The sequence below is a fragment of the Nothoprocta perdicaria genome, unplaced genomic scaffold (genome assembly GCF_003342845.1).
Source record: "Nothoprocta perdicaria isolate Ctin4 unplaced genomic scaffold, notPer1 scaffold_235, whole genome shotgun sequence".
NCBI classification, from domain to species: domain Eukaryota; kingdom Metazoa; phylum Chordata; class Aves; order Tinamiformes; family Tinamidae; genus Nothoprocta; species Nothoprocta perdicaria.
Genome location: NW_020455461.1, coordinates 621,599 through 690,976, shown reverse-complemented (window position 1 = coordinate 690,976; position 69,378 = coordinate 621,599). Strand labels below are relative to the sequence as shown.

The 69,378-nt window shown below is 40.4% G+C and overlaps 2 protein-coding genes across 2 annotated transcripts in view; both read left to right on the top strand.

Annotated features, from left to right (window-relative positions):
- The first annotated feature begins 10,109 nt into the window (after nt 1–10,109).
- CLPTM1L (CLPTM1 like) lies at nt 10,110–35,122 on the top strand. Its single transcript, XM_026039637.1, has 17 exons — nt 10,110–10,286; nt 10,820–10,920; nt 12,180–12,369; nt 13,903–14,045; nt 15,752–15,830; nt 18,588–18,705; nt 19,840–19,934; nt 20,964–21,048; nt 22,613–22,716; nt 25,276–25,341; nt 26,859–26,909; nt 28,671–28,753; nt 29,569–29,603; nt 29,891–29,946; nt 30,032–30,076; nt 31,638–31,753; nt 33,356–35,122. The coding sequence occupies exons 1-17, from the start codon at nt 10,110–10,112 to the stop codon at nt 33,438–33,440; spliced, it is 1,629 nt and encodes a 542-aa protein (XP_025895422.1). The 3' UTR covers nt 33,441–35,122.
- Nucleotides 35,123–42,853: 7,731 nt separating this feature from the next.
- TERT (telomerase reverse transcriptase) overlaps nt 42,854–69,378 on the top strand; it is a 27,682-nt gene continuing 1,157 nt past the window's right edge. The window contains exons 1-15 of the mRNA XM_026039649.1: nt 42,854–43,090; nt 44,262–46,158; nt 46,896–47,091; nt 49,422–49,611; nt 52,729–52,911; nt 54,145–54,306; nt 54,630–54,725; nt 56,387–56,472; nt 58,399–58,512; nt 60,668–60,739; nt 62,258–62,443; nt 63,753–63,879; nt 64,196–64,257; nt 65,457–65,581; nt 65,898–66,035. Of these exons, the coding sequence (XP_025895434.1) occupies nt 42,857–43,090; nt 44,262–46,158; nt 46,896–47,091; nt 49,422–49,611; nt 52,729–52,911; nt 54,145–54,306; nt 54,630–54,725; nt 56,387–56,472; nt 58,399–58,512; nt 60,668–60,739; nt 62,258–62,443; nt 63,753–63,879; nt 64,196–64,257; nt 65,457–65,581; nt 65,898–66,035 (3,868 nt within the window). The 5' untranslated portion in view covers nt 42,854–42,856. The remainder of the gene's footprint in view (nt 43,091–44,261; nt 46,159–46,895; nt 47,092–49,421; nt 49,612–52,728; nt 52,912–54,144; nt 54,307–54,629; nt 54,726–56,386; nt 56,473–58,398; nt 58,513–60,667; nt 60,740–62,257; nt 62,444–63,752; nt 63,880–64,195; nt 64,258–65,456; nt 65,582–65,897; nt 66,036–69,378) is intronic.

Genomic DNA, 69,378 nt, shown 5'->3' with positions numbered 1-69,378 from the left:
ACGTTACTGGTATTAGTCAAGCCTCGTGGTCACCGTTGTGGCCTTTAGAAGCCCCGTCAGTCTCCATTATGAGAGTGTGTGGGGGTACAAACTACTAAAGTCAGCAGCCACTTGATTCAGTGTTACTTAGAAGAYGGAAATGTGTGTACAATACGTCCTTACGTGACACCAGGACTAATATGCTTTTTGGGCCGCGATGCCTTTAGTCACATAGYGGCCCACCTTGCTACCAGTGCCAAGGATTTTTTAGGAGCAAATATTGATGATGGGCRGCCTATTTTAAAACTGGCAAGGAAAACAAATAACCCTGTATGGGTTAATCAGTGGCCGCTGACTGCTGAGAAAATCGCCCACCTTGAGACTCTCGTACAGGAGCAATTGGACAAGGGCCACATTGTGCCAACCACAAGCCCCTGGAATACTCCAGTATTCACTATTCCGAAGAAAAATGGAAAATGGCATCTCGTGCACGATCTCAGGCRCATCAACGGCGTGACGGAAGACATGGGGTCCTTGCAACCTGGTCTCCCATCCCCAAACATGATTCTGAAAAATTGGAATATTTTAATTATTGATTTGAAAGATTGTTTTTTACAATCCCATTACACCCAGGTGATTGTCAAAAATTTCAGTACCTTCTGTTAACAAAAACGAGCCCATGAAAAGGTATCCCTGGGTGGTGTTGACCCAAGAGATGAAAAATTCGCCGATGATGTGTCAAATCTATGTAGCCTGGACTTTGGCTCTTGTACGAGAAGCGCATCCTGAATTGATCATTTACCACTATATGGATGATATCCTCACAGCGGGTGATCAATTGAGAGAAGATCAATTAATAGCAGAGCTCGAATACGAATTACAGTCAAAGGGCCTCCAGACTGCTCCAGAGAAAATTCAGAGGTTGGAGGTATGGAAGTATCTTGGATGGGAAATCACCGAGGCAACTATTAGACCCCAAAAACTAAAGATACACACAGAAATTAACACCCTTAATGATGTACAGAAACTACTGGGAGACCTAAATTGGGTACAAACAATATGTGGTCTCACTAATGGGGAAATCGCCCCTCTCGTGACACTACTAAAAGGTGGGGGGGCGCAGGGGGGTACATGGAGGCACCCAGAGAACTGACAAAAGAAGCTCAACCAGCACTTTCCCAGACAGGCGAGAAGATCACCATGGCCTATACCTGCCCTTGGGATCCTGAATATAGCATTGRTCTGTAAATAGTTAATCATGATCAACACCCTTTCGCTTTGATTATGCAGTGGACCTTGGATAAGGACCCCCTATGTATATTAGAGTAGTTATTCCTTCCCATACAACCTAAATGTACGATAACTACTCGAATAGAGGCCTTAGCACAACTTGTGATGAAGGGGAGAAGTGGAGTCACAGAGATTGCTGGCATGCAGCCGAGTTTTATTGTAATCCTTCTAGTTGCCGAGTATTTACAACGGACATTATGGTATTCAGTGCCGTTACAAGTGGCATTATTGGCCTATGAGGGGGAACTGAGAGTCYRCTTGCCACCTCATAGGTACTTCAGCATTCTACACCACGGACTGCTGGAGGAAGCACCTAGACAATCAGAATTCCCGGTACAGGGCACCACTGTTTTCACTGGCACTGGTGGGAAATCTCGGAAACCAGCATTGACATGGCGTGAAAATGGGAGTTGGAAGGATGAGGTTATTACAGAGTGCCAAGGATCGACCCAACAGATAGAACTGCGTGCGGTACTAGAGGTATTTTGATGGTGGAAAACGTTACCAGTGAATGTTGTGTCTGATTCTCTGTATGCAGTGGGAGTTGTAAAACGAATGGAACGAGCTATTTTAAAGGACGTAGGGGATGAGCAACTATATCTACTGTTTCGCGAATTATCGTTTTTACTCTCCGAACAAAAATGTGCATATTTCATCACTCATATTCGCTGTCGTACAGGGATCATGGAAGGACTAGCAGAAGGTAATCAGAGAGCTGACACGCTTGTTGCCCCGCTCTGCGCCATGCCATCAGGCGATAGGTTTGCGCAGGCTAGAAGATGACATGAATTTTTTCATAAATCTGCTARGCTATTGCACCAACAGTTTGGGCTCTCTGATGCCGATGCGCGAGGCATAGTTCAGTCCTGCTCTGCCTGTCAGCTATGCTTGGGAAGCCCACCATCCGGAGTCAGTCCACGAGGAACCGGTCCTTTACAACTCTGGCAAATGGGTGTAACTCCTATCCTTGAATTCGGCAGACAAAAGTATGTACATGTTTGCACTGATTGTTTTTCTCTTGCAGTATGGGCTACAGCTCAGACAGGTGAAGCTAGTTGACATGTTCAGCGCYCCATGTGCGCATGGGATAGGTCTGAAAGGTAACTTGGAGAATGTAGACTTAGGACAAGGCAAGGTGCTGGTAAAAAATGGGATGACAGGGATATGGGAAGGACCGTTTAGATTAATAACCTGGGAAAGGGGATGTGCATGTGTTGTTACAGATGGTGGAACGAAGTGGGTACCGGCAAAGTGCGTGAAGCCGTGACTATTGAAGCAATCCGATCCAAAAGATGCTGAAAGTGACAAGGACAAAGGAGCTTAAATAGCAACTATACAATTCATATTCAAAAAAAAAAAAAAAAAAAAAAAAAAAAAAAAAAAAAAAAAAAAAAAAAAAAAAAAAAAAAAAAAAAGGAGAAAAAAAAAGAAAAAGAAAGGAAAAAATAGAAAAAAAAAAAAGAGTATAATGCACTAAGGCTTTTCCTTCAGGAGTGTTCTTAATCTGTGGGTCAGTGAGGGATCTGCTAAATGTGATGGTGTGGAATGATACCCAGTGAAGGGCTAAGAGCAGTATACTGGTCAATACCTGTAACGATGAACTAGCCTTCTGGGATATGCCAACCAGAGCTTTAGCTTCATTGCTTGCACCCGGAGTAGCAGCCGGGAAAGCGCTAGGGGATGTATTCAAGCTTGCTTGCTGGATAGCTAAACAATTAAATTTAAAATGTGATATTATAATCTAGATGCTTACAGATATAGATAGTATAAGGYGTGCTACACTACAGAATCATGCTGCTATTGATTTTTGCTTTAAATGCAAGAGCATGGGTGTGAAGACTTTGAGAGGAAATTATTAATGATTGTGAAATGAGGAATTGATAAATGGCTAAAAGGCTTGGGCTTAACAGGATGATTTTTAGATTTGTTCAAATAAGGCTTAATGATTCTGATAACTATTGTAATTGTGATTATAATTATGTTTTGYGGCTTAAGAATTGTTTTAAAAATGATGGAGGGTGCTGTGAGGAGGGTATGGCTGGTTCAAGAAGAAAAAGGGGGAAYTGTAGGAARGCACTTAGAAGAAACTCTTGAGTGGGTGCACTGAACCAGCCACACAAGAAGGTTAACAGAGCACATAGCTGTTTAACAACACATTTAAAAGAGGCACGTTTAACAAAGCACACAGCTCTGTCTCTAAGGTGGCCTTGAGGAGAGAGAAACAAGAAGTCCATTGAGGAAGCGAGTCAARCASAGAGGGATGCAAGGGGGSAGCACCAAGGCGGGGAGCACCGAGATATGAACTAACCAACAGACCACCAAGCAGGAATGCATGCTGTCCTCTTGAATCAGAGAATTGTCCTATCAAGGAGTGCGTGCCCGCGTGTAGGGATAGAATAATTGTTTATAAGGGTTAGTTATCTGCAATAAAGGGGCTTCTTCCTGTGATTCATATTGAATCATCTGAAGCCCATTTTGTCCCTCACCCATACATGGGCAGCACCACGTGAAGCAGTTCCATATCTGAGGACAGATATGACAGCTGTCCTGGCAGCTTGAGCCTTGTGCAGTGGGCAGGGACAACGGTGCCAAGCCAGGTTGCTCTAGGTTGTTCACCTGTGGCCAGCCTCCTCTGTTGCTATAGCAGTATTCCAGGTATTCCTGGTAGCTCCTGCTAGTATAAGTAGCTCCTGCTATTCCAGGTAGYTCTAATGACAAGCACTGTCAAGCATTGACAAGCATGACAACCAGGTAGCTCAAACGACAAGCAACAGCAGTGAGATGGCCYGTAACATCAGGACGCGAGGTCAACTGGACCGCCAAATATTTCCATCCATATATCTACTCTGCAGAAGCAAAAGGCTTCATGAAGATGTGCTGGATTTCAGCTGGGAGGTGTTTTTTTTTCTTTTTCTGCCACCTCTTCAATGTCTTACTTGCAGCAGTTGATATAAATCAGACAGACAGTATGGCAAAAGTCTTGGAATGTAACTGTAAATAGTTTCACAAAACTATAAACTGTCATTCCCAAAGCAGGCATTTACTTTTATTGGCTATAGATTCAATGTATATTATATAAATATGAATAGAAACAGCATAGAAACAGCAAACAAATATTATTTAGGTTTCATAAAGGGATGCTTGTAACAGTGAGCCACAGGAATGTGGTTTCACAGTACTGTACAATACACCTCTGCTGCATTTTATTCTTCAGGTCTTACCAAGTCCGATTGGTGCCACTACTTCTAGTGCTTAAGCAGTGGTGTCTGCTTTTGCAGTCTCTTAACCCTTCCTGCTTAAATAGTGTGTTTCCAGGCACTGTTTAGCAGGCGATTTCGGGGCACTTCAAAAGCTGACTGATTTGTAAATGCACTGTAGCCAAGGGAGCACAAGCTCAGGCAGCCACTTTTCAGGTTCTCCACTGCCCTGTGTGTTCACTTCAGGCCACTGCAAGAGCGGCTTAATTGAATACACGGGGCAAGAAACTGCAGCGGGCCCGCATCTGTCACACGCTTGCTCCTACTAGGCTTGCAACACTAGGGTGACCTTCAGGGTGACACAGCATGACCCACGTGCAGCAGTGAAGGCTTAGCTGGCAACCATTCTCTTTTAGAGAATGTTGATCTGGAGAGTAACAAACATCACACTCGTTTCTGAAATATGAAGCTGGTCCCCCTATGTGCCTAACACTGGAGACCACCACCCAAACTGCCACACTCAATGCAGTGTATTTTCACCTCCTCAACTAAGGCTGCCTTTCAATATGTTTGTTTTCAAGTGCTGTGTGGGTCCTAAGACTCTGGAGAGGAAGGTGGATTTGTGTGTCTTATGTTAATGGTTCTTGGATGAAGAAAATAATGATTTGTTGAATGAAACAAATAAGAGAGCCTTGAGTACAGAAAACAGGCAGCTAAGTCCAGCATTAGACATTTGTAGTATATATGTAATTCCTGAAAAAGGTGTGTAATATATGCACATGGAAGCATATGTATGCATATATATTGTGAAGCATATATATGACCCTATAGAAGGGGCAGCGCTGGCAGGACCCAGAGCTCACTGAGGCTCTGGCTTTGTGCTGGTGTCTTGGTGGTGGTTTGAGTTTCCTGCTTCCTGCTTTGTGAACCTTTCCCTRTAGTCCTGAAAATGCAACCGGTGGCTGCTGTCAGGGGAATCAGAAGGAGGAGGGTCAGAAGGAAGGAGCTGTTGGATGGCATCATGGGAGAGGATAATTACATCACACAGAAAAGAAGAACATCAGRAGAAGAACCTATGGATGTGGACCCTCCTCCACAGGATTCCCCTGAAGAGATGGAGGTGGATCCCCTGGAGGCTCAGGAAGAGCTGATGGAGGTGSATCCACCTCCAGCGAAGGTGGCCTGCGTGCAGCCCCCAGGACCTGGGATGGCCTGACGGAAAACATCATGGCAGAGCCGTCCCAGGAGAGCCTGGGGGCCGTATGGCCACCRCGCTGCGCCCGGCCACCAGTCCCTCGTYGCAACATCTTCATGAGGGACTGCGTGGCCCAATAACATCTGTGGGCGCAGCGTGCAGCTGCCRGTTGCCCCCTCCCCACCCCTCCTTCTCCCTCTTCCATCCCCCTTCTCAGACCATCAGGATGAAGGGGCTGCAGAAGAAAACACCTGCAGGCTGCTCACCATGAGCCGCCTACCACCACRGGCCAATCAATAAAAGAATTGTTGAGTAGCAAGTGTCGTGCGAGCCCTTCTTTCCTGCCCCACATGCCCTGGGGCCTGAACACGGGGCCCGTCTTCAGCCCTGACCCCGAGGGAGAAGCGACGGGAGGGCCGGGCTCCCTTGGGGGGCTGCGCCACGGCGACAGGGGGAGGGAGGCGGAGGGTTGCCAGGGTCCCTGGGGGCCCGAAGCGGGTGTTTTTGGTCGGTGGTGAGGAAGGTGAATGGGTGCAGCCATCTCCAGCTCCTTTGCTCTAAAGCTACCTAACGTGGGGCTGAAAATGGCACAAGGCCCTCCTTGGAGGTGCACAGATAAGAGCACCATAGCGATGGAAGGAGCAGTGCTCCTCTGGAGAAGCCAAAGGCTTCAATTCCAGCAGGAAAATGTGCTGGCCTCCAGCAGGGAGTGCCTTCCAGGCTATCGGCCTCCTTAGGGCTGGCTTGTCCAAATGGCCAAGATACTTATTTGCCTCGCTGTTTGGTACTTGTGAGGGTTCCTCTGGAKTGCAGGGTTGGCTTTGGGAGCCCCCTTCCCACCAAGATGCCTGACAGACTGGTGGAGCCCTGCATAGGGCCACAGAGGTGCTGCAGTGCTGAGCTCCTCTGTGGCACAGAWGGGCAGATGGAGCGTCCTGGGCTCATTCAACACTTCCAAAAGGCAGTTTCCTTTCAGATGAACGGCAGAGTCTTCCCTTTTACCTCTGCATGTTGCATTYGATAGTGCCACAGCTGTCCCAAAGAATGGTTGAAATCAAGTGCCTTGATGGCRGACTTGCCAGAGCTGTAAGAACTGTTTGTCCATTCACTGATTTCCTTGAAGATGGACTAGGGGAGATTGCTCTTTCAGYGGCCTTTAAGCAGAAGAAAGTCCAACTGTACCCTAGCAGAAGTGACAGTTTAACTGCAGTTTTGCCAGAAAAACAAGGTTAGCTGCAGCTCAAAAGCCTCTTGGTAGTTTTTCTCATCCAACTCCCCTGCTCATGCAGGGTTTCCTAGAATAGACTGCCCAGGACCATATCCAGGCAGATTTTGGACTGTGTGCCAAGAGGGAGACTCCACAACCTATCTGGGCAACCTGGTCGAGTGCCCACACACTCTCTCTCAGTAAAGAGTTTTCATACATTGAGACAGACCTTTCTCCTGGCTCCTCACAGAGTACCACTGGGAAAAGTCTGTCTCTGTAGTCTTCACTCTTACCCTTCCTGTGTTTCTACACATTGAGAAGACTGTCCCTGAGCCTTCTCTTGTGCAGACTGAACTATCCCTCCTTTCTTAGCCTTTCCTGAGGAGCTGACAGATGCTCCACCCCTTAACCATCTTGGTGAGCCCTCACTGGTCTAGCCCCATGTCTCTCTTGTACTGAGGGCCTAGCTCTTGACACAGCACTCCAGGTGTGGCCTCAACTGTGTGGAGTAGAGGAGCAGGATCACATACCCCAGCCTGCTGCCAATGCTCTGCCTAATGCAGCCCAGGATACCGGTGGCCACCTTTGACACAGGAACAAGTGCCTGCCTCATGTCCAAGCTGTTGTTCATCAGGACAACCCCAGGTCCTTCTCTGCAATGTCCTTCCTGCCCTGCCCAGTCGGGAACCATTCACAACCGTGTGGATGGTCTGCTCTGTGCCACCAGGCCAGCCCTTAGGTCACACGTTAACCAGTGCTGGCCCCAGCACTGACCCTTATTTAGGATTCCTTTTTTTGCATCCCTGCTTATCTCTCTTCTGGCAGGGAACTGAACCGCCTGCAGGTGGCTGGACTCAGGCTGAAGGCCATGAGAGGACATGGTCCCCTTTGCTTTTTTGTGCCAGTGGTCCATTCAACTTCCTAAAAACTTTGACAAAATCACCGCACCGATTTTTTCCCACTTCTCCAGTGCTAGTTTAATATCTGAGCTATTGTGACAAAAGCATTGATTTAATGCATGGCTCAAAATGCATTGGGAAGCTTTTCTTACCCCAAGGGACTTAATTTCAGTTCAGTTAGTAAAAACAGACAGATAACCCTTTCTCTGGAAACTCGTCATCAAGGGAATTTAAAAAAAAAAAAAAAAAGAAGAAAGAAAAAGGAAAGAAAAAAAATCTATAGTTCTCTTTAGACAAACAGATGAAAAACATAACATGGCAAGAGCCACAACACAACCTGGGTAAGAGCTTCAAACTAAGCATTATTTCAGAAACCATTTGTTGACTACCCTCCTCTTCCTTCATCTTCTCCGCAGAGATAAAAGGCAAAGGACACAAAGCAGCAGATTTCTTTGATTGCATCTGTCTTCCCCAATGCAGTTCACTAATGCATGCTAAATAAAAGAGCATTTGAAATGACTTATAACCTTCTCATGGGAAGAATATTATCAATTGATCCATTAGCAAGAGCTGCATCTCTAAAGAGCTCTTGCTGGGGGCATCCCTGCTGTGCAAAAAGGACAGCAATTCCCCTTGATAGACACCTGTTCCTCTCAACCTCACGAGTSTTCCAGCACAACTGCCTTTCCTATGAATAGGGATTGATATCGAGAGGTAACAAGGATAATGCAAACTCTTGACTGGCATCTACAGTTTGGCTTCTTGGACCCATTCTGCTCTCACTACACTGCGACCATTATCAACCTTGACCATTCTCAGGATTGAGAGGCTCTGAGGAGTAGCCCTAGCCACGTGTCCTGCTAGGGAACCAAATCAATAGCTCCTCATCAAGAGGCCATGATCCCTCTCTGGCTCATCTCTCATCTACACCTTTTGCCTTTGTGATTTTTGCTGGTGATCAGGCATTGGCACCCACTGACATCAGGTGCTCTCAGCAGCAAGAGGCTTTGATGCACATCAATCAACACCCTTCAGCACATTATTTTGGAAGAAGAGTAGATTCCTAGGACTAGCTTAAAACTTTCCTATGAAAAAAGCAAAATGTTTTTGCATTCCTGCTGCGAGCTAGCCCCAAGTGATGCTGATAGGTGTTTGTTCTTCTTGTTTGCTTAAGTAGCACTGCCCTTAGTCATGTTAGCTGAATGTGCTAGAGTGTTTTGATTCTGATGAGTTAGTTTGCACCCAAATGTTTCCATATTATTAATACACCATTATTGTAACTACCACCACTGTAAAAACAGTTGTTCTACAGTTCCTCCTTGGAAGGGATTAGCATATTAGTCTTTTTTCCTACAAATATATATATATATATATATATATATGTTTAGAACTTGCATTAAAAAGTTAAACAGTGGAGAGTTTATCCCAGAAATTATATATATGCTTCATGATGTGAATGCTTTAAGTGAAGATTTGCTGTTAATATATTTTTTAAATTGTCTCTAATTTCAAGTTATAGGATGAATGAAGATTTGAAGCAACGTTCCCTGGCCTACACAGGTTAGTAAAGCTGAGGTTTCTGTGAAATAAAAAACATGTGTAGACAACAGCAAGTAAGTACAATTTCATCCTCTTTTCAAAAAAAAAAAAAAAAAAAAAGCAAATGCAGTATTTGACAGTATTTGTCAAGAATAAGTTATTTCTTCTTTTAGTGAAGCCCTATCAGTTGTGTAGCAATGTTGCACATTCTCGTATGAAGGTAAGGTTTTAAATCTGACCAAATCAAGACATTTCATGACAGCATTCTACATATCAGTTTGAGTTGTGAGGTTTTGTTTGTTTGTTTTTGTTTTTTTTTTTTGTTTTTAAGATACAGTCTTCCTTTTCTCTCTATAAGGCAAGCATCTTTTTGGTTCCTTGCTTATATACAGATTACCCTGGACAAAGTGCCTAAAACGAAACTAATTCCAGAGTATGTGATCACGGTGTGGTCTGTTTTGAGCAACGCTACCTAGTTACCAATTAAAAGGGCTGACTTTAACCATAAAATAGGGCTCAAAGTTGTGAGATGGAGGACAGCGCGAATTGGGGTGGGGAAGGGAGAGGCYACTGTTGGCCCCGCCCCTCTGGCCCCGCCCATCAGCCGTTGATATAAGGCGCCCCAGCGCTGCCGTGCGCAGGCGCGGTGACGCYGAGGCGGTTGCCGGGCGACGAGGCGGGGAGCTTCCGGCTTCCGCTGCGTCGCGGAAGTGACGGGGCGGTGTCGGTTGGCGGCGGAGGATGCGCGGGTGCGGGCGGCCGGGCAGGCGGGGGCGGCCCGCGTGAGGCGGGGGGCGGGCGCCATGCTGAGCCGCAGCTCCTTCACGAGCCTCGTGGTGGGGGTGTTCGCCGTGTACGTGGCGCACACGTGCTGGGTCATGTACGGCATCGTGTACACGCGGCCCTGCCCCGCRGCCGTGGCGGCCGGCGGCGCCGCGGGCTGCGTGTGGCCCTACCTGGCGCGGCGGCCCAAGCTGCAGGTGAGCGCCGGCCGGGTGGTCGGGTGGCTTCAGCCCCGCGGCGGCTTCGGCGCGGGAGGTTTCGCGGTGGAGGGGCAGGAGATGCTGAGTGCGCTGGTAGTGCCCTGTGGAGCCTCCCCCTGCGCTGTGGGTGGCGGCCCCGGCTGAAGCGCGGGGCGGGGGATGTTCTCTGAGCTTTTCTGCTCGCACGTGTAGTAAATGGAGCAAACTTACTGGAAAAGTGTTTCTACTTAGCATGAAAAAAGCTTACTTTGCTTTCACGTATAGCCCCTCCCTGCGGGAGGGATCCTATAAAACCCCCTGTAGTGGCTGTGCTGCCTTTCTGTCCCAAAAGGGATAGCAGGGGAAGCCGAACCTTTTTTTAATTAAAAGAAAACTTCCTTGAGTGGATAATTTTCTTTCCCAGTGTGTATAACCCGTATACCCCAGGGAAGGTTACTGAAGTTGACTTACAGAACTGCCCTCTGAGCTTTCTGACATAYGAATTTAACATTTTTGTGCCCTGATCGACCTCTGTTGCCTTTTAATTTCAGCTAAGTGTGTACACTACGACAAGATCACACATTGGTGCTGAGAATAATATAGATCTAGTTTTGAACGTGGAAGACTTTGATATTGAGTCCAAATTTGAAAGGTAAGTGTTAGTTCTTTGCTGCGTTCTTCAGAATGTATCCTAACTAGTGATCACATGTGTGCACGTATAAGTGACAAGAGATGGACTGTCTGTTAATAACAGTAGTGTTTAGAGAATTAGTTTTTGCTGCTGTTCTTGTGTGTTTTCCATTTTGGGTTAATGTTACTATTGCATCTTCTACAGACTGTTCAGTTCCCATGCGTTTTAGTAAATCAGTAACCATATTCCCAGTGTTAAGGCAGCAAAGAAGTTGGTAATGTGCCAGACTTTCCATTTAGCATAAAGAATTCCTATATCTAAAAGCAGTGTTTTATATATATATCTATATGTAAAGACAGCATTTTATAAATATATATATATATAAAAAATATATACATATAAGTATATATATTAAAGGTTAAATATATATATAATATATATATTAAAGGTTCTTAAACCTTTAAGTGTTGATAAAGTGGAAAGGGTCTTGGTGGAAAGGGTGAGATAAGCTCATGTGGCACTAGAGAATAGTCTGTTTCACAGACTTTTCCTGCATTGAGCTATCATCTCACAGTTGCAAAAAAACARCTCCCTGGCAAGCAAAGCCTCCCTGATAAATACAGGAGTAGTTGTTTCCTCTCTGGTCTGTCAGATAGTTTTTTGATCCCCTTCTAAGTATTCATCAAGAGTGGAAAAGGGATCTGGAGCCCAAAGTAGCAAGTGTGATGATTTCTTGGTTAATTCAAGGGTTATGATTTCTTGATTTCAGTCTCTAGAAATTCTGTAAATTCTCTAGAGTATCTCTCTGTTGTAGAGTTCTTTGCTTGTGGTGCAAAGTCTTGGAAAACTTTTTCTTTCTTTTTTTTTTTTTTTTTGAAAACTGAACATTTTTGGTATATATTCAACACATAAAAGCTATATTTATATATTCCATGATAATTTTGGCCCTGTGAGCAATTGTCATGGGAAAGCAACTAGACAAGCGATGGTGCAGTCTTTCTATGCTGCATAGGGTAAGACGAGATGAATTGACTAAGGACTAAGATAATTTAAGAGGACAGTAAGACCTTGCTAATGCAAATATTGTGGCACATCCTGGATGATATAAACTGATCCCACACAGTGCAGGCAGGTTGAGGCATGTGAGCCTGAAGTAATTATTGTGTGGAGAGCAACGCCTCCTCTTGCTCATTTCCACAACACCTACTATACTGTAAGGTAAAGATCAATATTTCAGCTTGTGCTATGTCATCTCATAATGTGCTGCTTTTGCGTTTTAGGACAGTCAATGTCTCCGTACCAAAGAAAACCCGGAATAATGGAACACTATATGCATATATATTTCTTCACCATGCTGGCATTTTGCCGTGGCATGATGGTAAGCAGGTGCACATCGTAAGTCCTCTGACTACGTATATGGTTCCTAAACCAGAAGAGATTAATTTGCTCACTGGAGAATCGGACACACAAGTAGGTATCTTTTTTCACAGTTCAACAAGAAAAATATTTTAATGAAGATTTTCTTTGAGGTATCATGAAATATTTTTTTCTGCTTGCTGGTAAATTAATTTAAGAGTCTGTAAACTGGATTAGCACTTCGTTGAAAACTGTCCTGCAATAAGGAAGACCTGGAAAGCAGAGTAAGCATGCATTCCCAAATTAGGGGACACAACTCAGTTTTTGCCTTTTTGACTTCAACGTGACATTGGGTGTATGGTGTATATGTTGTATTATGAGAAAATATTATGAGAAAAACTTAGTTTAGGGAAAGACTGCTCATGTTGTTTGCAGCTAAGGCCTCTGTAGCTCCAACTATAATATATAAATGTCAAAATAGATTATGCATAAATCTTGGCCTTTTTCAGTTCCAAGTTGTAGTGRCCTTAACCATGGATGAAACTTCGATTGAGGCTAAATTATACATTACACTTTTTTTCATACATTGAAGAGGAAAATAAAAACTGAAAGTTGATAGACTATACATCAATCAAACAAAATCCTCTTCTTGATAAGTAGCTTGTACAGTAATGCTAGACCACTCAGCAGAGTGCATGTGGAGCACGTTATAAGACCAGCTGCTATTAAAACTCTTCCCTAATTAGCTTCAAGGATTCATTACTTTTGATAGAAATTGTTTTGTCCTGCTTTGCACAGTAAATTGGATTCATATAAAATATTGTGCTTTGCTTGTRTGAAAGAGGCCTGATTTTGATCCTGGTGAGTTACTGAAGCGGAGAGTGCTTCTGTTTCTTCAGTGTGTTTTTATTTCCCCCTACGATTCAAGTGAATAAGATTAGTATCCTTTGTCAAATGCTGAAGTTGCTCACTGGGAAAAATATACAGTGATAGAGAATGAAATATTTGTAGTGGTTACTGTGCACAGYGTTCAAGTGGAGCCATTTTTGTTTTAGAGTATTGATCTTTTTTATATAACCCCTTGTTGTCTGAAACGTGGCTGTAGCCAGCGTTGTTGTTTCTGCATTGCTGTTTCTAGATCCAATTAGAGTGTATATGAAGCTGAGGRTGAGTTGAGGCCACAGTCCAACATACTGAAAGCCAAGGCCTCGTTCAGTTTCAGCACTACTTTACACAGCATTCAGCAGTTCAGAAGTTCAGGCAAATGGTTTTTGAATTAATGTCTGACTGCTCTGATGTCCTTATTTTCAAGTGACTTTTTCTGATGAGGTTCAGATTCCTGAAGTATTAACTTGAATTAGTTCAATATTCATTCCTGCTAAGCAAGACTGTGAATGGATACTGGAGTCTTTCACTGTCAAATTATGGTTGGCTGGTATGGTCAGTTCTGTTATAATTGCACAAAAATAATTGACCAGATAATGCACCGGATGGGAAAGGGTTTCTTAATAAGCTTCTGATCAGTGATAGAGCAAATGGCTCCATAGATTCTATGAGCTGAAATTCTACAACTTGAAATTCAAAAAAAATCTTATTCAAAATTCTGTTTTGTTCAGCAAAAAATGTATGTTTATTATACTTTTAAAGCAAATTGAAGCAGAAAAACAGACCAATGCATTAGATGAACCTGTCTCACATTGGAGGTCAAGGTTAACCTTAAATGTCATGGTGGAAGATTTTATCTTCGATGGGTCGTCCCTCCCTGCTGATGTTCACCGCTACATGAAGATGTAAGTTAATGATTTAATTTTCTAGTTTCAGTATTATAGACTTCTTACACACTTTTCTGAAAGTCTTCCCTGTCCTTCTTTAGTATTTTATATTTGAATCAGACCTTGGGAGATAAGACTAGATACTTAGTGCTTGTTTTTCAATAGTGATAATTAATAACATATTTCCAATGTGGTTTTCTACTACATAAAAATATGAGAACAAAATATGAGCTGCTCAGGGCAGCTGAGTGTGAAATTTTTTTTGCATGTCGTTATAGTGAGACAAATTATAACTGCAAAGGCACAAGTGAAATGCTACCGCAGACTACTTGTTCTCCAGCCATACTTGGGGTGTTTAAGGTAATTTTCCTTGACTGTTCCAATTAACCTTCATGTCAGGGTTATTCATATAAACTGCAAGTGCTTAAGGGATGGAGCTTATTTCCTGTTCTATCATTTCCCCTCCATGACTGGTTTCTTTTATTTTGCAAATGTGTCCTCCTACATCTTGTTGTTTTCTCCAGAAAATACTAGAAAGCGAGGATGGGTTTTTAGGCCACTAAGTGCAGGCACCAGCTTCTGTTCGCAGCTTGCTTACATGACTTCTCGTGGTAGCTGTATAAATAGTGCAGTGCTGCCTCATTGGCTTGTGTTGCCGTATGCTGATGCCTTCCTCTGCAAGACCCATATCAAACCCAGAAGGATTTGCTTAATGAACAGGCAGTGAGGGGCTAGGATAGCTTCCCAATCAAAATAGACAGACTTTGCAGTTTCTAAGCTATGTCCGTATAGAACAGGAAAGGGTTCCACTAGGCTTCGTGAATGAGGTTTTCTCTTCCAGCTGTGTTTAAATGGTCAGCACTGTTTCATACAGGAAACAGTGTGAATATGAAAAAGCCTTTGTCAGCTCTCCCAGTAGTGACTTTGTTAGTAGACGTTGCATAGAAAATTAAAATAAAATTAAACCTCTTCAGTTAAACAAGATTTCTGAGCCTTGAGTTAATGCTTTTTCTGTATTACAATGACAGGGCCAGTTGTCCCTTGTGTACTTAGCTTACAGTCTGTCTAAGCGCACACACAGAGACTTCCTTTTACGAAGTACATCTCAGTGCAGGTAGTTGCCTCTTTACTATTCTTAGGGCACTCGGTTAAGCTCTATTCCAAGCTGCTGGCAAAGGAATTATTTACAGATAGTCTGCCAAATCACTGACCAAAGATATAATGATTTCCCCTCGATGCAGGTCTTTGAGGGCTTAAAGATTTAAGTTTTAGTTTCTACTGGTTGAGATGGTAGAGCCACGGTAGGGCAAGTAGGGGGAAGTTGACATTGCTACAGAAGTCAAGGGGTACAAATTGTGGTAATGACTTAAGTGTGTTTCACTTTGACAGACTTTAATTCCTGCCGCCWCTGTTAACATGACAGCTCTGGCTTCATCACAGCTAATGTCATTTGTCTTTCATTCCTTATTGCTTATTCTGCCTCTCTACTGAAAAGTCAAAGCAGAAGCTAGAGAACTATGATATGCTTAACTTTCATCTTTCAGTTAGTCCTATTGCTTCTCTCTTGCCCTGTGTTTTTACAAAAAAAAAAAAAAAAGCCTGAAAAGACAGTGGCAAATACCTATATGGGTAGATCTGAAAGCAGTGATAGAGCGCTAACTGTAATAAAAGTAGTATTCTTTGTAGATCATGACAGTCATAAAATCCATGTTTAAACATCCTAGGGTTCATTTGGGGAAGACATTGCATTACCTTCCAATATTATTTATTGATCAGCTAAGCAACAGAGTGAAAGATTTGATGGTGAGTAATAGAATACCTTTAATTACATTTAACAATATTAACAGCAATCTTGAATATTGTTTTAATTAAGATTTTGTCATTTAGTTTTTTATTACAGCAAACAACCTAAGAAATTAATAAAAGGACTCTCAGTGATCTTAATTGTTGTTTCATTTAATGTGATCAACTGTGGCAACTGTGGAAGCTGGATCTGGGTTTTGAGACACCCCCTTGGCAGATGCAGCTGCCAACACTCCCTTCTGCTCTGCCAAAAGATACCTGGATTCCCTTGCTGCTGTCTCTGGGGTGGATGTGGAGGACACTGCAGCAGCATGAACAGCCTCGCCAGCAGCTTGACTCCCTAAGCTGGCTGAAGAAGATGAGGTAGCATCCAGGAGTTGCTCCTAATATCTTCTAGGGCAAGAGCGTGCTCAGTGCAGCTGGTACTGAAGCCACAGGGAGAGAAGAGAATCCTTACCGACTTACCTCCAAAACATTCACTGAGGCTTAGTTTTGCCCTGGTGCTTTGTGCAATGTTAGAAAGTAACCTGAGCATCTTAAAGCTTGTAAGTACAGCTGGAAATACCCATCTGCTGGTTCTGTGCACTCAAGTCAGAACTTACAGACTTACCGGAATGGATGAAGTCAGAAGGGACCTCAGGAGGTTGTGTAGTGCAGCCCCCCTGCTCAAAGCCTGATCATYTAGAGCAATATATTCACATGGAATTCTCTGTACTTCACTTTGTCCCCAGCTCCCGTTTCCTGAGAAAATTGCATGGTTCTGCTGCTGAAGTCTCCCATGACAGTTTTCTCCATCTAAACCATGGGAACCTTATGCAGCTCTTAGCTGAGCTCTGCAGTTAATAGTAATTGCCAACCAAAAAATGACTGAGAACAAAAGCCTTGATGAATCTCACAGTCCAATAATTGTATATGTCTTGGTTCGTCTTATTCTAAATGTTAATCCTAGTGGGTGTGAATTTCCCCCAGACCTTTCCAATTCATACACTTCATGATGGACAAAGATTTTTGTTGTTGAATGCTGGGGAGAAGCTTTTTAGGAGCTGACTCTTTTTTAATTTTTCTTTTTTAAGCTTTCTAGTTGACAAAGCAACCTCCTGAGCATTTCAGTTACAAACTCCTMGGTCTTAGGAGCAGATGGTTTTGTCCAGTGTTTCGTTAGCTATTTCTTTATTGATGTCCTGCACTCATTGTCTTTTGAGTTTCTTACCAAGGCTCATTATTATGCTCGGTGCATTCATGCCAGTACACAATAGCTTCTAACTGGTCATGTCCTCTGTTTGTAAATAATTTCAGTGTTCTCAGCTTGTTAAYGATATTCCCACCGCTGTCACACACATTGCAGTTGCTTGTATTGTAAATCTGCCTTAAAATGGTTCAAGATTTTGAAAACAAGTGCTGCAAAAACTATCAAAACTAGCAAACTCCTCCTTCAGCACTGACTTATGTAACTTCCCAATAACGATTCACCAAACTGCTGACAAGTCCTACAGTAAGAGTGGTCTGATGGTACGATGAGTGAAACACAAGAAAGACTCAAGGTAATACAGCTTGTGGACAGCAAGGTCAGTATTTAACTGGAAATAGGGGCACAGGTGCTGTCTGCTTGATAGGTTTGACCTGAAACCTTGTAGTTGGAGAGGTATTTTCTGCGCCRTGGTAGATTTTTGAACTGGTGACTACTTTAACCCTCATGTAGGTCTTTTAGGGTAAGTACTGAGGTGTCTTGTATTGTAATTGAGCACTTAAATGTTCTCCCTGTTCTTCAGTCTTGCCCTTCATTGGAGGGAAGGGCACAGGGCTCTGGTTTGAGAACACGTTAAAATTAATTCTGTAGTACTACCTTGCTCTTTTCACACATTGTTTCGTAGTACTCAGACACTGTTTTGTAGTACCTGAGTGCTGTTYGGAGGCTTTACTGTAAGCACAGGTTGTATTGCAGAGCTTTGATAATTTCGTGGTTTTCAAGGCTTAGCAGTCACCATGCTCAGCTAGCTGCACAGCAGCACTTGCTCACTGTAATGGTCTATTAGGAAAGAATTCTTCTGGCTTTTAGATGTTTATTTGCTTTCATTGTCCAATAATTTGTCTTGTACTACAAGCCATTTTTCTTTCTATGCTATCTCCAACTTACTAGTCTGTTTTTTTCTGAATAGAGTGCACTGACCATGTGTTACTCTACCATATTTRTGCTGACTTTTTTATTTTCTGTCTGTCCAGCACAGATAAAACTTCTTTTCTATCCTTTCCCAAAAATGCTGATGTTATCATTTATAAATGGAGTTAGTAACTGAGTTGCAAAGAGAATGCGGAGATTATAGGTGTATGTGTGTTTTGGTAAAGAGCAGTGAAATCTCACTAGCTTGCTTTATTTTCAGTTCTGTCCCCTTTTTTGCCTGTTTTTTTGTCAGACAGTTCAAAGATTCCTGACAGAGTTCTGATTTCTTCAGCTTTTCTCCCTGCTTCATTTATAAAGCTTTCCCTATTATAGCAACGGTGAGTTTGCAATAGAAACTTGAAAAAAAGTAGACTGCTAAGTTAACATTTCTTAAAAAAAATAAAAATCATAGTCCAAAAATTTAAGGTCTTGTTTTTCTTTTTTAAAAAAAAAAAAAAAAGAAAGAAAGAAAAAGGCTGTGTGGTATGTGATATAATTAGTTTCTTGTATTTTCAAAAAAAAGAAAAAAGAAATAACTGATATAGCTGATGGATTTACTTTTGTTATTAAAAAGGAAACCACTTCTCTTGTAAATACAGGTTATAAATCGTTCAACCACAGAGCTACCTCTTACAGTGTCGTATGATAAAATATCTCTTGGAAAACTCCGATTTTGGATCCACATGCAGGATGCTGTATATTCCCTCCAACAATTTGGTATGCTGCTTTAAAAAAAAAAATCTGAATGGCATAAGGCAAAGATCTCAATTTCTTCTCAACTTTATTGCTATTTATAGATATTTAACCACTCTGTTTTCTGATACTTAGGCAATGTTTAGTGTAAGCTGCTTTAATTATGTAAAGATTCAAATAAAATATTGAAATGTGATAGGAAACAAGAATACTTGATTTAATCATTTGTTAATTTACAATTTTCTAAAGAGAATACTACTGTGAAAGCATAAGAAGCCAAAGTAGAAGAGAGTGTTTTTCCCATGGCTTCCCCCTATACTCATGGAGCGAAGACAGCTGGCTAAGTTTATATAAGCTTTGAAGAATGCAGGAGATATTGAGAAGATAAATATCTGAATTAGTGGTCACTGGCAAAGTAGCCTTATACCTCGGGTGAAATACAGCCAGGCACAACAAAGCTTTCCACTGTGCAGTTTTTTCTGACTACCTCTTTTTTTTTTAAAAAACTACCTTTTTGTACAAGGTAACATCCTCCCTCCTTCAGGAGATTTGGTAAGAGAGTTGGGAATTAAGCATTCCTTGATGGGCTGTGATCTCCAGAAGGTGCTTTGGGTTTTTTTTTTTCCCTTTATCAAGAAGGAGCTTCTAAGTTAATTCTGCAAAGACTGTAGAAAAGCTTGAAATGGATCCAGTCTCAGGAGCCATGCTGTTGCCCCTAGGGTTCAGTTGTACACTGACCTCTTGTCCTCTCTAGTGGGCATCTTTTTTAAAATGTTCAGTTTTTGCTGTGAGGCTCGCTTTCATGTGTGTCGTGTGTAAGTGCACAGGGTGAGCTGAATAATCTTCTTCTCCCAGGCCAAAATGACTTTCTGTACGTGTTATTTGTGCATCTCTTGTTCAACTTAGGTTGTAGCTACACAGGTTATTAAAGGCACGTARGACTCCTTCTGACTAATAGATTTTTTTTTTTTTAAGCTAGACAAATAATTAATTGGCATATGTCTAGAATTACATTTTACCTTGCTTTGGATTTATGATTGCTTACCAAAATAYATCCGGGTGGAAAAAAAAATCTTTCATACTAGAATCTAGGATAAAAGCAACTAATACTATAATATTTCTTGCACAGTTACTTGTTTTTTTTTTTTTCTCTCTTAGGGTTTTCAGAAAAGGATGCAGATGAAGTAAAAGGAATTTTTGTGGATACTAATCTGTATTTTCTGGCTCTGACATTCTTTGTAGCAGCATTCCATGTAAGTGGTGAAAATTATTTTTAAGAATTTAGCTTACATAAAAATTGTTGCACTTCGTTTATTGAGAACCATTCCTAGAAATAGTAATTACCTTAGAGCAATATAAGTGCTCTCTTGTACAAGGCAGTTGTAAAATTAAGAACTTGCAGAGCACCTTATGCTTTTTTATAGTTAGAGTATATGTTATTAATTTACTGATAGAAATCCTTTATTTCGCACTAATAACATATTTTCTGCCATTCTATTTATAAAGCTGTCTAAATCTGAGAAGACTAAGAAGCTCTTCTAGACTGAGAGCTATTTAAATATATGTTCTTTTTATAAAAAATTGCTTTTTGTAAATAAATATAAAATTACATACTATATATAAAATATACATTATACAATAAATTTATAATTATTAATAGTCTTAATATTGAATTAATCACATATTATTTTATTATGCATTATTAAAATGATTATTAAATTACTATTGAAATAATTATACATTATACAATACAATAATAATATATAATATGTATATTATATATTATATAAAAAGAATGTAAAATTTCTTTTATATAAAAAGACCTAGGATTTTCTGAATTACTTGTGCTTTTTCAAATATCAACTACTGAAAAAGACTACTGAAAGKCAAAAAAAAAATGTTTGGAGCACATTTAAGTCAAATTTAAGTTTAGACAAACTTTATAGTGCTGAAATGAAGATAAAACTGTACTGAAGGATTGTTAAGTTTGGACAGAATTAAAGAAAAAAAAAAATACTATCACTCCAACACAAAGCACTAATAGAGTTCCCTGATCTGTCCAGGAGCTGAGCAGCTTCTCAAGGACCTTAGTTCTTCATCCTCTGTCACAGGCTTCTAAAACAGATGCTTTTTTAGCTTGTGTTTATGGTGTGTAACTTTGATTCTGGTTTTGCAGATCTTAACTTGTAATTCCATCATAAATAACTTTTAGTAATTCAGCTGGTAGTGCATGTTGTTTGTGCATGTTTCAGTCAAATTGCATGTTTTTTTGCTATTTGTAGCTCCTTTTTGATTTCCTTGCATTCAAAAATGACATCAGTTTCTGGAAGAAAAAGAGAAACATGATTGGGATGTCTACAAAAGCAGGTATGGCTTATAAATCAGTGCTACATGTATGTGTGCTATATAGTATATACTGTGCTTTTGTTCTTGCTCTAAATTGAAATGTACGTTTATCCAAGGTGGTCAAATGAGATGTTTTCTTTCTATGAGTTTAAAATTTCCRTCAGCGAAGGAACATAAAACTGCAGAGAGAAGAAAGAGGACATGAAAAATCTTTTGACTAGAGAGAATGTCCTGTCACATGTAATGTTTTTATCTAAACAGGATATTTGGGATTTGCAGGATAACAGGCTACAAACTTTATTTAAATATAATACAATATTATAAAGCTGTGGTTTCATTATTGTAGGTGAAAAAGACTAATGAAGGGGAGTGGTTTGACATCTGTCAATCTCTTAATCTTAGCGACATTAGCAGCCAGATGTGGGTGCTTGTGATTAAACATAACACTACTGAACCTTATTTAATCTGTTAATACTGCATATTTTTCTAAAAGATTTTCCATTATGTTTATAAGCCAAAATGAAAGATATGTGGTCATTTACCCTCTAAAACTGTATCTCCTTGTTCTGCAATATGTACACCTTGATTAAAATATGGAAGGAATATAGATAGGAAAAAAAGACACTATGACATTAGGATAAACAGCAACAAACTTTTTTCAAGTGGGGATTTTTCCTTTTTGTCAGAGAGCAAATGGCGTTTATACTGCAGCTGGTGTATGTATGCACAAAAAGGTCAAGATCTGAAACAATCCAAGGATTTCAGGCTCAGAATTGCTGATTGCCAATTAGCCAAGTGAGAAAAGCCAGAGTGGAAAGACAGATGGGTATAGGTTTTCTTAACCTTACTGTCARAGACATAGTGCCCAGTCTGCAGTCTGGCTTTAGGATTCCACAGTTTCTTCAGCAAACTTCAGTCTCCTTCCTCTCTGCATCTCCTTCCTTCCCCTGTAGGAAGTGTGGGACGAGAAATTGCCATGAAATGGTGCGATGTTATAGTTGATGTCCAGGTATCTTGTAGATCTAACATATTCCTGCCCCTGCCTACTTTAATCTGTGAATTATTTAGGAGAAGCTTGTACAGAATTTTGCAGAACCTGAAAAATAACCTAAATGTAAACTACTTGCTTTTTTCAAAGCCAGTGAGTGAAGTGGATTCATTGTACAAGCAGTTTACTAACAGTTTACAAGCATTAAATTAGTTGCATGAATTTCCAAGACTGGCATTACTTTGGTATCTTACAGCTTCCTGAGACAAGAATCACCAGTGTATGGTTCATTGTACTGATATATTGTTGAATTGTTGCAGTACAGAAGTCTTTAAATACTGTTTTCCTTTCATCTCTTGTGATAAGGACTTCATCAAAAGGTTTTGTGCCTTGCTAGGTGTCTTTCTATGCAGTCTGCTTGGAGGTATGTAGGTAACTGGGCTTTCTAGAACTGCTTTRCATAATAAAGATGGATGGAGAAGCAGTTCACGCTTATACTACTTGAATGAGATAGAATTATAGTAAATAGGCCAACAGTTTTCTGTTGTCTGAACTATTCGTTTAAATATTAATAGCATATATTTTTTTTCTGTCTAGTTCTCTGGCGGTGCTTTAGTACTGTTGTAATATTTCTTTTCCTTTTGGATGAACAAACAAGCTTGTTGGTCYTGATTCCAGCAGGCATCGGTGCAGTGATTGAGGTAAGTTGATAAAGCTTTAGAACTAATTGTTAGTATTCACAGGAACATCTATCAATTGTTTCTAGAGTATTTTTATAAAAGATTCTTTTTGTACAGTAAATTATAAAATAATGCTAAGCTGATTATTAGTTATGGAAATATTAAATAGTTACTAGTTGTGGAAAATTACTGTTGGAGTCTGCTGTRTTTAACTGGCCCTTGGGTAGAGGAGATTACGTCTCTATTAGATAATAAATAAATTGGAAGTACAAGCTTTCTCTGGGAAGGGCCAGCTTGTTACTGTGGYGCCAAACACAGGGCATCACTCATGGGGCTAGGCCTGAATATCCATGTCAGGGAGCCTTCATGGAAGCACTTGTTGGAGAGCAGGGGGAAAGATGCCGCCGTGCTGCAGTTTTCTGCCAGGCCACAGCTGAGGCCTTGGCGAGGGCAGAGAAGGGGGAGACTGCGAGATGCTGCTTCGTCGTCCCTTCAGCAGAGCACGTCCAGGCAGCGCTTGGCAGAAACTGCTTAGAAGCCTCCGCAGTGCTGGGAAGAGAGTTCTCTGCGTAGCAAGCCCTGCACATGTTGTTGCTTTTCAGTATTTAAAACTAAGTTGAGGACTTTGTGGGATTTTTGACTCTGCATCTCATGCAGTTGCAGTCACAGCGATTTTGTCTTCTCTGTGAGGACAAAATAGTTCAGAACACACTCGTTTGATKGGGTGCTCTTTTAAGGTAGTGATTAAGTTGCTGAATTTAGAGTCTCAAATATGACCCTTAAAAAWTCAACTTACTGCATATTTAGGCTCTAGTGAAAACTGCAAATAGTGATATCCCAAATAGTGCCAGTTCCTTGACTACAAAAATAGTTATTTAGTATTTGAGATAGAAAAAAAAAAAATTTAAATATGGCATATCTCTGTGTTGTTTTTATATTGTATTTGCTAGTTTTGTCCTCCAAGCATTAAATTTAACCTTTCATTTCAAAATTTCTTTAGCTCTCTTGAATTTCAGCTAGGTTTAAGGGAAAAATATGTATCCAATATGATAACTTGCTATAAGTATGCTGCTCATAATGCTAAATATCTTTGATTTTAGCTTATTTGGATTTTAAGAATCAAAAAAAATCTTTGAATCTAAATATTTGAGAAATCCAAAAGGACTAAATGATTTTAGAGTGTGTATTGGCAAAATAAAGACAGTTTGGGTTATAGTAGAGTGAAAGACGGGATCGGCTGCATTTCAAGACTTAAACTCAGTTGAAACCTTAAGATTCTTTATTCCTGTTTTATACAGAAGATGGATTTATTGTCCACCATTTTATAAAAAACAGGCACATCCAGATCTCATTTGTTGAAGGTCTCCACAGACCTTGTGCCTGTCAGAGGTTCTTGTTGGAGCTGCCCAAAGAGCAATCGGCAAGAGAAAATCAGAGCCCTYGGAGACCTGTAGTCCTTATGACTATTTGTCTCCTGTCGTGTTTCTCTCTATATGCCTTACTTTCTAATATGTTGCTTTGGGGTTGCAAGCTGGGAAAACTTGAGTTTAAAGAATTATATGGGTGCATTATGGGGAATTCACGTTGAGGGAAAAAGTTGTGGTTGAAGTTGTCAGAGTGGTTGCTGAAGTAAAATATCTCTGATGTCAGGGGATGGCGAGGTGACATGCTTATCTAAAGTGGGAATAAACATAGAGATCATACATCTGAACAGAAAGTTGGCTGCTTGGGAGTACTTATTCGCAATTTACCTTTAACACCTATTTCTCACGCAGTTGGTAACCATGACATTACTTCTGTAATGAGCAGCCTTCTCTCCTGTGTCAAAGCTGACCGTACAGGATTTTATTTACCCATTTGTTCTGTTTTGTTTGGAAGATATGATGGGTAGGAGAACAATATTGGTGTCATTATTCAAACAAAAAAAAATTAAGTCCAAAACCAACCTTGCCCATAAGTTTCATGGAACTGAACTTACTGTACTTTCCTGCTGAACTTACTGTACTTTTTTACCTGTAGAACTTATACAGTGGGGTCCATACTGGAATGAATTTTTAAATAAGCACTTCGGACTGTATTAGGGGTGGACTGTAACAGCCTTGCCATCCTGTGGGTTCACTGACTTAGCTTTAATGCCTGTACTCTGATGCTGAAACATAGTGACTGAGTAAGGGTCTGTCTGTCRGTGCTTGGAGTTCAGAGGCACCTGGGTCTTGGAGACCCAGCTGCTCTTGAAGGCACGGACGAAACGTCCTTGGCAGGTGGTTACTGGAGGACAGKTAAGCTGAGGTGTGTTGGTGCCACTGACTTCCACAGTAGCTCTGAAATACAGATATCCTGCAAAGACTAAAGTTCTTTCACCTCAGGTAGATCATCAAATATGGGGAGTTAATTAAGCAGACTCACAGTGATGTGCCTGTCTGGTGCCATGGCTTTCAGCTTGTAGTCATGAACACGCAGGGCAGGCTGCCATGGTCAGGCAATTGCTGGTTTTATAGGTATGACCTTTTGATTATCTGAATCTCGTGGAAATTCCTCTAGATAACTTTATGTGTGTGCAATTTGTTTTGTTAACCACAGCTCTGGAAAGTAAAGAAAGCTTTGAAAATGACAATCAAGTGGCAAGGCATAAGACCCAAAATTCAGGTACGGTAAATGTCACCCTTTATGAGTAAAGCTGTGAACTTCTTGTCTCCTTTCAGGTTACTGTGCAACTTGGCTTTCACTAAAAGGAAGATAAGAACTAGAAAAGCCTTGTATACACGTYTTTTCTTTTTGAATGACTTAATACAAAAGCCTGCATGAGTAGCTGTGAATGACAAATGTGGTTTTGATCAGTTTGTGTGGAAGGATGAACACTTTGTATGTATTTATTATATGGGAAACTTCAAAATTCTCAGCCCCCCTGATTCYTAATGGACGGACTTGAACTCCTGCCGCTGTGTTGGAAAAGCACTTTTATACAAAGAGTGTCTATATTCAACCTTTTTCTTTTTTTTTTATCTGTGAGAAACAGTTGTGTAATCCTCAGTGTTTACATAACAAGAAATTCTGGCATATTTTTGCTGCATGAAGTCTGCCTCTTAAGAGGCTAATAGCCCTGTTATCTCCCTTGGCAGTATTCAAGTAATTGCTTTTGAACAATCCCAACAACTTTGCAATTCTTAGCTGTCTTCGAAGTTTCTCTCCTCTTGCAGCTGGGGTTTGTTTATTAGGGTTTTGGGGTTTTTTTTGATTGTTTTCTTTTTGGTTGGTTGTTGGGGGGGTGGTGTGGGGAAGGGTGTTCTTGGTTTTTGTTAAACCTGCAAGAGCATAGTTAGTTGARTTGCTTATTTAGATGTAAGAACATTATTATTTCAGTCTACCTTGTGCTAACRTTTAAAAACCTCTGCATAGTAAAGACAATCAGAGCAACCCATAAAGGGATTGACGGGGAAAAAAAAAAAAACAGGTATTTTTCTTTTAGAATACAGTGTTTTCAAAGCTGTCTTRCTTGACAAGTTGTCTTGTCACTTGCTGAATATTCATCTTCTCTCCAAGAAGTAAACTCTTGGAATGTGTTTAATTCTGATGAAAAGATTTCCGAACCTTTGTCTTCACTGGCTTTTCTTGAGAAAACTGTTAGCAGTTCTCTTCAGAGAAACAGAACGAAAGTGGAGATGATTCACAGTTGACCTATTTGTGCATGAAATGGTTATGGTTATTAGTAACTGCTAYCCCTACCTGCCAACCTCCCAGTTGTTTGACTCTGCTCTCATTTGCTGAACTCAACAGCTGTCTCAACAGCACTTCTCAAAGCAGAAGAGTCCTGAACCTTCAATGTAAAATATGAAGGAAAAGATGTATGTTGTAGCTAGCCTATATTGAGTAGGCTGCTCACATCATTTGTAGTGACTGTCTTGCATAGAAGCATAAAAGAATGTTGAACTATTACTAGGCTGTGTGTCTCGTAGTAGTTTAAACGGTTCAAACCTCCATTTAGGCAGTTGTGCAGTAGATGTTACAAACTTCTGTGTCAGTAGGAAATGTGCTATTTTTGAAATGATCATTTGTTTGGAATAAGATGGCTTCTTGGAACATAGTATGATGCTAAAATTGTCATTTGGGTCAAAATACTTTTTACCACAATTCTGACTTAATTATCTATTTTATATATTTTGCAGTTTGGTACATACAATGACTCTGAAAAGAAAACTGAGGAATATGATGCCCAGGTAAGAGGAAATCCTGTGACTTCTCTTAATATTAATGTGGCCTACTTATGCTCTGAACACATAGTAATATCTTTTGTCCTAAAGCTGTCACAGAATTGCAAGTCAGTGCCATCTCTCTCAAATTGAGACACTTGATTTACTCTATGGGTAAAAGGCTTTGGTTGTTACCTTAAGGCTGATAATGTTTGAACAATTTCACCTGTCACTGACTTGAACTGAAAATGCCTAAACTAGATAGAAAATATTCGCAATTATCCTCTTACAGTTTTAACAACGCATCACTTTTTGGTCACCCAGAGAAGATAGTAGGCTGGGGGGATGCTTGATCCAGCCCAGTGCAGATACCTTGTATTCTTATGGTGTGTCTGAGTTTGAATTAAATCTTGCAACAAGATTCCTTAGGAGTAACAAAACTTAGTATTAAATCATTAGTTCTGTGCTTCGGTGATAGTCTTCAGATGAACCAGGATGCCTGATGCCCCTGAAGAGTAGAAGCTTTTATGTAGAGTTATGTAGGGTTTATGATCTTCTTTTGCTTTATTATGTTTTAGACAAGTGTTGATCTGTCTTGTAAGATGGTATTTTGATAACTTCAAGTTAAGAGTAACTGTCCATCAAAGGAAGTGATTATACACCTCTCCTCTGCACTTATTAGCCTGCATCTAGATGAGTATATCCAGTTTTGGACCCCTACAAGAAAGATGTTGATAAATGGGAGCAGGTTCAGCAGGGGGGAACACTGAGATGCTACAGCCCCTGTGAAGAGAGGCAGAGGATGTGGTGTTTGCTCRGCCTGGAGAAAAGGAGCTTCCAGGCATCTCCCAGCACCTGTGGGGAGGTTATCAAGAAGATGGAGCCAAGCTCTTTATTGTGGTGGAGGACACGAGCATATCAAGAAGTTCAGACAGGATAAAAGGGAAGATCTCTTTCACCTTGAGGACAATTCAGCATTTGAACAAATTGCCCAGAGAGACTGTGCAGTGTCTCTCAGAAATGTGGTCTTCAGTCTTTTTTGGTCTGCTATGGTAGTGTTGTTAACTTCTTGGTCTTCTTGTGGGCTTCATGAAAGTTGTTCATGATCCCCCAAATCTGAGAATGGGGAAGCCRTGTGCTGACCAAGCGTATTGAGCGTCCATGCTATTTTCACTCTCGTGAGAGAACAAATTACTTGTCCTGATATTATCAGTTTTCCTCTGAGAATTCTGTGTGGATTTAAGTTAAGGAACTCTTTTTTCACTGGAAAGTTTTAGAAGATAGCATTAATTCATAGATGGATGAGAGACACTTGCAATGCTCAAAAGTTTTGAGATACTTCTGTGTTTGGAGCTGAAATTGAGCTAAGGTGAAGCAGAAGTACAACACCCATCTCAAGAGGACTGTCTTAATGGGTTGCCATTCCTACATGTTCCTCACAAATTTGAGAGCYGATATGTGTATCTGTTTATGTGGARGAATGTTTGTGTGCTTCCTGATTTATGAAAGTATTTGAACCCTGGTGTTAAGTAGAGAACKAGTCTTAGACTCTAACCTGCATTAACTGTGTCATGTTGCCTGTGCATGTTCCAAGCACCTTTGGTGCTCGCACTGAGCATAGGAATTTTTACCTTCTCTTGAACTGGAAGCATAGTGGAAATAATAGTAGATACTCACAAACCAGAAATGGTTTTCAGAGAAAAAGTTACATGAGTGTCTTCAGCTGACATCATGGGAAAAAATTACTTATAAAATGTGAACTAATAAATTATTTTCCCTGTCTAATAGGCTATGAAATATTTGTCATATTTGCTGTATCCACTCTGTATTGGAGGTGCAGGTTATTCCTTGCTGAATGTTAAATACAAGAGGTATGGTATTGTAAATCTATCCATGATTTTATGTAGAATCGAAATAGTTTACATTTTTTTTCAGTGCTGATTAGTTTGAGATGATGGGTTGGTAATTTTGTGTAGCTTGATTCATAAGGTTAGAACCTGAAAAAACTTGAGGTATTTTGTAGCGGCATGATTTTCCAGCTAGAACTTTGCTGTGCAATTGCAAGTTCAGTTTCAAATAATGCAGTGTGAACATTCCAGTTGCAATTGGAAGGATGGAATTTAACTGCCGTGTGATCTGCTCTTGTTATTTGGCTCGGGTTCTGCTGCATTGAACTTKTGGTGTTTTTTTATATTTAAGCAGGGGAAGAGGTAAATTCCTTCTATCTGCTTTTTAAAAGCAATGTGTACTACAGTGGTGGACACAGAATGGTATTTGTCTCAAGTYTGATAAGCCCTTGCAATGCCATGTTAAGCCTCACTAATATTTATAAATACAGTGACAGCCTTTCAAGGCATTAATGTCAGTGTGCATTACATGCTGATGTAGTTTGGAGAAGTCTTGGAATATGCTGGAAAAAAATATAGAAGCCCTCAAATTTCTCCAGACTTAACTTGTTGGATACCACTGATAAATGTCCATTGCTTAAACTATTAGGTGCTTTTTTGGAGTCCTTTGTAATGAAAGGAAGGTGTGAAGTATTTTGCAGAATTAAACATCTCCCAAAACAGCCATTTCTTTGAGCAATCAGGCAGCCCTTGGCTGTCCATGGCCACGGGGTGAGTGTGTTGTGGATGGATGTGTTTGGGTGAGGTGGAAAAGAAACAGGTCTGTCTTTTGCTTGCAGCTGGTACTCCTGGCTGATTAACAGCTTTGTCAATGGTGAGTACCCTCTTTTTTWCTTCTTTTCATATGTCTTCAAACTAGGGGCAAGACCTAAAAGTAGAAAACTAACTGGCATCAGCTGGAATTATCAGATACAGAATAATAATTTGACTGTGATTTCCAAAACTACTACAGTAATTTAGAAGAGTAAGCGAGCCAAAAAGAATTGGAGGGAGCTTCTGTCTTCAGGAAGAAAGATACAAGTCTCTAATTTGGAAGTATAGAGTTGCCTGGTGTATGTATGTTGTGCATTTACATCTAAACTATTCATATTTTATCTTCAGGAGTGTATGCGTTTGGGTTCCTATTTATGCTGCCCCAGCTGTTTGTAAACTACAAGGTAAGATTTAAATAAGACAACTGTTCTAGGCTCTTCTTGGAGACTTTATTACAGCCTCATATATATATTTTTTTTTCTATCCTAGATGAAATCTGTTGCACACTTACCATGGAAGGCTTTCACCTACAAAGTAAGTAAAGCTGTACTTTTTCTAAAGGCTTGTGCTGTTATTGCAGAAATAGCAAAGCTCAGCAGCAAACTTGAGAAGAAAGGAAAAATCGTTCATTTGGGAACAAAATAAGTTCACTAACAACGTCACAGCTGTGTTCTCACAGCCATCCACGTGGGTGTCCAAATTCAGACAGCAAAATGGGTGCACCCAAACAGCCCAGTCAGGAGCCCTTGTGACAGTGCAGAGAACAAGGGGCACCCACCTGAGTTCCTGCTCTTCCAATTCCTCCTGAATTGGGATCTGCTGTTTTCTTGACCTTCTACCAGCTTTGTGGGGTTTGGTTTCCATCTGGTGGCAGCTCCGGGAGGCACTGGCATTGTTCACACTGCTGCTTTTGTTGTGCTGGGTTCTTCCTAAGGCGCTGGTCTAGGTGCCATCAGCAGGCCCTGTTTCTCTGTGCTGCCCCATGCGAGCATGTTAAATCATTCTCCCTTCACACYGGCATTATCAACAGTCTTTGTAACAGAGTGCTTTAAAATAAGCACTGTTTAAAGCTTCTAAAAACATGTTGTGCTCTTTCGAACTGATAATCTAGGACACGGGAGCTGAAATTTTGAAATTAAGAGCCTTAACGTAGTTTTTATATTTCTGTGAGCTTGCAGTCATAGCCACAATTTCTGCCTGTTGTAATTAATCAGAACTTTCCAGTATCACAAAGTTCTCCATATTTCATTCCATATACTTTTTTATTTTCCCCAGAAGTGAATCCTCCTCAATTTCCCTTTTTAAGGTAGAAATTTATATATAGTTGAGCCAGACTAAGTGCCCACCAGTAGCGAAAGGAGAAGCCAGGTTGATGCCTAACCCTCCCTGTAGGTTAGGGTCCGATCCAGAAGAGTTAYCTCTTTATTTCTTTAACCCCTAGCAAATTATTGTCATCTCTGTGTAGCTTGGGGCCTGTTTGTATTGTTTTCCCAGCAGCCGTCTAGTAATTTAAACCTTCTCATTTTAAAAGAAAAGTCAAAAAATTTTGCTCTTGCTTGCAAAAGAGTATTACCTAGCTTAGTGGATGTAAAAAACTTGAAAATGATATATGGATGCCAAGTAAGTGCTTTTAATATTAAATGAATAAATATATACAGGTCACTTCTTTTTCACCCAGAAAATGTGAACCGCGATATTTTGCGAATCCTGAATATTTTGAGTAATGAGAGACTATAATATTTCATCTCTTTATTTTAAAGATTTCAGTGAAGTTACTAATATATGGGGGGTTGCTATTAGCAATACTCATTTGCCTCAAGCAGTCCTACTTCCTTTCTACTTCTAACTTGGACTGTGTCAGCCCCTGGTCTGCAGTGGTGTGGTTTAAAGTAGCGAGCACAGTTTTGATTAAAGGAAGGCAATTTGAAGCTTGCATTGGGTAGTTTCTCAGCCCAACTCTTGAATATTGCAGTAGATGCATAATCTGTGCATCTACTGAAAAATACTATTCTAAAAGGCCTCTGTCCTGCAGCTTTGTACGACGGGTTGCTTCCTTTCATACCCAACTAAAGTTTGCTTTTCTTTCCTTTTTTAGGCATTCAACACCTTTATTGATGATATTTTCGCTTTTATCATCACTATGCCAACATCTCATAGGCTGGCGTGCTTTAGAGACGATGTCGTGTTCCTGGTCTATCTTTACCAAAGATGGTATGCTTTCTGTCTTAGCCACTGGCATTTTTTAAAGCACTCTAAATGCTTGCAGCTGTAAAGCATTACAGAAGAACTTGGGATAGACTTTAAAAAGATTATARTTTTTTTTTACATACTCTATTAATGTCTATAGTATGGTCTGGATAATGSTACATGTGTATATGCCAACTGAGTGGGAAGACTGGGGGATCCTGAAAAGGCAATCTCAATACAAATAAGTTAAACATAGCAAAAGTTACCTTCCTGTAACTGACAGCATTCCTGGATCCTCCATAGCACGCTGAGAATAGTCAAGTTCTGGGCTCCCCAGGACAAGAGGGATGTGGAGCTRCTGGAGAGAGTCCAGCGCAGGGCTACSAGGATGATSAGGRGCCTGGAACATCTGCCCTGTGAGCAAAGGCTGAGGGAGCTGGGCCTGTTCAGCCTGGAGAAGAGGAGGCTGAGGGGGGACCTGATCAGCGTGTATAAATACCTCAAGGGAGGCAGTGAGGAGGAGGGGGCGGCCTCTCTCCAGTGGTGGCCAGCGATAGGACTAGAGGCTGCAAACTGAAGCTCCAAAAGTTCCACAGGAACTTAAGGAAAAATCTCTTWACAGTGAGGGTGACAGAGCCCTGGCACAGGCTGCCCAGAGAGGTTGTGGAGTCTCCTTCTYTGGAGATCTTCAAAACCCGCTTGGATGCAGCCCTGTGCTACGTGCTCTAGGTGACCCTGCATGTGCAGGGGAATTGGACTAGGTGATCTCTGGAGGTCCCCTCCAACTTTAAGCATTTTATGGTTCTAAGTAATTAAACTCCTTCTCGCAGCATTTACAGAGAACTTGCCACTTTTCCCTTCTCCATCTCCAATCAAGGCTCTTGCTTTTCATCAGGTGAAGTTGTACATTTGCAAATTTCAAAAAGAAAATAAAAATAATCTGAAAAGACAGAGACTTGAAGTAAGAGCAATTCYTAAGCTTTTATTCACACTCCCCACATATGAGTTCTGCGCTTTTAACCCTTGTCAAGGGGCTGCCTGTCTATATACAGCTGAAGCACGCTGCTCCAGAGTAGCCATTGAAATATTAGGCATAAGTTAAGCTAAAGAAGAGGTATTCTTGTGTAAATAAATATTTATCTGTGAACCTTCACATTGCACCAGATGGCATGGGTGTTGACAACTAATCAAGTCTAAATGAGAACTTGAGTTTTACCTTTATATAATTTCACAAAAACGGACCGTTTTCAAGGTCTTATTTTGGAGTTTAAGAGCCCGACAACTTCCGACARGGGCTTGGCACTGGGAGAAGCATCCTGGACTGCCTAAGAAATATGGCGAGCTTTAGGGGAATGCTCCYGTGCTTTGAGAGGCCCTGCGGTGAGACAGCTGGTTAAGTCTGAACATGGAAAAGCTGATACATCCATAGCTAATCTGTAAGACTGTTGGGTTTTAGGGCACAAATAGGAATAGAGAATATGATGAGGAAGGAATTGACTTGTAAAATAGTCAGGATGACACAGAATTTCAGTTTGAAGATCAAGTAGCACTGAACTGCTTGAATCTCATTAAACCAGCAGACATTAGTGCATGCAAGTAATTTTTTTTTCCTCCTCCTTCTACCAGGCTTTATCCTGTGGATAAGAGCAGAGTGAATGAGTATGGAGAATCCTATGAAGAAAAGCCGAAAAAGAAAGCTCACAGAGAATAATTAAAAATTGAAGAAGTGTCTGACCCTTGGACTCTTACTGGTTACCTGTATTACCTGGTCTTAAGGAAAAACTTATTTAATAAGAGTATTTTTAAAGCTTATGAGAGAACTACATGGACAATACATCTTCTATATTGCCAAAATCTAGTTTTGATATCCTTCTCTTTCAAGATTCTTTTTGTCCTCGTGAGGTCAACAGTCTGCGAGATGTCATTCAACATCCTGTGTTTAAACTTCTCTTCAGTGAAAAACGTAGTGTCCTGCTCATTGTAACTGATGTCTAAATCGATGTTCTTAAGACAACTCGGTAACTGTGTGGTGCCTGTCTCACTGGGCTCTAGAAAGTGGAAAAAACAGCCTCGTGTCTTACAGCAGTATGAAGCATCACTGCCAAACTGCAGGCTGTCAAAGTTGAAATGGAGAGTCATTGGATTAGACACTAACCACAAGGTGATAGTGGAAATTCTAGAAATCATGATTAAAATTGTACRTGAACTGAAGTTCATAGCTTAAAACAATTTTTATTGGAAATAATGAGACAGATGGGCTTGGTAAAATTCAAATAATGGTCATGTTCTTAGACCACATTCTAGCAGAGGATTTGTTTTCTTAAATAAGATGGGGGGGGGGGAAGTAACATGATTTCTTTTAATATATATCTAAGTTTATATAAATCATTCTGTATTGTTAAAAAATCCGATATCATGTGATAGCAGGTGTTCATGTAGCACAAAATTGTGATGTGCTAAGAATGTCTCTTAACACATCTTGAATTCCTCACGATAGGGTTGTTAGCTGATGATCCAATAGACCCGTTTTCTCACCTTTCAAAGGGAAAGTGGAACGATTTCTTGATCTCTTCCTTCTCCCTCCCATTCCAGAACATGTATCATTCAAATGGAATTACTTTGCTTAAATACAATATTATTATATTGTACTCGACAGTTACCTAGGAAGAGGGTGAAAAATAACCACCCTGCTTACGAACAGGTATAACTGCTTTGTAGACATTCTGAAATCTATATTGCACCGGGCAGTTTATGAAGGTGGTTATGTTGATCTGCTTTTCACTATCAAGGTAGCAAAAATAAACAAGTTGAAATTGAATTGTTGTACCATAATTCAAACTGCACCAGTGAATTGAAAAACTCTAAGAAACACAGAGTTGCAGTTTAAAACTGCAAGAGTGACCATAAATAAAATATATAGCACGTGACTTTTAGCAGCAAATAAAAGGGTTCAATTCCAAAACCAAGAATTGAATGACTAAGTCTAGTGTCTCTTTGGTCAGTGACTTTACGTGAATTAACCAAATCACTGCCAACCAAAAGGTTTTCATTCAGTTGCACCCTGTTTGTGCAAAGCTGCTTAACTTCAACATCCTATTGATTTGAAACATAAATAACTTCACAGAACCAAGATCTACTACTGTGCTCTGTTAACTGCTTTATGAACTACACTTTATTGAGGCCCAATGTTGCAGAAGCCTAAAGGCATAAACGCTTGGGTCATCCCCAGAATACAGGCTTGGGTCGAACTTCTTTTGTCATGGACTACAGTCTGGTTTTACTCAAGTGCTTACATGCTGCTCAGAGTGTAAAGGAGTCTTGAGTTGGATATTTAACCCATTTTSATGTTAAACTCTTTACATTTTTAGTTGTAAATAATGAGGACCGTAGATCTGTTGGTTTTTATCATTAAGCATGTGTAAGTCTACAAAAAAAAAAAAGAAGTTATATTTGCTATACTATGTATCTGTTTTGGTTTTGTTTATAAGAAGCTCCTAGCTGTGAGACAAATTAATTTGGGACTTTTATTTCATAACAGTAGATCAGTGTTTGGAAGTTTCATCCTGATATAAATAATTCAGAAAGGCCTTGCATTCCTTTTTGTGCCATTTCAAAATAATCAAGTCATTGATTCTTTCAGAATGTCTTCTGAAAGTCCAGAATACCGTATTCAGGTACTTTTAAAATATTTCAGCATTCATTTTTGTATGTAGCGTGTTGAAAAATCACTCTTGCACTTTTCCATACTGTGAGGTTTTTTTTGCTGCTCTGCCTTGCATTTCTGATGATAATGACCTCAAAATATCCCATATAGTCATAAAAATATAAAACTAGAGCATTTGAGGCATTTATAATGAACTAGACTTTCCTGTTCGATTCCTTGTTTTATGCATTCCACTTCCAAATAAACACTTGCATATGGGACAGAGTTACTTTTTGTTGGTGGAAAGATGATGAAGAACTAAGAAGATGAAAAACTAGTATAACATAGGGAATATTACATGTTTCAACTTTCGGGTTGGGGAAATGACGAGCTTAAAACAAAAACATGGTTCTATTTATGTTTAATGTAAAAAGTTTGGATATTTTTTCTTTTAGATCCAGAATTTTATTTAGTATATTGCAGCTCATGCTTGGTGATCAGTATCCAGTCTACTTAGGCTTCCAAGAATAATGTAGCCTCCTCCCTTCTGCTAGGATTAACTGTGGTGAACAAGTAGGTGAGCATCTTGTGTTCTCACCATCAGAATTGTAATGGGGTTGGAAGATGTTTGCAAGTTACAATGACCTCTGTGTCTGTCTGTGTGCTAGACTTGATTTGGAAAAGCATCAGGTGCTTCTGAGATCAGAGTCTCCTTCTTTGGAGATCTTCAAAACCCGCTTGGACGCAGCCCTGTGCCAYGTGCTCTAGGTGACCCTGCGTGWGCAGGGGGGTTGGACTAGATGACCTCTCAGGTCCCTTCCAACCTTAAGCATTCTGTGATTCTGGAAAATACTGCTACACAATCCTTGGTCCATTATAATGGAATAACCTGCTCCTCTATGGATGTAAGTGAAGAAAGGCAGTTGCCTGGAGAAGCTTCCTGTAGGTGCATGTGGCCTGTGCCTCCACACCTCAGAGCTCTTCCGTGCAGGCATTGCCTTCCTCACTACCCTTTCAGTTCCTCCGAGGTGTATTACTGAGAGGACAATATTTTCCATTTCCATAGCATGCAATTTCCTGGTCATTTTCACCTCTTAATGGCTGTTTCCTGCAAAATAGGGCCTTTTCTGCCCTGTGTGGCTGCTCTTCTTTGAGGCCAAAACATCTAAGTGAATAACAGTCTCCCATTACCTTCTCTTACACAAGGGTGAGGTTTAGCTTTGTATTCTACAAGGATTAATAGTATTTCCTGGTGGTTATCCCTGTATGGTGCTCTGGGGAACTGTGAGTGCTCCACTATTTTCATCCTTTTGTACTGAATAGCACTGCTCTTTGGAGCAAACTGAGGAGTAGTCTCTACAGCTTCTCTTCACAAGTGTATTGATTTTTCCTTTTAGTATCATGCCCTCCCCACCCCACCCAGCAAATCTGGTTTGTCTTTTTCATCCTCATCTCTCCCCMCCCCAGTGCATATAGCTGCAGCAAAAGGGAACAAAATACTTTGTCTTCTGAATTAAAACAGATTGATGCAGGGAAAGTCTAGCTAACCTTATCTGCCTAAGCTCAGTTCATGAARCTCTGGGGCAGAATATCTTCTTCCCAACTTTCCACAGTTTATACACTGTGCAATCCCACAGTAAAAGATCTCAGCCATAGATGCTGCCTGGTGGAAGCTTCTCCAGCTCTAAAATAGAGGGTGAGAGCTGGAAACAACCAGACAGGCCACACCAGGGCTGCAGCGGGCTGTGCACCAAAGGGAATGAGTTTGTGTGAGATACTGTAGGAGTGTCRCTTAAATGAACGAGGCATGTCAAAATAGGGCCAGCTTTAGGAAGGCAGTAGCTCAGCAGGGACTGACTCSACAAAATGTATTTCCTCTCAAACTCTCCAGTCACAATAAGGTTGCTTGGAACCACGAGGAAGAGCCTACCGTAGGATGAGCAATGCCATGGTTGTCTGTCAGCCTGAGAAAAGGAACAAAGAGTTTCAGCACCAAATATTGGGATGAAGAAAAGATTTTTATTAAAGATCGTGACTGAGGAGAGGAATGAACGTCTCCAGTTTGGAGGACTGCTATGGAAACACGTGAGAAGAGCCTGACCTGCAGGCATCTGTGACAGCAATAACGGTGCTTGGAGGGGCCTGTTCCCYTCCACCATATGCCCTACTGCAAGAAAAGCTGCATCGTACAGGCAGAAACAAAGGACACCTCCAGCTGCCGAGACCAAGACGTAAAAGCAGCCAAGGCTGAAGATGGTGCCCAGTGAAGAGCAGAGCGAGTCACTGTCACAGCAGCACTGCTCCGTAATAGGCCATAGCTCCAGCAGAGCATGGGGGCCCTAACATGGACACTGCTTAAACTGGAGGGATGGCCTTGGCTAGCAGTGTGGGATTGCACAGGTCTGCTTCAAGCAGCAGCCTCGGCCTCAGTCTGGGGATATCGCCTGATCATGGAGACTTACTCATTGCACTTTTTTCCCCTTAYCTCTTTATTCAACTATAGTATATCATCTGTAGTACTTTAGCTTGAGACAAATCATGCAAAATGCTGACACAGGACCCTCCTCGAGCTTGTCCAGTAAATTCTTCACTATTGCCCCTACTGCCCTCAGTGCTCCTTCCATACTCTTTAACATAACACCTACCATTTGCAGTATAGACTCCCAGGCAGGTTTCCCACTTCTAATGTATAAAAAAGCCTATTTTCTTTTAGCTTCTGAAAGTTTTTCATTGTCATTCTGTTTTGTTAGGTTTTTTTTTTTTTTTTTGGTTGAACATAATGAACATAATAACTAACAGCCTCACCTCTCATGAGAGATTCATTGTTGGCCTTTTCAAAAGGAATTTTAGAAAAATATATGCACTGCCAGTACACCCGTAATGCTGTGTCTTCAAATAGCCATTAGTGAAGCTTGACCTAATATAAACTCAACTGTGTTAAATCAACTAAATGCTGGGATGAGTACATCTGAGATGCTTCAAGTATAACATCTTATTTCCTCTCACTTCACTCTCAGATTGTAAACACTCAGATTGTAAAGCATTTTATTTTTATCACTACATTATAATCACCRACTCCCAAGGTAGCTTCCTTTCACAAAAGCTGGTGGTGGAGCAAGATGTGAGTTAGTTCTCCCCCGAAGAACAGATTCATTGACAACCGTGACTTTGTTGTTCATTCTGGTTCATACTGGCTCCCCAGAATAAGAATGATACATTGAAGCAAGTCCAACCRAGGGGTCCATAAATCCAGTATGGGATGGCAGCATCTGTCATATGTCATATAAGAGTATCTTAAGGAAGATGGAATTGTTCAGCCTCAAGAAGGAAGTGCCTGGGAAGAGCTTATCAAAATGTATAAATACTTGATGTCAAGAAGACAGACCCAAACTCTTCTTGGTGATATCCAGTGACAGGACAAGATGTAGTGGGCRCAAATTAAAATACAGAAGATTCCAATTGAACTAAGGGAAAAAAAATCACTGTGAGGGTGGCCAAACACTGGAATGAGTTGCCCAAAAAGTTGTRGAGTCTCCATTTTTGGGGACATTCAAAAACCAGCTGTACAAGGTCCTGAACAAATGCCTCTAATTGATCCTGCTTTGAGCAGGGGGTTTGGATTGGAGATTTCTGGAGGTCTTTACCAGCACCAGCTATTCTATGATCTTGTTAATCTTTTCTTTATTCAGCCCTCTAAAAATAAAAATGAAAATTATCCCCCTCTCTGTGACCCTCGATTTCCTGTCTACCTCCTGGATTCTCTCCCTAGCCCAGTGGTGGGCACACCAAAAAACAGTGCGGTGGGCGCCTGTGAAAAGAAACAGGAATAAGGAGACCCCCTTAGCTTGGTCTCAGCAATCGTCCTGTCTCCTCACACCACTGATGTCGCTGTCGCCACCAAGAAGGCATCGGCAAGAGGCACAGATTAAGGACCAGTTGGCAGAAGGGGTCCAGGAAAATCCTGGCTAAGAGCCCCCCTTAGAAATTCAGCCTACAGCAGCATCTGCCTCCCAACCATCTGCCAGGGATTTGGGAACGTGGACCGGCTACCCCAAGAGCACACAGCCAAGGAGTTACTACCTCAGCTGCAACCAGAATGTCCTCAGCTGTGGGTTCATCCTTTGCTACCACCAAAATCCTGGTGCTTCCTTGTGCATTGGTGCCAGGGTTGTATGCCTCCTAAGAAATTCCCATTGGCAGAGAGACCTAGACCACTGTCCACCTCTTCAACAAGACCTGCACATCAACACCTTACAGATGGTCTGTATCACTATCATGTCCTTGGTTTCTCCAATGTCATCCCGCTGGCTGCTGGGGAGGAATCTTTAGTTGCAGTCAGGGGTCTGACTACCACTTTCAAGATTAATGATCTGTTGTCCTTATCCCTGGGTTAAACTCTACACCCCTTCCTGTTCCTCCTCCTCTCCTCCTGAACATGTTCCTCAGAGAAAATGGTGGCCCTCATACCTGCCACATGCCTGGCTGCAGTAGACATCATCCCTGGGCTGTACTTTGAGGATACCATCACCTTTGGAGTAACTAGGGGTGGGGGAGAGGGGAATACCTGCAAAGAAGACCCTCCAGAGGTCAGGTCATGGTTATCAACAGTACTCCCACCTGAGCACAGTTGCTGATACAGCCAGCTCTGTCTGCTTGCCCAAGGCCGCAGGGTCTGTGCAACCTCTCCATCACTGGCATTGCTGAGGTTCCTTGAAACCTCCTTGGGTTATCATGCTCCCCCTTTCAGGGTGCACATCTAGTGTCTATGTGCATCTGTGGCAGGCAGGCAGTGCTGAATTTGGAGTGACAGAAACGCCCCAGTCTGAAAGCCATAAAGAGGTCAAGGAGGGTCGGACTCCTCAGGCATGATGACGAGCAAGGACAAGCTGTTTTACTCCCTGTGAGAGAGTCACTGCTTTAGAAGGAAGGCACAGCCAGTCCTCAATGTGCAGCAGGATGGTGACCTCACCCTGATGCCCCTGTGATCCTCTCTTAAGGAAGGGAAGGGACACACTGCACTGCCTCAGCACGGACACAGCTTCCACACCTCTGCCCTGCCACTGCAACTGTTYGCTCGGCAGCACCACCTGTGCCAGGGCAGCGCGATGCCCTGCTCACAGGGTCACAAACTTTTCCATTCACCTCATGAAATACCTGAAAAAACAACCTTCTCCACACTGGTAGCTGTCAGGCAAATSCTTACAGAGAGTCAGGTACTCTCCAGTCTTTATGAAGGGGAGAACCCTGTCATGTTTCTGCAAGAGATTCACATCAGTGTGAACTGGTGGCCCGTGACAGGACAAGGGGTAATGGGTATAAATTAAAACCCAGGCAGTTCCATCTGCATATGAGGAGGAACTTCTTTGCTGTGAGGGTGCCAGAGCCCTGGCACAGGCTGCCCAGGGAGGCTGTGGAGTCTCCTTCTCTGGAGATCTTCCAAACCCGCCTGGATGCCGCCCTGTGCTCCGTGCTCTGGGTGTCCCTGTTGGAGCAGGAGGCTGGACTAGATGATCTCTAGCGGCCCCTTCCAGCCCCAACCATTCTGAGATTCTGTGATTCAATCTAGCCAGGAAGCCTAACTAGAAGTTAGTCACCTCATCTCACTAACATATCTGGTAGACTGCTGGCTCGGTCCTGGAGGACGGCTGTGCTAGGGCACCCTTGGTCACATATCCAACTGCTTTCAAAGATGGATTGTGGCATGCAACATTTCTCTTTCCTCACCAAGTTTCCCCTTTTCCAGCCTACCTTGTTATGACTAATACAGAAGCTGTTCCATACTTTTGGTCTCTGAGCCTTTWTTAACTCTAGTACATTAGTTCTGAGATGGGGAGACCAGAACTGTGCAACTCACACAAGGTGTGGGCAAACCCGGAACSTATGCCATGACATAATAATCCCATCTCACTGTGTTTTTATTCCTTTCTTAATCATTCCTAACACTTGACTCATTTTATTGGCCGCTGCTGAGGATAAAGCCGATTTTTTTTTTCATGGAAATATTATAACCTGAGGCTCTGAATTTCGAGTGATGACTTTAGCCCGTAATTTTATATATGAAGCTAAGAATGTATTTACCCCCATGCCACACTTGACATTTATCAGCATTACATTTCAGCTGCCACACAGTCGCTCACTCAATCTGTCTTATAACGTTCTTCTGAACTTTTATATCCTGCTCATGTCCTTGCTACCCTGAATAACTTCACCCACCGGCAAATTTTACTGCATACTGAATACTCACAGTACTCTTGGGTCACGTAAGAAAGTTATGCAGTGCAAACTAATGTGGAGCTCTGGTGGTGGTCATGCTTATTAAAAGAACTGATCATTTATTCCTATCGCTCTTTTCTTATCCTTAACCAATAATATACACTGGCAAATTCCACCCCCCCCCCCTTTTTTTTCCCCTCCAATAACATTTGGTTACAAAGGTTTTAGAAAATTTTGGAAATTCAAGTATCAACTAGGTCATCATAACCTTCAAGTCTTCTCAACGATCCACAGAAATGTAGGTTTTCAAGGCAGAAATTCTTTTTGCAGACAACATGTTGATTGAGTACCCTGTATTTCTCCCAGCAACTACTAATTTTATCTTCTGTTATTATCTGTACTTATTTCCTCTAGAGGCTCAGAGTTCCCCCAAACTCCATTTCAACTCATTTTAGTCTGGCATCATATTTGCCACCATGCACTCTTCTGGCACCAGGGAAATTTTTGAGTAAGAACAGCACCGTGAGCAAGTCACGATGTTAGTAAGAACTCACGGTGTGAGTAAGAATGCTTGAGTAAGAACCAACGTGGGAGATTTGGCTGCTTCATTCCTGGATTTGGTGAGAACCAGTCAGTTCGTTATCTGTTCGGGTTTGATCTGCTCATCTGCATATTAATCTCTTCTACACTACTCAACTTCAGACAGACCTGCTACTGAGTCCCCATCCTAAAAGGGTTTCTGTGACAAGAATCCTGCCGATTTATTCCATGGAAAGKGCTACCTTAGCACTCTCTGCTCCAATGGGGCGCCTCTGAGCGCGGTCTCGGCCCAAGGGTCCCCTCGGCCTGGCCTGGCCCTCCCTTCTGGGCCAGCCCTGGCCATCCCGGGCCCCTCACGTTGCCTCCCTCGGGACACGGGGGGGAGGCGGCTGGCTGCGGGGCTGGACAGCGGCCTCCCTCTCTCCTCCTTCCCTCCTTCCTTCCCTCCCTCAGCCCGCCCGCTCCCATCACCTCGAGGCGCGCGCGGCACCTGGCCCAACTGCGAGATATTTTATTTTATTTTATTTTATTTTATTTTATTTTATTTTATTTTATTTTATTTTATTTTATTTTATGTAATACCAACAAAAAATGATTAAATAAAGGAAGCACGAGCAGTCTTCGCAGCTTCCTGCAGAGCGGCAGCCTGTGGGGGCGAGGAGCGTGCAGGAGGAGGAGGAGGAGGTGGGGGAGGAAGGCGCCAGGTGGCGGGCGCGCTCYGCCTGCACAACATGGCGGGCGCGGGGCCGTTCGCCGCYGTGCTGGCCGCGCTGCGGGGCTGCTACGCCGAGGCCGCCCCGCTGGAGAGCTTCGTGCAGCGGCTGCGGGAGAGCGGCGGCGGCGGCGCGGAGGGCGAGGTGCTGCGGGCCGGCGACGCGCCCTGCTACGGCGCCTTCGTGGCGCAGTGCGTGGTGTGCGTGCCGCGCGGCGCGCGCCCCATCCCGCGGCCCGTCACCTTCCAGCAGGTAGGTGGGAGGGCGCGGGGCTGCCCCGCGGTACCTGCCGCGCCGCGCGTGGGTGCGCGCGCGCGGGCCGCCGCGCCGCGCTAACGGTCACCGGCGGCCGTTGGGGGCGGACGCCCCCCGCGCGGCGCGGCGGGGCGCGGGGCGGGCTCGGGGGGCGCCGCGGCTCGTAGGGCGCTTCCTGTCCTCCATTCCCGTCGCCTCGTGGCCGGGTCGCTTTGTCGGATCTCTCGGCCCTTCCGCGCTTTCTCCTCCCGAAATAAATCCCAGTTTTTGGAAGATTTCTTTTTTTTCCCCCCTTCTCTAGCCAGCGTGGGGGTTCTCCCCTTTTCCTCCCTCTGCGGAGGAGAGGACGAACGAATTCTCAGTACCCAGTGATCCGTGTTTAGTTAAGTTAAATTTTTTAGATTTAGATTTGCATGTCTGGGACTCTCTGTGCTCGATCTGTGCGGTTGGATTTAACCAAAACGAAAAAACGAAAACAAAAAACCCTACCGCAGTGGGGGAATGAAATTAGAAATTTCCGATTGTCATTAGAAACGGCAAAAGTAGACCTTGCCTTTTGTGAGAAGTTAGAGGAGGAAAAGATYTGCTTTCTGAGCGGTGTTTAAGATGGAGCTTCTCTCAGGGCTGCCACGTGCGTGAGCAGAGCGGTGCCTGCACAGACCAAACGTTGCGCGTTTGCCGAGCGTTTCCTTTGAGCTGCGAGCCGAAATGTTCGTTGGACGTTGTTTATTTTACGGGAGCACCTGGAGGTCCCCAGAAGGGCAGCGTTTGGAGCCCTGTTGTGGTAGGGCCCGCGCATGTGCGGAGCTAGCGGCACACCTGAAAGCCTTGGAGTCTGCGCTGCTGGGAAAGGTGAGGAGCAGCGTAGGGTGTTCCCTGGCATGGAAGCTGRGCTCAAAAGGGCAGAAATTAAAAGACTTCCCTAAAGTCGCAGTGTCTGACTGTTGAATGTAAGTAGGTAAATGAAAGTGAACTAAAAAAAAAATCTCGCACGGCATTTGAAAATCTGGTTTTCTAATAGGGCGCTCACAAAGCATTCGTTGTTTTGAAAAATCTAAAGCCCAAGGCTAGGATTGTGTATCTTGCATGTCTGTTTATAGGAAAGATATATTGTGGCATTTGGAAGAATCCATATGAAGTATTTTTCTTTTTTTCGTTATTTCTTCAGTTATCTAGTCAGAGTGAAGTCATCACAAGAGTTATTCAGAGACTGTGTGAAAAAAGAAAGAAGAATATCCTTGCGTATGGGTATTCCTTACTGGATGAGAACAGTTCCCATTTCCGAATCATGCCCTCCTCAAATTTATGCAGCTACCTACCTAATACTGCAACAGAAACTCTTCGTATCAGTGGCCTCTGGGAAACGTTACTGAGCAGGATAGGAGATGATGTGATGATGTATTTGCTGGAACAGTGTGCAATCTTTATGCTGGTTCCCCCTAGTAATTGTTATCAAGTTTGTGGGCAGCCCGTTTATGAACTTATTTCAAATAATGTAGAATCACCTCTGGTGTTTGTTAAACAAAGATATTCAAAGCAGAGACATAACACCTTGCTTGACTATATGCAGAAAAAGCTTATGTTTCATAAAAAGCGTTTTTTGGAATCTTACTGGTGGAAGTGCAAACGAAGACCTGAAATCCAGGTGTCCAGCAGGAGAAATAAAGTAAATAACAAAAGACAACGCATAGTGGCAGGTGTGGGATGTTCTGCTAAAGATAACTTTAAAGGAAATAAACAAACTGGAATGGTTAMCGAACATTTGGAAAATCAGACTAGCCCAGTTTTATCTTCATCAGCTACAGCTCTGTCCTTGAAAAGGAAGCTTAGCAGGAAAAAACTTAAAATCACTGCTAAGAGAGCTAAAGTAGAGGAGAAGACACTAGAGAAAGAGGCTTGGAATCACAATTCGGGCATAAACCAAAGTTCAAAGAGATATGGAACTGGGAATGCAGCATCACATTCTGAAAATCTTAATAAAGAAAAGGACACTACTAAAGAAAATGATAGTAATATGCCTGGTCCTTCTTTAGTCCATAAGTCTTATGATGGGAAGCAGAAATTTGTTGCAGATAAAAAGGCATTTCCTCAAGGAGCTCAGAGTAACAAACCATTTAAGTCCAGCACTGAAGTACAAGTGGAATCCAATAGAAAGGGAGTCGAGATGCAAACATTTAAATCTCAGGTGGATTCTGTGCAAGGGAAACCAACGGAAGATACTTCTTCAAAACAYGAAAAGGTGGAAGGTCACTTGGGAAATAAGTTGCCCTATAAGATCTTGCATTCTGGAGTGTACATTGAAAGGAAGTCTCTTCTGTATTCTCGCTGGAGTTTCAAAGAATGTTTTCCTAAATGGTTTTTACTGAATCGCCTGAAGGGTTATCAGGCGAGCGGCAGGCGGCTCGTGGAAACTATATTCTTAAGCCAAAGTCCCCTGAAGCAAAAACACAACCACAATCTGCCACATCACAACTGGAAAAAGAAAAGGCTGCCCAAACGTTACTGGCAGATGAGAACTGTATTTCAGAAACTTGTCAAGAACCATGGAAAGTGCCCTTATTTGTTTCTCCTGAAAAAAAACTGCCCCGTCGGAGTTTATGACAAGGATGCAGGGAGAGCTGAGCTGCCTTGCCCATCARCATCATCTGGGGGAGCAGAGGTTCCTAAGGAAGTAGGACAGTCTGGGAAAGAGCCGACTAAGAGCACAACAGCCAGGGGACAGCAAGGTGGTCACACTGACATGACACGCAACTTGCGTGCTCCTCTTCCAAAACTTCCGTGTGGGAAGTCGCGTTGCCAGGAGGAAAATCCCGACGAGGGCTGCGATTCGGCCATCCGGGAGCTTCTGTCGCGGTACAGCAGCCGCTGGCAGGTGTACGTCTTCGTGCGGCAGTGCCTGGAGCGCGTGGTCCCCCAAGAGCTGTGGGGTTCCAACCATAACAAGTGCCGCTTCCTGAAGAACGTGAAAGCCTTCATCTCCATGGGGAAGTTYGACAGGCTCTCGCTGCGGGAGCTCATGTGGAAGATGAGAGTGAATGACTGCGTGTGGCTTCGTCTAGTCAAAGGTACTCGGTATGATGGGCAAAGCAGGGGCAAGTCCTGTCCTATCTGCTGTTTTAGACATCACCGTTAATATCTTTATAGACTTCAATTTTATAATAGCCGGAAAAACTCAGCGTTCGCACTTACCATGCGATGTAAATTGATTGATTGATTTAAAACAATGTGGGTATTTTTTGTTTGTTYGTTTTTTTGACTGCAGCAGTAAGTTCTGTATAGGAAGTTTGAAACAAGACAAATCTAACCTAGAAATTATTCAGGAAATCTGAATATCGTTCTCTTCCTCGAGTCAATTTAATTCTATCATTACTTTTATGTCATACCTAAGAATGTTAATACTTTGACTTTATTTAAAAGTTTTATGCTCTAATAGACTCTTATCTCCTAATTTTCTGCAACCTACGGAACATTTTACCTTTCCCTTCACAATAGTCCTATCATCAAGATGTTGCACAGTCAACTTTGTGAGAAGAGAGTAAGTCTTTGGGTCACTAATTGCATGTATCGGTATCCTCTGTACTAGTTTGTCACTAAAACTTTGTTTCCATCTTGTGTTCTTTAAGCTTTGATATAATTAATGACAGTGAAAATGTGGAGTTGCATCTGTGCAATTGTTTGTATTTTGTGCCTTTATTAATCTCAAGCTAAAAATCTGTGTGCTTTCTTGTTTGTTCTATATTTTTTTTTTCCTAATACGAAGAACTGATACTTACTATAATTACGTTTGAATTGTTTATTGAAGGTGATCACTTTGTTCCTGCGTATGAACATTGTTTCCGTGAAGAACTTTTGGCTAAATTCCTATACTGGCTGATGGGTACCTATGTTGTTGAGTTGCTCAGATCATTTTTCTATATCACCGAGACTATGTTCCAGAAAAACATGCTTTTCTACTTCCGAAAGCTTATCTGGGGCAAGTTACAGAGCATTGGAATTAGGTAACCGTAGAAAGCTAATCAAGCATTAATGAAAATATGGAAGTCTTTGCTGTGCAGTGTAAATTTATAATTTTGCTTTAGTTTATTGTTCAGTYATCCTGTTTGTTCCATTCCCTTCATTTTCCAAAAGAAAAATAAGCCTATGATTTTACTCTGCTAGACTGGTAAGTTCAGAAATGTTTTGTGTGAGGGAAAACTGATTTAATTTTTGATTTCTTTGATAATAATCAACTGTTGAGATAATATTAATTATGAAGAGGGTTTTGTTTTTATGAGTCATAGTGGCAAAATCCCAAAGTAATCTTTGGAAAACTAATTCTGTGTTTGAATTCCGACATTAGGCTTGTAGGGCTTCTATTTCTTTTAATAAAAGTAACGACTTTAGAAGCAGCAGCGCCCCAGTGCACTTTTGTTTTAATACAATTTTGAAGCTCTCTGCTGCTATTTCATTCCTAAAAATACATACCTATATGTATATATATATATATATGAAGGTAAACTAGGGCATTGTTTAGGATGAAGTTACAAAAGATTAAGTGAGAAAGTAAGAAAAAYCTAAAAGGGAATGTTAATGAATAATATTGCACCAACATTATCTTAGTTTGTATCTTTTAGGTTATCAGTTYAAATTGGTGGTGTGCAAGAAACACAGTACACAGTTTAGAACTGTACAAAATGATCATATTTGTTTTGTGTTTTGATTACCATTTATATAATGAAATTCTTGACTTTGCAGTGGTCTATTGGTCTGCAGTGTTATTGTATGTGTGGGGTGTTTTGCTTTGTTTTTCACTGCCCTGTGCTTAGCACTGGTAACTTCTTCAGTGCAGCTGCTGTGCATATGTGTTTGCTAATGGAGCCTTAGTCCACCATATGCAGTAAAAATAGTAGTGATGATTTTTGTCTTGTTTAAACTCAGTCTTAGTGTTGTAATTAACATGGTATGTAATGCATATTCCTCTTTGTTTTGCCTGAAGTATTACCAAGCGCTAAATTTTATGTATTAGAGAATACTGTTTCTAATGGAGTGTATACTTTAAAGAAGTATTTTTGTTCTCGGCTCTTTCCTCCCCAGTTTCTGGTTTCTCCCCGCCAAAAACATTTAAAGACAGAGAGGTCTGARCTTACAAGGCTCTAATCTGAGCTGATCCCAGGTCTTCCTGTTTCCTTCCAAATTACTTTCCTGCTGTGCAGGAAGTCCCTGAACTGCAGGTTCAATCACCCCGAAGGTGACTGAAATCTGGGGGAGCATTCCAAATAAGTTGGATCAAAGAAAGAAGTGAACATGCCAGAGAAGTGGGAAAGCTGAGTGCTTCCTTTACTTTAAGGACCAAACCCGTCCTGCCCTTACATTCAGGGTAGGATTGCTGCGGGGGTTACAGGTCTCCTACATGGCAGAAGAATTCCTTGCAGGGAGATGAAGTCTCAAAGTCAGTCCAACTATGCGCTCAAAATATCCTCCACATACCAGTGTGCAACAGGGCTGCCAGTGTACAATTCAGTAGGGTAGGGTAGAGTAGGGTAGTTCAAGAGCTACTAAATCAGTGAGTGTTCAGAGTCATCATCCCTGCTATAAATGATATGAAAGGTGCAGTGATCCTCTGCGAGGTGGCATTATAGCTAGTGATAAGGTGCAGGTAGAGAAGTCAGCATCTGTGCCTTAGAGACCATCCATGTCTTCATTATTTTCTACTGTTTGCTTGAGCTGACTGCTGCTCATCAGGCTGCATCCTATTCCGGGATACCTCACTGCCCTCCTCATCTCATGTATGTACCCTAGGATCTCAGTTCACTGTGCCTTCTGTTAGGTGTCAGAGCCCCTAAATGTTCATATGGAGGGGGAACGACCCATTAGTGTATAAATCCTTCCCTGGATCTTTCCTAATGTAGTTTTCAGAAAGTCCTATTGAGCTAAGTACATATCTTGTAAGATTTTGAACCCCTGGAAAATGTCCAGGTTCCCATTGGTTTGAATTAAAAAATATCTCCATTAACACAAATGAAAATGTAACTACATATCAACTAAGTAAATCTGAAAATTGTGAAATACTTGATTATCTTAATTTGTGCAACATCTAACAGAAGAACATACTACTTCTCTGTTGCACTTTATAGTGATTAAGTTGCTGCGGAGATTTTTCTGAAGTCCACAGATTTCCATTTGGTGCCTTAGATTAAATATTGATATGATGCAAGTTTCTGCAGTAATGTTTTAGCATGTGTAATTCTTAGTAGATTTAGTAGATGATTTAGTTTCAGTTATCATAAAGGAATGAAGTGTTTGTAACCTGCTTCGTTTTCTCTTTACTGTCTATGTATTTATATTTTAGAAACCACTTTGCCAAAGTACAGCTCCGTGCTTTGTCKTCAGAGGAGATAGAAGCTATCCATCAAAAGAAACACGTTCCTATGGCATCAAAGCTGCGGTTTATTCCCAAATCAAGTGGGCTAAGACCCATAGTAAGAGTGAGCGGTATTGTTGAAGCAAGAGCATTCAGCAAGGAAAGCAGAGAAAAGAAGGTTTTTATTTTCTTTATTGTCTTATGGATTTGATGTGGGCAGCTCATATGAGGGTGAGTGGGTTTCTTTTTTTAATGTTACTGGTTAAAGTGAGAACTGGTGTTRTCAGATCAGAATGAACGGGCTATTGTAACTTAGCTGAGTTTCTTCCTCTCCTGTGCTTAGTTGTTGTGAGACTCCATTTACAGAATCACACAGTTCTGTTTGAAAACCTGTCATAAAGTGAGTTTAATGTGGTGGTATGTTTTCATACTCTCTCTTTTCTTCTTCCATTTGCCTTGCCAGTTTTTCCWGTGTGGTTRACTTTGGCTATCYGTGGGGATAGGAAGTCTCAAAGGCRTGTTGGATACAATGTGTGTACTAGCATATTTGTTTGGCTTACCAGGAGGAGTGGGACAGACGAGTCTAATCCACAGGGATTTGCATGAGTACATGATCAGCTTGATCAGTTGGCTGTTGTGCCAGGTCAGCCCTGGATGTCCATCCCGTTAGTGGCGCAGGCAGTGGTGATTTGGGTGCTTTGCAGAAGAAAATCCTGAAAGGACAAGGAAGCTGGGTCAAACCCAGCAGGGAGATGGGAAGGAAGCTGGTCGTCACTGCAGCGTGGGAACAGACACAGAATAACCAATCTAAAAGGCCAATTAACCACAGGACATAGTGGGAACTAAATTCCAGTCTTTCCRTGACTAAATTAATTGCTTTTCCTARTGACTATGTCCCATTCAGYAGACAAGATGAAATGTTCCCTAAATGGATGATAGCTCAATGGCTTCTTAGCACTCATAGTTCAGTGTGAATCCATACTCTTATTTGCCAGACATCATCAAAAAGGTGCTCTGAAGTGTTATTTTCTTTGTAGCCTTTCAAAGGCAACCATACTGTTGAATTGGAAAGAATGTGCACAGACATTTTGGAAATAGCTGCAGTGCTTTAAAAGTAGATGTGGCATAAAGCGCGAATGCAGTAAAGAAGGTGGAGGCTTCAAGTCAGCAATGGTGGTACCTTCAGCTAACCTGCTGCACAAGAGCTAAGGGGGRATATCCCTGCCCGTTTGAAGGCAGGAGCAATGGACTCCTGTTGGAGAGAGCAGACGAGCAGCTGAAGTCTTCACTTGTTATAAAAAGACCTCATTTGTGTAAACTAGGAGAGCATCTCAGAACGTAGCTAATGTTTCTCTTAAATTCTGTGCAAGACAATGTAGTAGTGTTGCATCTCTTCTCAGATATTAGGCTAAGACAGAAGTGTGTTGTGCATAACACTTTATTCARTATGGAAATTGTGTTTCTGGGCTTGTTTCTGTGGCTTGGCTTTCGTTTTCTTCATCYTATGCCCTATCTAGTTTGTGTCTGCTCTTCAGTTTCCTCCTAGCATTTAAATCATAGGAGGGGAGCCATCTTCCTATCCTGTCCAAATCTGACAGCGTCTCAGATTTTAGAGTCTGGAAGCCAATCTCAAATTTTGGGGGTAGTCATGGCTGGCCTGTGTAGCTGCACAGTGGAATGTATGAGACAGATATATCTCCAGTAAAATCTGGCTGATTCACGGACAACTCAGTCTTTGCTCTGAAAAAGTGATGAAATGAATCTAGTTCTGTGAATTTATCTTCAAATCAGCATAGATTTTGTTGTGTTTTGAAGATTTGTATGTGTGTGCATGGCAGCCTTCTTAGTTTTTCATTTAAACCAGTATTATTGTGCCCCCCTCCTCTCATTTTTCTAGTGCAAAGTACAAAATGCTGTGAGGGAGTGGGTTCTTAAGTCTGGTTTGTTTTGTTTATTTATAGTTCTTTTTTAACTACATTCTGCAAAGATTTCAGCAGTTACTTGAATTCTGCAAAATATTTTTAATTCTGTTGATCAGATCTGTCCTTGGGAGCTAGTAAGAAGCTGGAGGGAATTCCTTCCACCATTAAAAATTGAAATTAGGAGCTGTTGTGAATTTGTGAATACTTCTTTATTTCTTAGCACAAACCAGTCTCTGAGCTCTGAAGCCTTAATTGCCATGCTCTTATTGACACCGCCTGCTAACGTCCTTAAGGCTACTGGCTTTACTGAAAAGAAATAATTTGATATTAAAAGAAGCATCCTGGAATACTAAAAGGGAGAAAAAGGAACTATTCTGCTTGATGTTGCTTTGTTCTTTATGCTTCTTTCTGTCTTCCTGAGCTACATCTTTTCCATTTGGACTATGTTTCTTAGGTATTGGGCCTCTGTTAGCAAGGATGTCACAGGAGTAGTGGTTAGGAAAGTGCCTTAATGTTATATAACAATGATTTATGAAATTGGTCAAAAACACTGTGTCCTATCAATCAATTGATTAAGAGAACTTGTTATCTTATGCAAGATAATGAAATTGGACTGCTGTTTTGCAAGCAGTGGTAAGTGGTACTCAGGTCCTTTGTACCTGAGCTTTGACAGCTTTTCATTGAAAGCTGTATTTTTTTTTTTAAGTGTAAAAATAAATGCCTTGAGAATGCTTAAAGTTAGCATTTTCTGTTCTTCTGTAGCATGAACACAATACTGTCTTTGAAGGTAGGAAGTCTTTTATGTTCTGTGTATGTATCTTGGAGGCTTTGTTCAAACTGTTTGAATCTTATCTTAAGTTTGCCCTTTCATCATTCTTTTATAGTGACATCTGGTAATTTTTTCCTCAAGGTATTGACAGAGCAACATTTGCTTAATGAAGCTTCCAGACTTCTATTCTACTGCACCATCCCTGCAGTTGAGAGAGTTAAAAACCTTAACAAATTACTTGCAGATGATCCAGAGACCCGACTGACAACACATGTATTTGTAGCCTAAGAAAAGTTACCTTGTAATTGGTAAAAGTTTTATTTGCTAGAGTCCCCTCTATTAATGTTCTTAACTATCACTCCTTGATTGCAGAGGTAAACTCAGAATAAACGTTTTCTCTGTCCCTTTGAAGAAATCTCTGAGGCATTTTACCATTTCTACTTAGTCACTGGAACTATATTTGGGTTTTCAGAAAGCTGTATTTGATCAAAAATACAGTAAATATACAAACTGTCTCAGATTTTGTCCAAATATAAAATATCTGTATTGTGCAGGATTTAATATTTTTCAACATACTCTGGGTGGTTCTCTTTTGTCTGTTTAGATTCAGCACTACAATACTCAACTGAAAAATCTATTTAGTGTGTTAAATTATGAAAAGACTGTAAATGCCACATTCCTGGGCTCATCAGTGTTTGGGAAAGATGATATCTTCAAGATATGGAAGAAGTTTGTTACAAAGGTTCTTGAATCGGGTGATGAGATTCCTCATTTCTATTATGTCAAGGTATGCTTGTTTTTTCAGATTTTTTGTAGGTGTGAGCTCTGTGTGTGTCATGTTTTTCTTCAAAATCACCTAATAACAGAATTCTGATTTCATTTTCTGTTTCTTAAACTGTACTTCGTTTTGTTTCTCTCCGTTCTCTCAGGTGCTAGTTATTACTTCAGATCATGCATTAGATTTTTGCAGTTATATTTACTTTGGTATAAAGTTGAGACAAAATTATGAACTATGAGGGATGGGACAATTTTACAGAAGTGTGTGTGGGGGGAGGAACAAAAAAGAAAGTGGAAATCCTGATGTGAGTTTAGATAAACACAATATATTTTGATAAATAGGTGTCTTCTGTCTTCATACTATTCTGTTGAAAATAGAACACCTGAACTGTAGTGTATCTCTGTTCAACAAGTTTATTCTTGCCCTTGAAAAACTTGAGTGCAGTTTAAAACCTACAGTTAAGAGAGCTTTTTCTTGAGACTTATCTTTCAGTTATGTTCAGCAGGCAATCTCTAGGGCTTCAACTCAGTCTACTAGGTCTGTGTTGTGGACACCCCTCCTATGCTTTGTTTAGCAGGGGGCATCCTCTCCTGAAGCTGCTTTCAGTGATTCTTTCGTTATCTTTCAAGTCAAAGAATCCTGTTGTTGCTGTAGGTTTCGTAAACCTGTTGCTTTTTCAGGTGGTTTTGAGTTAAGACCAGGTAGAGTAAAAGCAAAGTTAAAATTGTAATACGAGCATTAGCAAAAGTAGAACATCTTTCTTTGCAGCTTTGGAAGAATTCTAGAATCACAAAGATGAAATCRTAGAGATGAAAGTATATTTTTAAAAAACAGTCAAGCATACAAAAACAATAGCAATACACTGTAGTAAATGATTGAAATTTACCTGTTACATTACAGCCTRCTTGTGCAGCTTTCAATATACTGTTTTACATGTTTGCTAGTAGTCATCATCATGAAAATAAATGCTATGGAGTACCGATTACAGTAGAGTTCACTAATAATAATAGAATTTATTCTAAAGCTGATGGAGTTTTAGCTGCTCTCTAAAGTTTGGAGCTCTCTACTTTCAAGGGAAAATTGTTCTTCAGTGAAGAAATAGTTTGTGTGCAGATAAATAGGAATGYTATTTCATCGTCAGACTGGACCAGATGGTAATTTATCTGTCAGCTTTGTTTTCATTCTAAAAGAGTTGGTACAATAATAATGGTGAATGAATGACAGGTGATTTTTCTGTTTCAGACTGATGTGTCCAGAGCTTATGATACCATTCCTCACAAGAAACTTGTGGAAGTGATTTCACAGATCTTAAAACCCGAGAAAAGAACAGTCTACTGCATCCGACGGTATGCAGTGATTAAGGTTACGGCAAGTGGAAAAGCCAGGAAGTTCTACAAGAGACATGTATGATTTGCTTCTGCTATTTTTCTGTCTAGGGAATATATTTGTTTGTTTATACTCTTTTGTTGGTGGTGGGTTTTGTTTTGTTTTTCGTGGACAAAACTACTTTTCCCTCTGCAGAATTATTAAAAATAAAATTTAATCGTAAGTGTACTTATGGTAACGTAGGAATACACAATGGAGGGAGAATTCATTTTCAATATAGCAAACATTTTTGGATTAAAATCAAGGAAATAACGTGATCCTTTGACCTTCGTTAAATAAAATAGTCTGGTACTGGATTTTCTATTGCTTTTGTCATTTATTTCTTTACACTTATTATACAGGTTTCTACTTTCAAGGATTTTATGCCAGACATGAAACAGTTTGTGTCCCAACTTCAGAAGAGTGACTCGTTGCAAAATTCCATAGTGRTTGAACAGGTAAATATTAGGAAACTTCTCTTCAATTGAAAAATAAAGCCACATAGGAAGTAGAGAAGTATGTGTTTGTTTGTTTTGTTAAACAAATGGACTTATAAGGTGGTTTCGCTTCTGTCCTAGTTACTTGACACTTTCTGTAATAAGAATTCTCTCCTTTGGTCTATAGAGAAGGCTTTTAATTTTCAATGAAAGGAGCAAGACTTCTGAGAAAATGTCCTTCTAAAACTCTTCCAGATTTTCTCACTGAGCTTCCACTAGAACCAGTGTTTCTTTCTAAGTATTTACTAATGAATTTTATTTAATAATTCTCAAGTACAAAGTTATTTACATAGTGAGGAGGGGCTTCAATACTTGTTATYCCCTAAGCACAAAGAAGTAAGAATTTAAGGAATGTATCCTAAGTAACTAAGGAAATAGATAAGGARTCTTGAATAGCCAACTGAACTGAACTGATGAATGGTTTTAAAACTCAGCCTCTTTTTTTTTTTTAAAAGGTTGATGAGAATAAACTTTTCGTTAGTAGAACTGAAATGCAGTGCAAAACATCATTAACTCTTGTGTCATATTCTCAAGACATTGTCCACTGTCTAAATTAAAATATGACTAAAAATGATTCATTAAAAAGCCCTTTGTTACAGAAGCATCCTTTGAATGAAAGTTAAAATCATCTGGTATTGTGTATGCAAGGCTTGATTTTCTGTTCTTGTAGTATAAATTGATTTARATTGATTTAGATGGTTAGATGAGGTATTATATGAACAGTAGCATTCTGTGTCACAGTATTTTTAGGAATAAATTGGAGTGTCATTTAAAAAAAAAAGTCAAAATGGGCATTTTTGTTATGGGTGCATCATATTAGCACTTTGGTACACATCTTATCTGTAATTTCACATGGCTCTAGTAAAAGTTACATGCTTTTTTTTTTTTTTTTTTTTTTTTTTTATATCTATTTTTATAGTAAGTGATTTTTTTTCTTTTTTACACAAGGTTGTTGATAGGGGTTTTAAACTGCTCTAAGTGGAATTTTGTCACTGATTTTTCACACTAAAGCCTTGTTCATAAATACTAGGCAGGCAGACATTGGTAACGTGCAAGGATGTGGATTTTTTTGCAGCAGAACAGGTAGGTGNAATCCATTTATATAGGAAGTGATTTTGTTTCCTTGCTGGGTAAGGTTGTTGATAGGGGTTTTAAACTGCTCTAAGTGGAATGTTGTCATTCATTTTTCACACTAAAGCCTTGTTCATAAATACTAGGCAGGCAGACATTGGTAACGTGCAAGGATGTGGATTTTTTTGCAGCAGAACAGGTAGGTGAGTATTTCTGTATTTGGAAATCGTAAAGAACACAAGGGAAAAAGTGATCAAAAAGGAGGTTTCATATGTTGTAATTCCACCTTTGTGATTTATATATGTTATAATACAACCTTTCCAATCTCTCCATCATTCTTTTATATTTATTGGTTATGAGAAACTTTTTAGTGTGTATGTCAGTTTTTGTTTAAGTTGTTGTTTCTTCCCCTACAAGTTTGAACTATTATGGTCCCTTACTTTCCAGAAGGGTTTCTGTGTGTCTTCTAGTTTAGTAAATTTTCAGTTTCAGTGCTTTCTTTCCTTTTTTCTTTTAAATACAAATCTTGTTTTGTTTTATCCTGTTTTTAGAGTTTATCTTTTAATGAGACAAGTGACAGCCTGTTTACATTTTTTCTGCAAATGTTACATAACAACATCCTGGAGATTGAGCGCAGGTAAAAAAAAAAAAAAAAAGTTTATATAATAGGTGTATTTTTATTTGAAAACTATTTATAATTTATTTTAGAAAGTTTTAGAAAAGCATTTTCTAAGTTTTAGAAAAGCATGAAGCATTTGGAGTCAAATTTATTTATGAATACAATTTTTATTTCCCTCCTTGATGATATTAATTAAACATAAAACTCAGGATGTAGCTCAAGAGAAAGATACTTATGCAAAAACAAGCATTTTTTTCCTCACATCATCAAGTTGCAATTGACTATAGGTGATGTTTTCTAAATACGGTGTTTAAGTCATGGCTTTTATTTATTGAATTTATTTTCTTTACTTTTTTTAAGACCAAGCAGAAAAGAAGAGTAAGATCTGTACTAAACGAAAATTACAGATAAGGTTTATGCATAACTGCCCAAGTGCTACCTTACTCCTGGTCACCACAGGGGATCTCTGTTTTTATCTGGGGAACTGAGAGGGGATCTTCTAATAAATGTGATCAGAAGTCTGGAATATATAATATTACACCTAGGAAAAAGTTGCAGATGACTCACAACATCAATAAGATCTTCTAGACTGATAGAGATTAGTCTGGTGTTCAGTTTTCCATAACTTCCATTTTTATAATTTCACTTAGCCAATAATAGTAAAGCGGGTATTTTAATGCAGTGCCTCCTCATTGACAGGATATGGTGAAAATAATTTACTTGTATTTCATGTCACATTCTCCTCTGTTGCTACTGGCATTAAAAAAAGAATGAGTGGGATAACTATACAGCTGATAAATTGAAAGAGATACTGAGAAATGACACTCTGGCTGTGTCTGTATGAATTCTTTGCAGCTATGGAAAACAAAACAGGATTTATATTTCTGCAAGATGATGATTGGCAACTTCAGCGACCTTCAGGAGGGGGAGGGTTGAGTGTAAATACTACTAATAAAAAGCAAATGCAATGCCAAAAATTCAATTTTTCATGGTATGCTAGTCATTTATTTTCAGTAGGAGTAAGATATTTTCATGCTTGAGCAGTTATATGAGGAAATAAGGGTGCTTTACAGTGAAGCATACAAAAAGATACCTGAGAGATATGACCAGATTACATATGTCATTAGACTAAGCTGCTGGGGATTTCCCTATGTGAAGAGTGGTGGAAAAAAATAACCAAGAAAATGTTTCCTGTGGCCAAATAATACTATACTTGTAGAAATGAAGAATAAGTACTTCAAACAGCCCACTTAAATTTAGTATAGTTAGAGAGCTTTAGTCCCTCTTATCGAACTGAAAGAATGTTATTGTTTAAAAAAAAAAAAAAGGAAATGATTTTTAAGTGATGAATATTTGTATTTGAACTTAATTTGGAAGTCTCCTGTTTCTGAGAAAAGTTAAAACAGTGTAAGCTTCACCCTGTGGATTTTTCTAGTGAGCACTTCCTTGAGGCACTTTAGATTTGAAAAACAAAACAAAAACAATAAAAACAACATTATAGTTAAGTGTGTGTGTGGGGGGGGGGGTTGTTTTTCTTTGTATCATTCCTTTCAAAAGTTACTTAACTTTTAAAAAAAAAGAAAAAGTGGGACATAAGAAATTAAGGAGCTGCATATCACCTGAGCTTTGTAACCTCTTTGTGAAAGAGGAAAGGAGTTGTGCTTGAAATCAGTTACTTTTTTTTTTTTGTTTAATGATTATTGCGTACTGGAGTTTATTAATATAAAAACATAGAGATTTATTTCATTGATGAACTGCAAATYTGCAAACGTACCTAGATTCTTAGAGGAAAGCAATAACGTAAGGTTAATTTGGAAATTTTAAAGCGTGTTTCTTACTAAAAAATATATATCATGCTTAAAAAGAGTAAATGTTCAGTGGCTATTGCAATTTTCTTGTTGCCTGTTTTGATTTGTGGTGGGGGTTGTTCGTTTTCCTTCCCAGGTACTACTTGCAGTGTTGTGGAATTCCCCAAGGCTCCATTTTGTCAACCTTGCTTTGCAGCTTATGCTATGGAGACATGGAAAACAAATTGCTCTGTGGCATACAGCAGGATGGGTAGGGTGACTCGGATGTTTCATTTTTCCTGTGCTCCGCTATATTTTGCATACTTTTTTTGCAGTTGGCTGATAAATTGTTCAGAAACAGCAACATAACAGGCTGTTAAGTGCAAGCTATGAACATTTTCTTTGTGGTGTGGAAGGTTCATCTTTTTCCAGTTTTATTTTTATTTTTATTTATTTATTTATTTTTTTTTAGGGAGCTTTCCTAGCTTTGTGGGTAAGAGGCTTTGATAACATTGACTATATTGAACCTCCAGGTTTCAGTTGGGCTGTTCTGATTCCCTGCAAAGTTCACAAGTGTGGAAAACTTGTTGTAAGAAACAAGTTCTCACCAAGAGCATGGTATTTAGTGCTGCTGTAACATTTCTGACTATCTTCTTGATAAGATACTAGCAGGTTTATGATTCTCCCGCATTTGTTCCCACAACTCCGTGCTCCTTCGGCCTCAGCCAAGACAGGGTGTTCATTACAAGCTTCTGAAAACACCTGGCTCCCACCCGAGGGCCTTCCACTCCACCATCTGCAAATCTTATTGCTGTTATTAAGGTCACACATTTTTTGTGGATTTCTTCACAAGGCCCAGTGGCTCCTGTTAGAAGCCCTGTGTGGCTCTTGGTACAGCTTCCAAGCCTTTGAGCCCAGCTTGCACTTGTTTCTCGGGAGTCCTGCAGAACGTCAGCTCTGCTTTTTCAGGCGAAAGCTCTGCTTTTTCATTAGACATAGGAAATTTGGATCCCCTTCTGCCTCCATACAAATTGGTCTCCATTTGAATCCCAAATTAGAATCATTAGGCAAAAGCTGGACATCYGTGAGCCTCTTGAAGCTTGTTCCTCTTCACACATCTTCCTCAGTTACTGTGAATACTCTCCTAATAAAGGTAAAAGAAGCTAAGTTAATCAGTGTCCYGTCTTCAAAGCTCCCTGGATAATGAGAATCACCACGCTTAAATACCATTCTTCTACACAAACGATTCTTACAATTYTTAAGATGCTTTAAAAGGCATCTTTCAATTATTAGACTCTTTGCTGAGCCCCTCTGAGCTACCATTTGATTTAGTGTAAAAGTTGTCCTACCACGTGCTGCCAGGGTTGGTGAATCAAAGGTTGCCACCTTGTTTTATCCATCAGCTTCTGAAGGGAATGAGCCAAGCATATCTACATGAAGCATGTGGTTGTCTGGACTGTTTGTTCCATGGTGCAGATTCTGTTAAACTTACAGAGATTCCCACCTGCAATTCCCAGGAAAACTTCGTTTTGACCGGTCATTTGTAGAGATTGTAATGTTACATATCTAAATAGCTATTCATTTCTTCCCAGGAATGTTTTTGATAATGCTGAAATTGCAAAACTGTGGTTCAGAAGAACGCATTCTTTTGTGTAGCAGCTGATTTTTATAAGTTTAGAGCAGATTTTAGGGTCTTGTTTAGGTGTATACTCCGTGATGTTMGTATTTTCGTTTGACCTCTTAAGTCAGCCATTCGACCTCCTGCGTGGCCGTTGATTTGGCTGAACAAAGGTGCAGCTGACTTGTAGTAAAGGTAATAGTGAAGTGAAGGCTTGGAAAGGGAGTCTGGAAAGAATGATGTGTTAAGACAGAACTTTGCAGACAAGTGTAGGTATTCTTGGGGCATKCCTTTTGCTGAAAAAGAAAATTTCAGCCTTTAAAGTGGTGGACCTTAGTCTTACTGCTTTTTGCTCAAGTTACAGCTTTGCAAACAAGCTACTTCCTGAAAATCCAAGAAGTGCAAAGTTAAAGTATTTCAAGTATCTAATATCTTCATATGTATGTTGTGTTATGCCAGTTTTGGTTACCTTGTGAACAAAATTACTGCAAATTCTCAAGTATAAAATTTTGCTTCCAAAAGGTTACTATGGAGTAGCTTGTGTGCTCTGAGTTCCTATATTGTTTAATGTAGCCAATCTTTGTATGTTTCCTTTTTTAAAATTATTATTTTATTTATTTTTAATGGAGAAGCAAAGCTAGTAATTTCTTCATGAAATCTAAATTTGAGGTTGAACTGGCCTCAACCTTCTTGTGCCTTAAAGGAAGTAGTCATGTTATTTGCCACATCATCCCTCTGAGGAGAATAACGAAGATTTGAAAGGATGACATAGTAAGCAGTTTAACTGCATTTTTTTTCTTGATTCCAGAGTCCTGATACGTTTAATTGATGACTTTTTGCTGGTCACACCACACTTAACGAAGGCGAGAACTTTTCTAAGGTATGCTGTTATATGCACATTCCGTAAAGCAATAAGCATTAACGTTTTTTAGGATGTTTTGCTTGATCTCCTTTGTACCTATTCACATAGGTAATACTGGTTTATGGATTAATAATCAAGCACTGGTTTTGGAGTCCTCACTAGTAGCCTGTGACTGGGAARAATCCTAATAGTTGTTCTTGACAACCAACTATCTGTTGTGCCTCAAATGGAGGGGGATTGTGGGATTTACAGTAGGGATCTAGCTGATCCCAAATAGCTGATCTTGACAGAGCTTCATGCAGCAATTAGTAATGCAGCTGAATAAGCCAGAACAGCTGACAGTTGTCTTTTATGACCATTTTTTTTCTYAAAATATTAAAATATTTTAGTTGCATTTTTGAATGTTGTTATCTGGTGGGTGTGCTGCCATCTTCTGTTCCCAGTGARGCAATGCAGTTTTTCCCTGATCCACTAGTGATCAGAAAGATGTTAGCAACAATATTCTGAGGTGAATATTTGCAAGTAATGATAGCATGGCAGCACGTAACTCTTAAAACTTTTCAAAGAGTGATTCTTCAGAGTGCTTCAGAGTTTCTTTTATTTTTAGACTGGTTGTCAAATATGTTCCTTGTTATTTTGGAAATGAATATATGTACAGTCAGCATCCAAGGAGCTGGGATAATGCTGAGGCCAAAAGCAGTTGCACAAATCCAGTGAGAGGGATCTTGATAATCCTGATATCTGCAACACAGTCAGTTACATTGTGCTTTTCACAATCAAAGAGAAGCAGTTCTGTTGTGACCTTGAAACTTGTCATGATCAAGTACAATTGGAAGTGTAAATTGTACTGAACAGTGGGATAGTGCTTCTAAGACTTGATTTACCCTCAGTTTCTTGACAGAACAGCATAAAATCTGTAGGGATGCCATCATGGATCTACAGTTCAGATGAATCATTTGACTTAAGTAATGAAGGACATCAGCAGACYTGGGGATACCTCCAAACATTTCTCTGTGACGTCTTTTCAATAAAAAGTCACTTGCAATAGTATTGCGGATATTCTGTTGTTTTCCTTTGTTGTTATCAGCATTTTCACATTCTGTATCAGTTTTGCACTTTCGCACTAATGGAGTTTGCTTTCTGTAGACAGGGAGCCTCTTTCTTACTTTTTGCACTCCCTGCTTTAGCGAACTTTCTGAAACAAAAGCTTTCATATGGGTTTGACCTCAGTGGTTTCTGTGAGCATAGTTTATGCGACTTGAATCTTAAGTGTTTCATGGTTTAAATTCTCCTTTTGTTTTAATGTGTAAAAGCTCTTTTCAYGATATCCTTGAGCTTTTCATTTATTTGTTTTACCTTAACTATCTTCAGGTTATGGTATTTCTAGCATGTACAGTCACAGTAAAGGACTGGCCATGGTTTCTTTCTTATTGGGTTTCTGTCCTTTATTTCTGCAGGATCCTATATGTCTTGGGCTGCAGGGGGAGGTTTGTGTTTGAGGAGAGGCTGTAGGCTAACTGTCTATATTTGTTTTAGGACTCTAGCAACAGGCATTCCTGAATATGGCTTTTCAATAAACCCTAATAAGACCATCATGAATTTTCTTGTTGATGATATCCCAGGATGTTCTGAATTTAAACAGCTGCCAGATTGTCGTTTGATCCCGTGGTGTGGTTTGTTATTAGATATACAGACACTTGAGGTTTACTGTGATTACTCCAGGTAAATAGAATTGTATTAATGTAAATAGAATTGCATAAGTTTTACAGTGTTTGTTTTACGGTGTGAGAAGTACAAAGCTGTCCTGTGAATGGTATAGTTGAATGCACTGCAAAGCAAATTTTCCAACTCTTATGCAGTAATTTAAACACTTCTTTTTCTTCTATTGCGGAAAACCACTTTTTTTTCTTATATTCATCCCATCCCCATGTGACAYATAAGCCATTAAGCTCATCAAATCTGACCTGAGTCACTAGTGACCATAAGTGCTCGTATGGTAACTATCTGGTTTCTGAGAAATTCATATCAGGAACTCAGTCCAATTTATTTCACTAGTACACATTGTATTACTAAATCTGGTCCCACGATCTCTGAATGATTAATGTATATATTGTATATACATATTGTATATACCTTAACAGAGACGGCAATGATTAAATAAACTGTTAATTTGGTATAGACTAGGAGAGCTAGCAATCCTGTTAATACCAGAGATAGTCTCTTTGGTACTTTTCAKATCTGAAATATAGAGGGAAAATAATCAGTGTTGCTCATTTAAAGAACTATTAGCTACACAGAGCAGTTTAATTGGAGCAGTATGGATCTCGGGAGAGGACATACCCTCGGGAGAAGTTCYGTAGATTGCTTGCATGGAATCCTAGACATTTCAGCAGTCTCTTGGCCTCGGGCATTCATGAAACCTTTTAAACTGAATATTTCTATAATATTGGCCATGATATAATTTTAAACACACCATCAATATGAGAAAGAGGTTTTCTCTCACTGGAGTGGTAAAGTTCGTTAGTAGTTTTCTAAAAGATAAAAGCCAGATCAGCTTATGAAAAACATTCCTGTAACATTTTTTTCTTYTACTAAAATCAACAGCTGAAGGGATCTTTTCGCTTGCTGTGTTTATAAAGCAAACAGTTGAGGTGTATGTGGGGATTGCTGCAACTGCTTCTTGGGCCAAGGTGAACTGAGGTGATTTCCGCTCGTGGCTCCCGACTGGCATGGATCACTGACTATAAGCTAGTCATTGCTGGAGTGCCTAATAATGTTTGGGCTAGACCACGTGCTTTAGAAATGCATGCAGTTTGTTTAAAGGTTTTGACAAGGTGAATTATTCATCCCTGAGATACTGAAGTCATTCCTTATGTAATAGCTTCAACACTACAGTGTCCAGATGTTTTCTAATTTGAATTAGGTTATAGTCTTTCAGCTGTTCGTTTATAGATTTAACATGTAATCTCTGTAACAGAAATTAATTTAACCTATAGTCTGTGGAGTTKAACTGCTTTTGTTTTCTTTCTAGTTATATGGGTACTTCTATCAGATCAAGTCTTTCCTTCAATTCAAGCAGAACAGCCGGGCAAAACATGAAGTGCAAACTGATGAAAGTCCTCAAACTGAAATGCCATTGTTTATTTCTTGATTTACAGGTGGGAATCTAGGAAAGAATATTTGGGAATATCACGATAAAGGGCATTAAAACTGCTTTTAAGTTCTAACATAAAAGTTAATTTTAAAAAAGGAAGCATATTTTGGAATTACTGTCATCGGCTGTAGTATGGAGTATCAGCACCTTCCAGAACCGAACTTTCAAAGTGTTGTTAACTGATGTACCTAATAGAAATTTTTGAAGTATAGCATAAAATAAAATTTCTCTCTTGATCATCTTATATTGTTGAACATAAAGTGCATTTGATGCTGGAATCAGTAAAATATTTCCATAGCTTTGTTTCTGTTTTATTCTAGATCAACAGCATTAGAACAGTTTTCATTAACATCTATAAGATATTTTTACTTCAGGCATACAGGTAGGTCACTGTCTTTTGCAGGAACTCTAAATTTTCTGTACTATTCCTTGACACATGGTGGAGCTACAGATCAGCAAACAGTATGCCAAAAACATGTGCTGTGGTAAGTTGTACTGAGTCACAGTATTCTTGTTTCGAGACTGTTCTTATAGTAATAATTCAATATGCAGCACTATATTGCTCTTTTATTTAAGTGATGCTTTGCTTAATGGATTTTTAATATCCTTGGGTATTTACAGCTGATCTCAAGAAAAGCAGTTTTACTCTGGATGACTAGAAAGCTAATCACTTATTAACTAATGTGTATTAGAACCTTGTATCTATTAAAATCATGTAGAACTTTGTCCTGGGTAACTTTGCTTTAAGTGWGGTATCATTTTTCCAAGTTAGTTTCTTAACTACTGATAATTTATTACTTGCTTCATACCTGGCAAGGTTTAGAACTTTTTTGGTGAGATTTTTTTTTGAGACAAACATTTTTGAACAAGGATAAATGGAATTAAAACTAAGACACAAGCTGGGAAGATACCAAGTAGTACAGGGGTGTGTGGGGGAAAAACATGAGTAAAGGTYAGTACAAGGATCAAGTCTCCCAGGTCTAAAACTACTCTTCCAAACTTTTTCTGGTGGATGCTTGGTGGTGTAAACTGACAATTACTGTGCTCTATTAAACCTTTTTTAGTTCCGTCTAGTGGGCAGCTCTAGAAAGGAGACAACAGGAGATAATGGTCATRCAGTCATGTTGTATTCCTAACACTACCTGTTCTAGCTCATGAATCTTGTTATCAGTTGTTTCCAAGTACTGGAACATCAAAAGGTCATTTTCTTATTTCCTCTAATTCATCCTCTGAATTCTGGAGTTTTTTGGAACTCCAGATCATTTGAAGGTCTGCCCACGTGGAGAGCATTGCCTGTTTCTCATGTGAGTGTCCTCTGACTTTGCAGTCTGTGGCATGGAATCAGTGAGGGCCTTTCACATTCCCAGAGATAGGACAATTAGTGTCTTCAGAAGAAATTTAAAAAGAAATCTCTTATGCATCTGAGCCTCTTTGGGTTTGCATTTAGGAGTGGTGTCGTGCGCTAACAGAGTCGTTGGCTGCTTGATGCTATTAAATTTTGTGTAGGAACTAAGGTGTGGTATTGTACTTTCACTTTAAATTGCAATGACTGGTGATTAAATGGGCTCTTTTTATGAACAGGTTCCATGCGTGTGTTCTGCAACTTCCATTTAACCAGCAAGTTAAGAACAACCCTTATTTCTTCCTAAGGATTATCTCAGAAACTGCATCATGCTGCTATTCTATTCTGAAAACCAAAAATGCAGGTACAGTATAACAATGGCCTAAATGTATCTATCTTGAAAGAATTCAAAGGTTTCTGAAATATTCTGAAATAAAGAACAAAAAAGGTGAAGTAGATAGTAAGCATCACACTTATTGCTCCCCTGCCTCCTTAAGCTCCGTTCACCGAAAATACTAAAATGTTTCAGGTTTTCTTTTAGTTGCTTACCTTCCATGTGGACTTCACTGTGTATGTCTTAAGTTAAGAATTGTAATGGTGTGTACAGAAAGTGGAGGGATCATATATATTTCTGAATGCACATCCTTTTCRGTAACAGCATCTTCCTGCTCTCTCTGTAGGTATAGCTCTAGGCAACAAAGGTGCAACTGGCGTGTTTCCCTCGGAGGCAGCAGAATGGCTTTGCTATCACGCCTTCACTATCAAGCTGTCAAACCACAAGGTTGTTTACAAATGCCTACTTAAGCCCTTGAAAATATGTAAGTATTAATTGCTTTTACAGATTTAAATATGGTCAGTTCTAATAAAATGCAGAATTCAAAGTATTTGTAAGGTTCTTTCATAAAGCATTTTTCTGAATTGTATAGTAATACGTTAGTCAAATATTAAAATTAATCAAATCACATGTGCTTAAATATGTGCATCAGCACATAGCACATAAAATAGTAGTCTCAGCACTACATATTCTAATGGCTTTGTTAAACATGGGGCCGCTGTTGTTATCTGGCATTCAACAAGCTTGTACAGTTCAAGCTTAATATGCTTGAGTTACAATGTAAGGTTCTCAGCACCTTGAATTAAATGAGAAGTAGATGTTCAGATTTCTGTTTAAAACATGGAGAGGAACTGGCAAATAAATACTTTTCTCCCACAACATAAACTCGTAGGAGAGAAGAGAAGAAAAAAAGAGTGACAGTGAGGACCTGTCTTTGCCTTGGGCATTTTGAATGGCCTGAGCATTCAGTTTGCCCTGTGTGCTGTATCACAATGGCACATCAAGTGTGATGTCAAATTGTTCTGGCATTCCACTCAGTTTAAAAACTAACTAACTAACTGAATAAAAAGCTTTCAAGCTGCCATTAATTACCAGGTTGGCCTCTGGTGTCAGTCTGTCCTGGTCAAGATGCGTAGTCTGATCACAGACCAGCCTTGGAAGTCACAGAAATTTGAATTCTGAGATATTAAAAGTTAATAAAAGTGAACATCAGTAGCTTTTCTGAAGAGGTCAGTACTACTGTTGAATTTTATCCTGGTAAAGACCAGATGCAGCAAGTGCTCCAAGGTTCCTCAGCACTGAGTGTGTAATTAAGAAGTCTAAATAAGATCTAAATCTTACTCTCTCACTGAAAAATTCCTCAGTCTGGTTGCAGCGTATCCCCTATTGAATCTGTAAAACTATCAGTGCTAAATTTCAGTGCTAAAACACAGTGCACCGTAGAGAGAGCAATGCTGTTTTTGAAAATACAGCATTTTCCTTCCCTTATGCAAAGCCCCCAGAAAAAAAGCCAGAGTGTGCACAGTTGTCTTCCGATGGTGCAGTGTGAGTGTGAACACTGGAATGTTTCTTACGGAAATACAGTGATGCTTGGGATTGTAGAAAGCCCGTTCCTGACAGGTATGAACATGTCCTCTGAACCTTTTATACGGAGCWGAGCTCCAGCGACCTCTCCCAGAGAATTATTCAGTGATGCCAAATACGGAGGCGCATTTTGTGCTTTGTGCTGCTGAGAAGGCAGTTCTGTTCAGCCCTTCTAGAGGCACAGGTAAAGCAGCAGGCCAGCCTCCAGAGGGGAGGGAAATGGCTGCTTGCCAAATACAGGCAGCTGAAGCTGGGCGCTTGAAAAAGGATTGCACTAGTTGAACTCTTAGAATAGCTGCTCAGAGAGCTGTGTTGGTTTTCTAAGATCCGTGTGGAGCCTGTCTCCGAGTTTCCATCTCTAGTGCTAAGCATCTTGCTGAGGAGAACTCCGAGGTAGCATGATCCAACTTGAAGCTCCCCCATCCTCTGTGGGTACCCTTTGCTGTTGTGACAGACAGTGCCTTCAGGGCAYGAGTGTAGCCTCAGAAAGCTCTGTTGTTCAGCCCAGTTTCTTTCATGTATGCGTGTACATACCTTAAAAGCAGAATCCGTGCTGTCCATACCACCAAAGCTACTTGGGGAATAGACAGGGGAGGTGGGATTAAAATCTTTCCTGAATTGAGTAATGAAACGTTTTCGTGTATATGAGGTTCCACTGTGTCCTTTCTCTTCTACCAGCTCAACTGTGATGCTGACTGCAAAGCTTGTGTGGTCCAAGCCGAACTCTTTGTGTAGAGGGTAAAGCTGGCTCCCTGTCAGTTGGATGCTCTAGGAAGAATGCCCCTTGCAAGAAGCTGAATAACCTAGTTTACTAAATTTTAGGGGACAGCTGTTAGCATCATACTTGTTGTGAGTTAGGAAAGGTCTGAAGACAAGTTAAAAATGATGAGCTTTTATTATTGAAAGAATTTATCTCAAATACTGTGACTTTCAAAAGAGATGCCCATGTGGCTAAGAAAAGCTGGATGTTGTTCCTGTCACTCGGGTCAAGTGGCCCATAATGTGCATGGGCTGTGTGGTGCCTGCTGCGAGCTTTCCCTGGAGCACCCAGCAACTGGAAAAYGTACCATGATTTGAGATGTGAGCCTCTTCTCAGCACAGCGTGTCCGAAATGCAGCRGGCTGTGGGGCAGCCCATCCGAATGGTCTTTCCGTCATATGGAGTCAAGTGTATGGGTTGAGTGCCAAGGGTGCAGCATGGAAGGCCTGCAGGGATGTTTGATTGTAAAGTGCCTCTTTTTTGGTTGTTCTTTGAAGCTGTTTCTCTTAGTTGATGTTGTCTCTGTTAAGAGGGAGGGAAAATTGAAACCTTTAGCTTGTTTAAAGGGTTCTTGTGCATACTCCTGAAGGTAAATGTAGGAACCCACCAAAAATCCATTTTTAAATGCATTTATAGATATTTTTCCTTTCAGTCTMGTTAGTCTTTTTTGGCCTGCACACCTTCATTTCTGTGCAATATCAGTACTGTACCCTGGTGCAGAGAAGATAACCACAGAACTAAGCATAGTGCAGAGATGCCAGAGCTAATTTAAAACATTGTTTTGGGCACTATTTTAGTTCTGGAACTCAGGTTAGTGTCTGTGGATGTCCGAGTAGCTGTGAGAGCAGAGTCATTGGTTCTCTTGTGTGTTCYGTTGTGTGTCCAGAACAATCCGGAGCACAGAGATAACCAAGTCCGGTACACCAACACAGGTGCTATTTAGTTGTTGCTTTGGAGATTGTATCAGCTATCATAAACCTTATTTCTCCCATAAGATCATGACGTCTAAAAGGAATTGAAAGAAACTTAAGTCTTAATTTGTGTCCCGGTACGTGCCTTTCCATGATTCTCCCCTGGAATCAATATCATGAACACAGGTTTAAGGGAGGAAGAAGTTCTTTCCAATAATCCCAGACTTTTTAAATATCAACATCACTGGCTCTTCGGTACCAGCTATCGTCATTCTTCAGAGTGAAATATTTTAAATATAGTTACTGTTTAACATCCCTCCTATTACGACCAGCAGGAAAGGGATCAAGAGTCTCTTCTTATCATGATAAGATATAAATACATCATCTATCTCCAAATACGAAACAAATGTTTATTGAGCACTTCTGTCTTTCTGCATCATTAACAACTTCACCAACTCTGTTTAGGTAACTGACTTAAGCTGTTGCTAGGATTTAAAATGTGCTTCCTAGTCTTTAAAAAGTCCTTTTTACTGTCTTTTAATTCTGTTGACTGTAGACTTCACTGACCTCCTA